Source organism: Monodelphis domestica, chromosome 1, assembly GCF_027887165.1.
Source record: "Monodelphis domestica isolate mMonDom1 chromosome 1, mMonDom1.pri, whole genome shotgun sequence".
NCBI classification, from domain to species: Eukaryota; Metazoa; Chordata; class Mammalia; order Didelphimorphia; family Didelphidae; genus Monodelphis; species Monodelphis domestica.
Genome location: NC_077227.1, coordinates 43,138,575 through 43,210,663, shown reverse-complemented (window position 1 = coordinate 43,210,663; position 72,089 = coordinate 43,138,575). Strand labels below are relative to the sequence as shown.

Below are 72,089 nucleotides of genomic sequence, written 5' to 3'. Positions count from 1 at the left end.
AATAGGAATCATGCCCAAAGAAACTGAATACAAATAAAAAGCTAAATTTTGCCACTTTTATGATTATATTAAAAGGGTGTCTATCCTCCTTAAAATCTTGTCAGTAGCTCATCCCAGTCTGTCCCTATTCTGTCACTGAATTTAGAAGTCTATGACATTTTCTCTTGAGAATTTTATGGAAACCTAACACAATATTCTGTCACTTAATTTTGCCTTTAATGTTTTAATCCATGTTATTCTTGACTTGGATTTTTCTGCCTAATAAATTATAAGCTTTTTCAAGGCTGGAACTATCTTTTGTGTCTTTTTATCCCCAGTATTTGGCACAGTGTATGCATTACAAATATTGATCCATTTATTGTCCTGAGTTTATAGTTCTGTGAATAGATGGAAACCCACAGCTTCATTTGTGATGGAAGAAGTAAAAACAAAATTTTTGTATCTAGGGAAATAGGGAAGGGGAGTCCAAAGATGGGGATGCTGAATTAGGATCTAGTCACATTCTTAAAAAACTGGCAGCTAGTAAGAAAAGGAGTGTGATGATATTGCCTAAGATCATGGAGATTTGAGAGTAGAAGGAAATTGCCCAAGGAAGAAGCCCCTCTCACTGAGGATAATGTCTAACCAAGAGAAGTTCAGCTAGAGTAAAACAGAAAGAGAGCAGGAAATAAAAGCCTTGCAGGCTAATATAGGCACCTACCCAAAATGTAAGCACCTTGGACAAAAGCTCCCCCCTCCCACCCTAGTTATAAATCTGTTGTTGTGGCCACCATGTACACGATTCATACTCTGCTCAGGAACTTGCCACTCACCAGAGCAATTCACAGCTGCATCTTCCTTGTGACCACAGTCACTGTGTCCCCAGGGCTCTGCAGGACAGTCCCATAGAGACACTTCAGTTCCCTTACATCGCACCTCATCCAGCCAAATAGTCCCTGTCCCTGGTCCAAAGGCAGCCTCTCCCAAAGCTGATACAGCTGAGCCACAGCCCAACTGTCTGCACACAACCTCAGCATCTTCCAGGTCCCAGGAATCATCACACACCATTCCCCAGGAGCCACCATGCCAGATTTCCACTCGCCCAGAGCAACTATCCTCTCCGTCCCTGACACGAAGCCTGTTCATCTCTGAAAATGCAATCACTGGTGTTGCTGAAAGAACAAGATCCCCTGAGAAGTAGACAGACTCACAGACAAGGGCAGATAAACAAATACCTGTGCATTCTTGGGAGGTTGAGCAGTTGAAGCTCTCTCTACTTTCATTTGTTTTTTTCTTTGCGTGTCCTATAGGAATAAAGTATTGGGAGATATCAGGACCAAGGACAAAGACCTCCACTGAAAGGTGACAGTCTCAAGCTCTGATTAGATCATATCTAGAGCCCTATGTTCAATTTGTCTCCACAGATAAACTCCTTGAGAGGTGGATTTGGTTCACTCCAAAGGCCTAGCATGGCCTAGCATAATATTTGGCACACAGTATGTGCTAACTAAATGTTTGCTGATTGATTGATAAGGTGGAGGATAAATAAAGAGGGATTACCCAGTTTGTAAGGGAATTATAAACCATTACATTTTAAATCCATTTGAACAAACTGAAAATGTTTAGAATAGAGAAAAAACCCTTATTAGATGCCTCCAAATACTTGAAAGTTTGTCATATAAAATGGAATTTTGCCTTGTTTGGTTTTGTCCCCAAGAGAATACTAGAAGGAATGAATGAAAGTTTCTGAAAAGCATACTTTGAATCAATGTGAAGAAAAACTTCCTGACAATTAGCATTGCCCAAGAACACAAAGATGTGCCTTGACAGGTAGTGAGTTCTCACCACTACACCACTTCAAGTGAAAGTTGAATGGCGTTTGTCAGGTATGTTGCAGATGGTATTCCTGCTTAAGTAAAAGTCAGACAAATGATCTCAGGGTCCTCTTGTAAGTGAAGTTATGTGACTGTAGCCAAGAAGAGGTCACAGGTATAAAATAAAATGAATGGTTGAGTGTAAACCCATAAATTCAGTGCAGAGAACACAAAATATCAAACCTGCACAGGTGATCCAGGCCTCATCTTCTTGGGAACATGAGTATGGATGCCAGGGAGTTGATGAGCACTGCCACAGGGACGTCGTATGGTGTTTACGGCATTCAATTTTGTCTAACCAGATAAACCTTGATCTCACATGGGGCCTCTTTTATTATCCAGCCAACCTGAATTTCCACACTCCAACTGTTTACATATGACTTTGAGGGAGACATCCTTCAGGGAATTACTACACACAGATCCCCAGGTTCCATTGTAGAAAACTTCCAACCACCCAGCACAGTTGTAGGTGTCACTGATGAGTCTCAGAGCTGTGAACTCTAGGGAGAAGAGACACTGGTCAATGTTGGGCTTCTAACATTATTGTTACATGAAACAATATCCTTACAGAAGTAGTAAGGTAGTATAATGGATAGAGAAATGGGTCTTTGAGTCAGGAAGACCCACACTCTAATCCTGCCTTAGACACTAATTATATGACCTGTTTAAGTCACTTAACCTATCTTAATCTTGCTTTCCTTGACTGTAAAATATTGATAACAATAACCAAGATAATAAAGAGAAAGCAAACTTTAAAGTACTAGAAAATATTGACCATTATTCATTATTACATGGTAGTAAGTCTGGGCAGAATCTATAACTGTCTAATTCAAACCCCTCATTTTACTGAATGGAGGAAGGAAACTAAAATCAGGAGCAATTGCTGCCTTAGCCCTCCTCTCCAAATAGTCTCATTGACATCTAGTCACCATGTATATTGAATAAAATAATATTCCAGAAGACCCAAAGAGAAAGAAAGCTTGGAACATTTGACACTGAGATTCAACCATGACCTCTGCTGTATTGTAGGGAACCTGCCCATATGGCCTGGTAGCATCTTTGTTCCAGAAGAACAAAGGAAGTCCTTGACAGAGGAGGAAATACTTGGAACTATCAGAAAAGACATGAAATAGAGATCTCAGTCCTGTTGGGTCAATACAACGATATCAAGCCCCCCCAGAAGCCTAAATAACTGAGAAAATAGAGGTATTAATATAAAAATTAAGAACTCTAAGAGTACTGGTCTACCCTGCTTTGCTATGGTGATCAATGAGTTTTATATGACTTTTATATTTTAGAAATAAAAATTCTGAGACTGACATTACCTTTTTACAGAATTCATCAAAGATAAATTAAAATAATTTAATGCTAGCATTATTAGAAGTTATAAACTAAAAGTCACTCATTCCCAAACTATTCCAGGAACCCACATTCAGACCTGAACAGAGAACACCAGCATCCTCCTTGTGTCTGCAGTCATGCTGGCCCCAGCCTTGGGATGGGCACTGCCACAGCTCAGACTCATTCCCAGAGCAGCTCACCTCATCCAGCCAAATGAGACCATTCCCTGCCCCATAGTGAGCAGATCCCATGGCACTGAGGGCCACGCCACATCCCAGCTGTCTGCAGACCACATTGGCATCAGAGAGGTCCCAGGCATCATCACACACGGTGCCCCAGGTGCCATTGTGGTAGATCTCTACTCGCCCAGCACAGCGGCCGGTGCCATTCACCAGGCGGATCCTTCTATTCTCTGAGAAACAAAACATAATTTAGCATAAAGATCAGAGGTTAGGTCATGAAAGAAATTGAAATATATAAACCAAATTAAAGCATCTCTCAAGTTTTACATCAAAGAACTCAGATTGGCAAAGTTCAACAAAAAGGAAAAAAAGAGGAAAATTACAAGTGCTGGACAGACTGTGGAGAAACAGGTATATTAATTCACTACTTGTGGGCTTTGCACTAGTATGATCATTTGGGAAAGTAATTTGGGACTGTGCCCCAAAAGTCACTTAACTCACCATATATCCTTTGACCCAACAATACTACTACTCAGTCTATACCCCAAATAGATATTTTTAAAAGAAGAAAAAGACCAAAGTGTATAAAAACATTTATAACATCTTTTTGTGTGGTGACAGAGAATTAGCAATTAAAGAGGAAACATCAAATGCTGAATGATTGAATAAATTTTAGTATATGAATGTCCTACTATGGTACTATCTGAAAGGAAGGAATGGGGGACAGCTGGGTGGCTCAGTTGATTGAGAGCCAGGCCTAGAGACAGGAGGTCCTGGGTTCAAATCTGACCTCAGCCACTTCCTAGTTAGGTGACTAGATAAATCATTTAACCCCCATTGCCTAGTCCTTACCACTCTTCTGCCTTAGAACCAATAGACAATATTGATTCTAAGATGGAATGTAAGGGTTTTAATAAAAAGAAAAATAAAGAAATAAAGGGATGGCTCCACAGAATCCTGGGAAGACTTGTATGAAGTGATGTAGAAAGAAGTGAACAAAAGGAAACGTTTATACAATAATAAGAACTCTGAAAAAAATATGAAAACCTTAGCAAGTCATCAATGCAATGACCAACCAGAGAAAGGAAGCTGAATCGTGTTACCCACATCCTGACAGATAGTCAATAGACTCAATATGCAGAAAAATCCATCATTTTGAATGTTATATTGTGTTTTGGCCAATATAGGATGTGGGGATTTGTTTTACTGGACTAGGAACACAATTTTTTCCTGGGACTTTGTATCATTTTTCTTCTCAGTGGAATGGTAGGGAAAGGTGGGTGTGTGAAACAATAAATGCTTGTTAATTGGAAAAAAGTTAATTGAATTTTTAAGAAAATATGAGAAGCCAGGAAATATTCTAAATTACTGGATTGATATTCACCTGAACAGACAACACCAGCTTCCTGAGTGATCCTCACTGGAGCCAAGGCAGATGTGGAAATGTTACACTGGCTCAGCTGGGTCTCATTGCCAACACATCTCACCCTGCTCAGGCCCAGAAGACCTCCCCTGAGAGAGGGTACAGAAGGGTTCAAGGCTCTCTCTGCTCTTCCACATTGGAGTTGCCTGCACACTACCTCAGCACCACTGAGATCCCAAGCAGCATCCAGGACTTGACCCCAAACTCCATGCAGGGAAATTTCTACTTTTCCATCACAACGGCTCTGCCCATTCCTCAAGCGAAGAGAATCTAAGTTTAGTAAAATGAGAATTACAGCAGATACTGAAAAGAGATCCAGGGGGGAGGAGTAGAAAGCCCTTCCTGGAGAACAAGGAACAGATTAGACTTTTCTGATAGGGAATTATTTACTAGAATCCTCAGCATCTTAGAAAGTTGGGCATGCAGGAAGCAAGAGAAGGGAGAGGAAAGAAGGAATAAGCACTAACTCTTCATTGTTAGCAGAAAGCAAAGATCATTTCTAAGAATAAAATCTACTGGGTCATTTTATATTTTGAGGGGCCAATCAAGATATAACAGTAGCTTAATGACCTTGACTCAGTTACCAAAGTATACCAAAAAATTAAAGTCTAAAGACATGTGCTCAGTTACTGATTAAGACAATATATTACCTATATAATCTGTGAAGATTAAATTTAACTCTTCCCTGGTTATGAAAATTAAATTAATTCTCCCCTGATTGTGAAAATTAAATTAAATCCCCTGCCCATTTTTAGATTTAATCACTGAAAGTTTAAACACTCTTCTTAAAGTTGAGTGGGGAGATCTGCCCATTTTTATATTTAATTACCAAAGGTGTAAAAACCCCATTCACACTTGAATCGGGGAGGTCTGTGATCCATGTGTGCAATAGTGAGTGACTAATTGGAATTAAACTGACTGCCCCTGGGCAGTCCTAAACCAAAGCTTCAACTGTTATTGGTAGATGTAAAATTAGGGGAAGACACAGGAAGTGATGCAAAAGAAAGTGTCTTTAAAAGGATGTGACAACTTCCTGAGTGCAGTTCTACTTGGAGTTGAACTTCCTGTGATAGGCAGTTTTTCATTCTTTGGAGTTGAGACTGGAGAAGAATCTGCTGACTGGACCTGAGACCCTATTCCTGGTGATACTGTCCTTGAATCTCTTCCTTTGGACTGACACATGATGAGTGAAAAGGCTGACTCATTTCCTGGATTTTCTGGGGGAAAAAACTAGCCTCAGGAGAGACCTACTCTCTTGAAAGAGACTCCCCCAGGTCCTTGGCTTTGCCAAGGCCAGCTAAGGACTAACTCTCCCTGCCCAGGTTGAGCCAGGGGCCAGGATTAAATTATTTAGTGCTTAGGCTAGAAATCTTACCCTATCCTCTCTCTGATTTTCTTACTTCACTCTTTCTAAATTTTGTAAATAAATTGTAAATAAATCTTTTTGGAATAAATTAAATTCCTGGAAACCCTATTTTAAATATAATCCAGTCCAACCTTTTATATAATTAAGTCTTTTTTTCCCTTACAAACCAAAGAAAGGTAAGTCACTTCATCTCAATAAAACTCAGTTTCTTCATCTATAAAATAGGATAATACTTTTTCTTCCTATTCTACTGTGTTTTTTCTAGGTAATAAGACAGAGTTATTTTTATATGTACATTTACTTGAGCATAAAAATTACACTAGGGATTTTTGAGGTACCCTCTATAATATATTGGAGCAACTAGGGGGTACAGTAGATAGAGGGCCAGTCCTGAATTATGGAAGACTCATCTCCCTTAGTTCAAATCTAGCCTTAGGTAACTTACTAGCTGTGAGTCTCTTGGGAAACTTTACCCCGTTTACCTCAATTTCCTCATCTGTAAAATGAACAGGGCAAGAAAATAGTAAACCATTCTAGTATCTTTGCCAAGAAAACATAAAATGAGGTCACAAAGAGTTAGATTCAACTGAAAAGTAACTAAACCACAACAACTATAACATATTATGAATAAACAAGTCAGCAAGAAAAAGTTTTAGGGAATATTTTTATTCTGATGAACTGAATAAAATGGGGGAAGAGAGCAGGTATTTTTTCTCTTTCAAGTCTGTTTCCAAAAGCTACAAAAGCTATCTCTTGCCATAGGATGGGTCTTTTGATGAACTGTATCAGAGAATAAAGAATGATATAATGAAACTACAAATAAAATCACTTTTAAAATTCGATTCTAAGTCTAATTGTGCATGTGGAAAAGCTCACATTTCTATATCAGGCCAGCTCCTCCATTATTATTTGTCCTGGATCAGAGTAGATCTAGAGGGTATAGAGGAATTTTGAAATTTAGATATTGGTGTTCACCTAGACCAAATCTCTCATTAAAATGCATGCACATTTTTAATTAATTAAGTTAATTAATTAACTAAAATTAAGAATTTATTAATAATAAATCCATATGCAATAATTGAAGCTTGGAGAAGGCAAGAAATTAGCCCCTGGCCACACAGATAATAGAACCACAACTCCAACCCAGATCTTTTGACTGGAAATCTAATGCCCTTTCTTACATATCCTATTTCCTCCTATGAATTTGTTTGTTCATTCCAATATTTCATCCCCTAACTTGTCTCCCATGGGCAGTACCCACTGTCTGTCTCTATGTCTGGCTGCCTTGTCACTCACCTGAGCATATGGCTCCAGCCACATTCCCTGAGGCACACACAGGTGCTCCCAGGACACTCACTGGGCAGTTCCACAAGTAAAATTCTTTCCCTGTGCAATGAAATCCATCAGGCAAGATCAAGCCTTCTCCTTCCCCAAAATGGCCTCCTCCTGGAGCTGCCACAGCTTGGCCACAGTTGAGCTGATGGCAGAGAACATTGGCATCTTGTAAATCCCAATGACTGGCACAGAGTGGGGCCCAGACCCCCTTCACCTGGACTTCCACTCTCCCTGAACATCTGCTGCTGCCATTTACCAGCCTGTACTCTAAGGAGACAAAAAAGGAACTTTTCATATGGACAATCTGTCCACAGATGGCAAGAGAACCCAATGACTGGCAAGTTTCAGCAAAGGACTCTGTGTCTAAGAGAGGGAAACATCAGTCGTCACATCACAGAAAACAGGTTATATTTTATACCAAAAATAAATGAAAGGGAAATGAGTTTTGTCCTTTGAATCACCGCACATAGAAAGCACCTAGGCAATAACGCATTTAGCGAATTAAATCCATTGTCATTGGAGATGTACCCATTAGTTCTTTACTTCATATAGAACACTTCATGGGGAACAATGAGTGATGAACTTCTTGAAGCACCAGAAAGTATTTTAGGGATGGAAAGAAAATGGTCCAATATATTGCTTCTAAAATGTGGCATATGGATCCTACTTAGATTACTGTATGAAACTATGGTTTCCACATTAAAGAACGGATATTATAAGCTAAGAACCATTTAGGGGATGACAACCAGGACATCCATTTAATCATTGTCCTTCCCAATTTATGTATGTTTTCAATCAATAAACATTTATTTTTTAAATAAATTTAGTTAGTTAGTTAATTAATTTAGAATATTTTTCCATGGTTACATGATTCATGTTCTTTCCCTCCCCTCCACCCATCCCCCTCCCATAGCAATGAGCAATTCCACTGGGTTTTACACATATCATTATTCAAAACCTATTTCCATATTATTACTATTTGCAATAAGTGATCATTTAAAGTCACCATCCCCAATCACGTTCCCATTGAACTATGTGATCAATCAATAAACATTTATTAAGTACCTAGTATGTGCCAGATACTACAACAAGCAGAAGGGATATAAAAATCTATCCAATCTGAATTGCCATATATTGATATTCTTGTTTTGCATAGACATGACACAGAAGATAGAGCTTGACTTGGAATCAGGAAAACTCAAGTTCAAATCCTGCCCCAGACACTTAGTAGGTGTTTAGACCCAGGCAGCTTACTTAATCTCTCTAACTCTCTTTCCCCATCTGTAAATAAGGATAATAATAACACCTACTCATGGAATAATTGTGAGTATCCAGTGAGATGATACATGTAAACATGCCCTGCAAATTTTAAAGTGCTATGCAAATGCTCAGTATTTTATTAATAATAAATAATATCCTTTCTTGCCCAGTATGGATGAAGTTGAAATGATCATTTTATGTTTTAGTAAATAATTAGTAAAAATTTGGGAAGACCCCAAACCCTACTCAGACACAGGATTATAGTGTAACTAAGCAAATCCCTGAATCCTATTTGCCTCAGTTTCCTCAGCTATAAAATGAACTGGGGAAGAAATGGCAAATCACACCAAGAAAATCCCAAAAGGGGTCACAAAGAGTCAGACATGGCTGAAAACGAATCAACAACAAAGATACTCTGAAGTCTAAAAAACAGAAGATCCAACTTTTCCTTGTTTTCAGCACCTGATAAAATCCTCTGCCCATGGCCTGTGCTTAATTACTTTTGAGAAAGCTCACAATGAGGTTAGAAGGACAAAGTAGACTTGTTCCTGGAGGACAATGCAAAGTAGTACATGAACCAATCAGTGGATAAAGATAGAGCAGAAGGAGAAATGGAGTCAACTTCCTTCATTCCAGCCTAGAGAGATGCCTCACCTGAGCATATGACCCCGACATCGTGACCGTGTGTGCAGGGCTCCTTCTTCTCTGGCCCTACAGGACAATGAAACAGCAGAGACTCATTCCCTAGGCACTGGAACACCTCCCTCCATACCACGCCAGTGCCCTCTTCAAAGTGTGCTCCTCCTGGAGTGGAAATGACTGTTCCACACTGTAATTCCTGACAGATGACATGGGCTGTCTGAAGATCAAGGTCAGAGTCGCAGACGGTGCCCCAGGTCAGACCTCTTCTCACTTCCAGGCGCCCTGCACAGGGATGTTCACCTCCAATCAGCCGGACCTCTATGTGTTCTGGGTAGAAAAGGAGTCCTTTAGGTAAGAAACTGACTCAATTCATGGCAATTGCTCAGTAGCAAACCCCTTCATCGGATAACTAAGTACTTTAATTAATTAGTTAATTAAATTGACTCTACAAATATTTAAGTATACACTATTCTTTACCTAATTTAAGTGTTGGGCTTTAATTAACCTAATATTAAGCAACCCAATTTAAGTATAACACTATTCTTTACCCCCAAACATTCTCTACTCAAGGGTGCAATCTACACTGACTTCACACAATCCCCTTAATTTCAAGCAATAATACAGTTTCTAATCCCCCTAGAACCCAGTGGCTCTGCCCTAGAGAATGTAAGCAGAGACTAAAAGAGACAATCTCTGACCTCCAGGAACTTACACTACTCAAAAGAAAAATATGATGTTCAAAGAGAAGTTGAATACAAAGATGTAATGAGGGAAAAGATGAGGGGGATGGTGGGAAAGAGAGAGAGAGAGAGAGAGAGAGAGAGAGAGAGAGAGAGAGAGAGAGAGAGAGAGAGAGAGAGAGAGAGAGATGGTAGGGAAGGGAGAGAGAGGGGGGTAAGGAGGGAATGAGGGAGAGGGCAGAGAGATGGAAACACAGAGAGAAGGAGGGAGAGAGGGGGAGAGAGAAACACAGAGAGAGACACAGAGAGAGAGAATTGGAAATTTGGGGATGCATTGGATAGAGTGTACAACCTGGAGTCAGGAAGAGTTCAAATCCAGCTTCAGCCACTTACTTCACTGACTTACTAGCTATGTGATCCTGAGCAACTCATCTAACCTTTTTACCTCAGTTTCTTCATTTGCAAAACGAGTCAGAAAAGTGAATGGCAAGCCACTCTAATATCTTTGCCAAAATAACCACATATGGGATCACAGAGTCTGAAAATGACTTAAATAGAAAAAATATGGAAACCTTGAAGAGACAGAAAGAATTATCACCATAATCATTTCCTCTTTAAAATTAATTAACAAGCTAGAGCACATAAAACAGAGAGTGAGCTGGGTTCCATGGAAATGAGAAACTGTATTATTACTTGAAAGTATGGGGATTTGTGAAATCAATGTAGATTTCACCCTTGAGTAGAGAACATTTAGTGATAAAGAATAGTCTTCTTCAAGTACTTGACCAAGTGTCTATAGTATACTTCATGTATTGTAATTGCCTTCAAAAGTGTACATCAGGGGGGCAGCTGGGTGGCTCAGTGGATTGAGAGTCAGGCCCAGAGATGAGAGGTCCTGGGTTCAAATCTGGCCTCAGATACTTCCCAGCTATATGACCCTGGGCAAGTCACTTAACCCCCATTGCCCAACCCTTACTGCTCTTCTGCCTTAGAACCAATAGCCAGGGTTGATTCTAAGACAGAAGGTGAGGGTTTTTTAATAATTTTTTTAAAAGTGTACATCAGCAGCTTCCTCCCTCCCCTTCTCTTTGGACTGAAATTCTTCTTAATTTGCAGTGGAAAGGATGCTGAACTTGAAGTCATAAAAAACTAAGTTCAAAACTGACCTTAATACACTTACTAGATGTATTACCCTGGACAATTCACTTAATCTATCTGCCTCAGTTTCCTCTATAAAATGGGGATAATATTAGCATCCATCACCCAGTGTTATTATAGGATAAATGAGATATTTGTAAAGAACTCTACTTATTTTAGGACAAATGAGATAATATTTGTAAAGAACCCTACAAATTTTAAAATCATAAATGCTAGCTTAAAAAAATAAATTTTAGACTTGTTTTCGCCAAATCTCATTAGATAAATGCTATCCCTAACCAAGAGGCTACTATTCCTAATTTTAAAGTCAATGTCTAGAAAAATATGTCTTCTATCAAACACCAATTTCTTGATTATTTCTTCCCAACCCCATCATTCTCTACTGATGCCATCACTTTAAATTAGAAGTAGGGCAGAAAAATCATAAGTGGCTTGTCCCGAAAGCAATGATTTCCCAGTTTTGAGAATCATTAAATACAAAAAACCTGGTTTTTGCTATTCGTTAAATCAAAGAATCAATAAAAATTATGAACTAGACATAAATTCCTAATTTGGGAGGGATAAAGCATCTTCCCCTTTTTTACCAAAAATTATTGCCATATCTCCTAAGTGTGTCCCAAATGCCTAGCAAAATATCTTGCATTCAACAAGTTCCTAATTTTAAAATAAGAATAATTGAATTGATATGAAATGTCATCTATTTTAGTATTGTAACCTCACTATATTTGTTTTTTTTTCCTACTTAAAGTTTAATGATCACATCATATGTACTTTCAGAAAACAATCAAATTTGGATTTTACATCCTATCTTTTCTGCTCATCTTTGAATTGTGATTTATTTTACATTATAGTTACAAAAAAAGTGAATTTTTTCTGATGGGCAAATGAGTAAATGCCAAACACAAAAAAACATAACAAAAGGTAGAAATCTCCTAGTCCAGAACAAGAAGGTACCATACAAAAGTTAAGATAGATCTTTGCATTTCCTAAAACAGGAAATATGCATAGAATGATTCACACTATCAGATGGGTTCTGGATTTAATCTAATTTGATTCTCTTTTTCTGGATCCACAGGTGAATTCACATTATAAAGTACTATGTAAACTGTTGATTCCTGAGCCTTGAACATTTTCACTGGTCCACAGAATTATCACGATCAAAATGTCATCTTAAATCACACAAACTTTTAAAATGACTGCTTCAAGCTATACATAATAGAAACCAACATTTTCATCTATAATTCTCTTATTCTATTCTATTTTTATTTGTTTTTTAATTCTTTTGCTTTTTATTCTATATTTGTTAAATTCAAAAAAATAAAGAATAAATGATTGCTTTTCTGATCCTCCCTGAATCCTGCTCTTCTCAGCTCCACTTCTAATTCACCCCCCCCTGACTTGCATATTTCAGAGGGTCAATGACTTGGAGAAAAGAATTTAGCGGTTTTACAAGTCACTGGTATTGTCTGGGTTGGGAAATACTGCTCCACTGGTCCTTTTTTGTAGGGAAGAAAGCCATTCATAGTGAGCTGCTGATCTTACTTGCACAGATCACTTCAGCCTCCTGCTGGTGATGACAACCTTTCTGGAAGTTGTTATTCAGTTTACAATTGCGGATTGTTGACTCTGTCCCCTCACAGTCCATATATTTTGAAGTATTTCTCAACCCTCCTTTGGAAGCTTGAATAGCTGGACCACATCTCATCTCCCTGCAAAACACATTTGCCTCTTCCATGTGCAGGCCACACAGTCTATCGGTTCCCTTCTTAATTTTGATCTATGGCAACCCTGCGCAGGGACTTTTCCCATTGACCAAGTTGACTCCTTCAAAGACTCCATCTGCAAAAGCAATAGGCTAAAAGAGATCAAGTTCTTGAAAGGTCATTGTATGAAACAGATCAGAAATCACGGAAACAAGAGCAGAGTGAAAGAGAGACTCTAACATGAATGCTTGGAAATTCCACATTCACTTGCTTGGTAGACACAGATAATCCAAATGACCCTTTCATACTAACAATTTGGGCAGTCATCAGACGGTTTGAATTAGAGTGCTTTGGGGATAATTACCAGGTCCGGGTTCCAGTTTCTTGAGCTTATGTAGCTCAACTAAATAAGTTGACAAACCTCACAAATCCAGAGAACATTCTAAGTCATGGATTTTAATCTGAGGGTCCGCAATGTTTTTAAATACATATTTCTACAATTATACTTCAATATAATTTATTGCCTTTGTAGTCTTATTAATTTTATTTGATGCACTTAAAACATTATTCTGAGAAAGTACCCAAAAGGCTTTTCCAGATAACTTAAAGGGTCCATGCCAAAAAGAACTTAGAACATCTGCTCTAAGGCAAAATGTTACAGAATATTCACCAATCTTCATTGGTAAGGGGAGTTTCCTCATCCAAAGGACTGGAAACTTATGAAATGAAAGACACATACAAAAATGACAGACACATCAGCAGATTTCTGCCCTGCTCTAGAAAAGAAAAAGAGCTGGAGAAATTCTAAATCAAATTAAAATTTGGTGTAAATTGATATCAATACACAGCGTTATTTGTTCTTATGACACTGAACTCTTCTGTTAAACCAGGGGCAGCTAAGCAACATTGTGGCTTGAGTGCTGAATTTGGAGTCAGGAAAGTATGAGTGTGAATCCTACCTCAGACATTTATTAGCTATGTGACTCTGTGGAAGTCATTTATTCCTCTCAGTACCCCAATTTCCTCAGCTATGAAATGTGAAGAAGTTGAATTTGATAGACTCAAAAGTAGAAATTAGAAAATTTTTGATAGATTCTAAACTAAAAATTAGAAAATTTTGATATATGATCATACATAATTGAATTCATGGTGGTTATGTATAATTTGTATGTTGTTGTTGTGTTCTGTCATTCAGTTGTGTCCAACTCTTTGTGGCTTTGGGGACTATAATGTCCATGTTGGCAAAGACACTGGAATGGTTTGCCATTTCCTTTTCTAATAGATTAAGGCAAGCTGATGTTAAGTGACTTGCCCAGGGTCACATAGCTAGTGTCTTATGTCATATCTGAACTCAGATCTTCTTGACTTCAGGCCCAGCACCCTGTGCAATGGGCTACCTACTAGCCTCGTATAATTTGCATATTACTGCCTAAAATCAGGTGACTTTTGACTTTCTGAAATTACTAGAGCTCTGCCATGGGTTGTCAGCATTTGACGTTTGCTTTTTTCCCTCTACACCATTCTGTACCTGATCCTTGTTTTATATGCCAAAAATAGATCATACAGAGCAGTGACATATGGTGCCAGAAGAGGGGGGAGAGGGAAACAAAGAATCGTTTTCTAGGTGTTTAATCCCCATGGGTAGTTTTTACCACTAGTACCATCAATAGAGTTAAAACGGACAAAGCACTGATTGTGTGCAGGAATTAGTGTGGACACCATTTCAAGAGCATCTTCCCGGACTCTGTTCTGACTTACACAGAGGTGCTATCTCCTAATGACTTTCTCCTATCACCTCTGTGTTCAAAGATCTGGAGAAAGATCTAGATCTCTTCTCTACCTGTTAACTCCACCACCAAAGACCTTTTCTATTATATCCATTAGAAGAGTAAAGGGGACCTTCTGGTCTTAGTTCATGAGTGTCCACACGAAGTATATTCTCAATGTAAATTCCTTAGATAAAGATTGGGTGGGTTTACTGTACTAGAAGGGTGATTTCTGACTAAGGCTGCACCCAAAGAGTAAAACTTCCAAATACAAAAAGTGGCAAGCATTCCTAAGCAAAGGAGACTTTCTCCTTACAAATTAAGAAACATGTTGACTTACTCGAACAAAGAGCTACTCCAATCCATTCATACGAACATTTTTTTCCGACTCCATTCCCCAATGTTGCAGTCCCACAGAGATGACTCATTGCCTCTACAGGAAACATCATGGATCCATGGCTGAACGGTCTCGTCAGGCAAGGGAACATACTTTGGAGCACCAACACCATCTCCACAACCAATTTGTCGACAGATCACCGATACCTCTGCCAAAGTCCAGACTTCATTGCACACTAAGCCCCATGATCCCTGGTGCTTAACCATTACTACTCCATCGCAGGGGTTTGGTCTATAAGCTAGTTTCAACTTCTCTGTAGATTCACCTTCTGAAAGTAAATAGGTATTCATCAGAGAAAGGAAGGACACTATTAGGCACCATTTGTACACAAGTTATTTTCTAAAATCTCCCTTACAGTTGGATTGACACCAAATATTTCACTAAATTAGAATATAGATACATTCTCAAGCCAACATGAACCTTTCATGTGGAACAGAACTTGCAATTCAAATATTGGTTCTCCTACCAAGTCACTATATGCTGTTGTTCAGTCATATCTGACTCTATGTGACCCAATGGACTTTTCTGGAGTTTTCTTTTTTTTTTTAAACCCTTACCTTTCATCTTGGAGTCAATACTGTGTATTGACTCCAAGAAGAGTGGTAAGGGCTAGGCAATGGGGGTCAAGTGACTTGCCCAGGGTCACACAGCTGGGAAGTGTCTGAGGCCATATTTGAACCCAGGACCTCCCATCTCTAGGCCTGGCTCTCAATCCATTGAGCTACCCCATTTTCTGGAGTTTTCTTGGCAAAGATACTGAGGTGTTCTATCTCCTATACCACCCACTTGCCCAATTCACTATATAACCTGAGTCAAGTCACAACTTCTTTATGTACTGGTTACTTCATGAGTAAAATGGCAGAGAGGAAGTAGAGAAAGGTTTTCAAAAGAATTAGAATCCTCACTTTCCTACCACAAAAAAAAAAAAATATGGCAGCTTGGTGGTAAAGCATATAGAGCACTAGAATTGAAGTCAGGAAGACCTATTTAAATATGACTTCTGGGAGGGAGCAGCTGGGTATCTCAATGGATTGAGAATCAGACCTAGAGATGGGAGGTCCTAGGTTAAAAACTGGTCTCAGACACTTACTAGCTGTGTCACCCTGGGCAAGTCATTTAACCCCCATCGTCTAGCCCTTACTGCTCTTCTGCCTTGGAATCAATACAGAGTATTGATTCCAAGACAGAAGGTAAGAGTTTAACAAAAACCAAATATGACTTCTGTCCTTACTAGTTATATGAGCCTTGACAAATCATTTAAACTCTATTTTTCTTGGCTTAAACATCTGTAAAATGGAGATAATACCTACCTGCCAGGGTTCCTGTAAGAATCAAAGGAGATTCTATTTATAAAGAATTTGGCAAACCTTAAAACACTATCAATATATATTTAACACTAAATATTTACATATATAGTAGAACACTGTTATAAATATATCTCCCAAATAAATATATACTCCATGTATACTCTATAGAAAAGTCTTTCTCCTCTCCCCTGTAGTTTCTCTTTTTTTCAATTCTTACCTTCTGTCTTAGTATCACTTCTAAAACAGAAGGAGCAAGTGCTAGGCAATTGGGGTTAAGTCACTTGCCCAGGATCACACAGCTAGTAAGTGTCCAAATTCAGATTTGAACCCAAGTCCTCCTGACTCTAGGCCTGAAGCTCTATCCAGTGTGCTACTTAGCTATCCCTATTTGATCCAGCCTGATATATGACCAAGAGAAAATGGAAAAAGTAGTCAGTATTCTATAGATGCTAACTTCTCTTAGCCATAAAAATAATTTCATTAGATTGATGGACAGAAACCGAAAAATATCACATAGTGACTTGTCTAATTCTGTCCTTCCTCTGGCTTCTTTGGCACTGTACATTGTTTATCAAGGGAAAAGAGTCATGGAAAGCATAGTGTGTAAGAATCATGAGATCTAAAGAAATGATGAGATTTGGATCAGCCATCTCACTATTTATAGATTTGATATCAGTAACTGTAGTGGTCATGGAACCATCCAGTAAAGGATAAGGTTAGCACCAAAATTCTTTCACCTGAGCTATTTAAAAGCAATGTATAATCAGAAAAGGAAGTAAACTAATTCTATCATAAGATATCACAGGTGGGCAATCAAAGATATGACCTGGTATCCATAAAATGTGAAAAATCTCAGAGAATTGCATCTATGACATTGGGCGTGCCTATCATGGAGAATCTATGGATGACTATGGCCACAAGGCAAGAACATATGGATGGCTTGTGGTTGGCATTAATGAAATGTGTGTTTTGTTGAGATCAAGTCATTTTAAGTACTGAAATGGTTGAATATATTTGATACAAAATTGTAGAAATCAAATAAGTGGTCACAAAATACAGGAACAAGAGCAGAACACATTCAGAAAAATTCTCAGTCATGAACTCTATTGGAAGGCAACAAAACAGCACAATAAAAAAAGGTACTGGGCTTGGAGTCAGGAAGATTTGAAGTTGAATCTCAACTCAGGCACTTGCTTTGTGACCCTGGCCAAGTCTCTTGATCTCTGTCTATCTCAGTTTCATCATCTATAAAATGAAGATAGTAATAGCACCAACTCTGATAATAATTCTTTTTTGCTTTTTCTAATTATTTTTACTACAAATTTTACAAAACCACACAAAATAAGCATTTCCATATACAAAGAAAGATTATACAGAAATGAAATCATGGATCTTTTATATGTTAAACTTATTTTTCTTCATATCTATATAATAAATCCCATCTACAAGTGTCTCAGCCCTTCATCCTCCCCATAATACAAAAGATATCATCCGGGAGTTAATATTTTAACAGTTTGCAAACTTTAAAATGGCATATAATTACTAGCCATTAGTAGTAACAGCTGTTTTTATAGTCATAGTATGAGTGGTGTTCAATGTAGGAGATATTTCTTAGGGACTTATCATTAATATGTTCATTAATTCATTTAAAAACAAATTATTAAATTTGCCTGATTTAAAGTTAATCTTAATCCAGCTACTTTGTGGGAAATGTACTAAATAAAGGACCATCTTTGTTTTTCATTTCTTAAGCTGTATTCAATTCTACATAAACCCATGGACAAAATCTATGGAGTTTTCTTGACAAATATATTGGACTGCTTTGCCATTTCTTTCTCCAGTTTGTCCCTACTTCATAGATGAGAAACTGAGGCAAATAAGGTTGTGATTTGCCCTGGATCATACAGTGAATAAATGCCTGAGGTCAGATTAGAATTCAGATATTCCTTACTCCAGGCCCAGAGCTCTATCAATTGCATCATCTAGCTGCCCCATAGGAACCATAGGGAAGACAAAGATGAACAAGACATAGCCCTACTCATGAGTTAATTCCAGTAAGATAAAGGAGAAGATGGGTACACAAAGGGTTATAATGTAGGACTGAATAAATGAGCAGTAAGAGAGAGAAAAGATTTTTAAATTCAAAGGAGAGATTAGTTTCATCTTTTATCACAGAGGAATCATGAAATACTTTATAGATGGGTAACATTTGAGTTGAAAAGATATGTAATTAGACAAATATCTTGGGTGGGGGTCATCTAAGTATATGAAACTTTGAGCAAAATAAAATATGAGAAAAAGTTAACACTTAAAAATAAAAGTTTCTTTTGGCTATAATATAGATGTATGAAGGGTCTGGATATCAATGGGATCCCAAAAGACATACAGAGGGAGGATCTGGAAAGACTATATACAATTTAGTTCAACAAACATGAATTACTTACTGCATGTTGGATAAGGGGATCTGGAAGACATATAAAATTTAAATAAGTCATAATCCTTACCCTCATATGGCCTAGTGGGCAAATACAAAAAATACACAAATAGCCATATTGGGAAATAATTTATGAGATGGGCATAGAGAGATACAAAGTTCTATAATAATAAGATACTTACCAAAAGAGACCACCCAGAGTGCAAGAAGAAGAAACCCAATTTCCAGTGTAGAGAAAAGCACTTTCATGGCCCACTTGACCTTCTCTTAAGGCACCTTCAGGGAATTAAGTTTTTTTCTTGAATGTGTAAATTAACATTCTGTGAAACAAATATGTAGATTCAGACACAGATGACAGCATCAAGTTGAGGGCCAATGGAAACCCCAATTCTCTTTTCAGAAATTATCAGAAGCTTCATCTGCCGTTGATGCAGCCAAACAGCCAATGGGGTTGACAGCCCCAAATAGTACCATATATGAGTGAGGAAGCCCTGTTATTGTGGGTTTCCTCCAGAAACTTATACCCACTGCCTGGAGTCTAAACAGCTAAACTTATATTCCATTCATGTTAGTTCTCATCTAAGTACGCATCTCCACAAACATGCTTTTCTATGCAAAGCAATTATCAGCAATGTACAATGGCAAAAAATCCCCAAGAAAGTAAAGGTACATGACTCCACTGAGCAGGGACCATGGAATCCATTCTCCTTTGAGTTGGTTTCTAATTATGATAATAATTTGTAAGTGCTCGCAGCCATGCGAGAAAGAAATAACCTACCTCCTTCTTTCCTGTTACCTTAGTGCCCTCTCTTACTAATAAAGTCAAAGAACCATAGACTTATTGGTTAGAAGGAACCAGTAAATGGTATCCTGTCTCTGATATTTACTGCTTCTATGACATCCACCTATTTGGCTTTCTGTTTTGTCATTTTTAGTGAATTTCATTCAATCACTATGTCTTGTGGTCCTTTTATGACCCAAGTGGCCACCTATTCTAGCACTTTATTAACAAAATAGGAATCCTTTCTACAGTACCTTAAGGATTACTCATCTACTTTATTTCAGGAACTTTCTTCCTGTCCACCATGCCTATACAATTTCCTTTTTCATATTTCAACAGAAAATCTACAATCCACCCAATAGTAGATATATCAGTTATACTTGCCTGTCAAAAGATATGTAGGAAAAAGGAGGTATTTAGCATCCAAATGTTTTATTTTCAGAGCACTGGATCTTGAAAACATTTAAGGGAATAGTAGAAGTAACTGAATGAGTGGAAGTCACAAACAACTTTGATATCAATAGAAGCAAAAAAATGTATTTACAAATAGAGTTGTCAAAAAGTTCAATGGACTAAACCTTTGAGAGGTAGTGAATTCCCTATCACAGAGGTTGACTGCCTATCAGAGAACTTATATAGTGGGTTCATTGTTTCTGTACGCACTACTCTAGATGATCCCTGAGTTCCCTTCTGTCTCTGAGATTCTGTGATATTATTAGCATTTTCATAATTTCATCTGGATATTTGGTATCATGTAAACATTGAACCAGATATGGTGATAGGTAACTATAATCATAGTGGCTGAGGAGGCTGAGGCTATTGGATGTCTTAAGTTGGGGAATTTTGAGGTGCAATGGGCTAAACTAGTTGGACATCTACACTAAGGTTGGCATTATAAAGTTGAGCAGGAGTCCACCAGGTTGCCTAAGAAGGAATGATCCAGCCCCAGTCAAAAATAGCAAATCTAAGCAAGCTTCTATGGTGATCAGAGTGAGAACAGACCATGAGCCCTTTCTCTGCACCAAGGTGAGATAATGATTCATAGTCTTAAAATATCAAGTAGATACAGACCATCAAGACAAAATTTATTTTATTTATACAAAACCATTTCAATTTAATGTACTCAAAATGATCTTTTGCTACCATTTGTCACATATCTATTCTGCTCCACTCATCTACCTCTTTGCCTCTTAGCCAGTACCAGACAACTGCTTTAAAATACAATTTAAAACTAGGACTGTTAGAACTTCTTCCTTTTTATTTCCTCTAAAACTCAGGCAGAAGTTCTAATATTAATGAAGTAAAGGAAAAAAAGGTGTGCTACCTTAGATAAATAATCATCCAATCAACAAGTATTTACTATGTTTGTCTGGAGTTTTAAAAAGGGACTCAGCAAATCAAAATTAGTGAGCAACAAAGAAGTCTAGTTATTTTCTCCCATGATACTGTGAATTTAAGATCAAATTGACTAGGACAACCTCAGAAGAGGCGAGTGACTTTTCCCAGGGTGGTATAGGCACCTCTTTCCAAAGGTAAAGGTTTTTTTATGGGAAACTGCTTATTATTTGTATTTGGTTGATGTGTTGAGTTAGTTTCTCTGAACACTTTTTTCTCTTTTTTATCTGTCTCAAGGTTTTCTGAAAGGTGGGTAACGGAGGGGTCACCAAGAAAAATTAGTAACATAAAACAAAATCTTCAATAATGCTAAAAATAAAATATACTATATTTGATTCATGTGGTTCTTGCAAACTTCAAATGAGGAGTCTGTTAAAGCTTTAATAAAATGAAACATACTTATTCAAATTATTGTTATTATTTCTGGAAAAGGCTCCAGAACACCCAGTTCTTTTTTCACTTTATGGTTTTCATTCAAATGATTAGCCAAAATCTCATCAATCTTTGAATTCATTTGGAAGAATAGAAAGTAAGGGATTGACAAAGAGTGACAATCAGGTTTGATATGCATCAAACCCAGCAGCTAGTAAGACACCAATATGAGAAGTAGTTTTATCTGTGTAACCTCAGAAACACATTCCATTAACCTCCTAGAACAGTAATGGCAAATCTATGGCATGTGTGCCAAAAAAGGCATGCAGAGTCCACTCTGTGAGTACATCTGCAGTTGCCTGCCAGAGTCCATTACTAGAAAATCAGTGAATCCTATGGTAGGATTGGAAAGAAACTAGATTTGAGGGGAGCATAGCTCACTGCATAGCAAAGAGTTGGAGGGGAACAGAGGATGGGGGGTCATTCTGTTCCCCCTCTCCACATGCATCTCTCATCACCTGCCCTTCTGCCCGGCAGCCCAGTGGGAGTGCTTCCTCCATCCCCTGTTTGGGGCTAAAGGGGGCTGTGGGGCAAGGGAACAACACTTAGTCTGGGGGAGGCAGGCATGGATCTCAGTTTGGAGGGTAGGTGGGGGGGTAGGTGGGGCCCAGCACTCCATCCCTAAAAGGTTTACCATCACTGTCCTAGAATATAGAATTAAATGGTTTGTGAATAAAATTTTGTTCCAGGTTTTAGGTGTTCTCACTTATTCCATTATCCTATTTATTGGGACCATACTTTCTTATTGTCATGTTTTACACCCCACCTCATTAAAAATAAGAGAAATTAATTACTCTAATAGATATTTATAAAGAAGCTGCAACATGCAAGATATTGTAAAAGGATATGGGGATGCAAAGGCAAAAACAAAATAGTCTCGGTACTCAAGAAGCTTACATTCCTAGATTTATTTAATTCATTGGGTTTCTTATATTCAACCTTATTGATCTGACCTTAAATTTTTGGAATTTTTATGAAAAAATCAAGAAAGTAGATAAACCATTAGTTAATATGATTTTAAAAGAGAAAACCAAATTACTAGCATTCAAGATGAAAGAGATGAATATGCCACCAATGAAGCTGAAATTAAAGCAAATATTAAGAGTTATTTTTCCCAATAGTATGCAAACAAACAACAATATAAGTGAAATGAAAGAATACTTACCAAAATATAAGCTGCCTTGACTATCATAGGAAAAAAGTAGAATAACTAAATAAGCCTACTTAAGAAAAAATTAAACAGGCTATAAATGTACTTCCAAAGTAAAAAGCATCAGGACTAGATGGATTTACAAGTGAAACTTTTACCAAATATTTAAAGATAACTAATTCCAGTACTAAATAAATTATTTGGAATAATAAGTATAATATAAATATGGTGCTGATATCTAAACCAGGAAGAGCAAAACAGAAAAAGAAAATTACAGATCAATCTCATTATTGAATAGGTATGCAAGAATCCTAAATAAAAGACTAACCAGAAGAAGATAATATATCACAAAGCTTATTCATTGTGGCCAAACAGATTTATACCAGGAAGATAGAGATGGTTTTCTATGAGGAAACCTACCAATAATTGATTATATTAACATCAAGAGTACTTTTTAAAACCATATGATTATATCACTAGATGCATAAAAAGACTTTGACAAAATACAACACAGGAAACCCTGAATTTAAATGTGTTTTTTTTTCTTAAAATGATATGAAGTATCTAACTAAAAGCATTTGAAAAGCTAGAAGCCTTTCCAATAGGGTCAAAAGTGCCCATTATCACCAATATTATTTAACATAGTATTAGAAATGTTGGTAATAGCAATAAAAAAAGAAACTGGAGGAATAAGAATGGGCAAAGAAGCAATAAAACTATCTGTTTGCAGATGATATAATGGTATATGTGGAAAATCCTAGAGATTCAACTAAAAAGTTAATTGAAACTATCAATAATTTTAGCAAAGTAGCAGGATATAAAATAAACCTATATAAATCATCAACATTTCTACATATTACTAACAAGAAGAGATAGAGGACTTCCAGGTAAACATGGCTGTAATCTAGATGCGACTTGCTTCCCCTCCCTGGCACCGAACAAAATAGACTACCTCAAAAGAGCATAAAAATCACCTTTGGAAGAACAGAGGGACTCTCCAGTACCCCCACAGAAATGAAGGTACGTGGGATTTGAACATTTCCACACTTTAAGGAGGAGGAAAAGCTCGCACAAAAACATGAACTGAGCCTCCCCTCCCCCACCACCACCAAACCAGAGTAAGCTATCAGAGCGCTCACTGTGACAGTGAGTGAGTGAGGAGCATCTCTGTCTGGGGGTGGGTGGGGGGAACACCAGAGTCCTTGCGATCTAAAGACTGCAAGGAAACGACCTCTCAGGGTGGTTTCACAGGAGAATCCTGTGCTGAGCACAGGGGGCAGCAGAACGGAACTCCGGGAAGGTTGCGCTGAGCACCTGGGTGGATCTGAACACCTGGGCGGGCTGCCCTGATTGCCTGGGTGATTGGGCTGAACACAGGGGCCCCGTGCTCTAAGAAACCTCGGAGGCTGGGAAGAACTAGTCTGAGGCAACCATAATTCACAGAAAACCCGCCCATATCACCCAGACCCCAGACCAAAAAAAGAAAGTGGAATAAAACCACCAAAGGGATGGCTCACATGTCCCAAAATCAAGCCTCCAAGAAGAAAGGGGAGGAAAAGTGACTATTGAAAACTTTTATGGAGGGAGTACCCAAGGAAAAGAAGAGAATGAAGATGAAATCCAAACAAAATCAGAACATGCCTCCCAAAATGGAAACTATCCACAAGCTCTGGAAGATCTCAAACTGGAGCTTACCCAAAATATGGAAACCTTTTGGGGGAAAAATGGGAGAAAGAGATTAGCAGTCTGATAGACAAGACTTCACAATTGGAGAAGGAGCTGGAAGCATCTAATAGAAGGGCAGACAAAGCTGAAAAGCAAAACCAGTCCTTAACGACCAGAATTAAGCAACTGGAAGACATCAGAAGGGAAGCAACAAATTGGGAAATAATCTTCATAAAAACCTCTGACAAAGGTTTAATTATTCAAATTTACAAAGAGCTACATCAATTGTACAAAAAATCAAGCCATTCTCCAATTGACAAATGGGCAAGGGACATGAACAGGCAGTTCTCAGCCAAAGAAATCAAAACTATTAATAGGCACATGAAAAAGTGTTCTAAAACCCTGATAATCAGAGAGATGTAAATCAAAACAACTCTGAGGTATCACCTCACACCTAGCAGATTGGCTAACATGACAGCAAAGGAAACTAATGAATGCTGGAGGGGATGTGGCAAAGTAGGGACACTAATGCATTGCTGGTAGAGATGTGAACTGATCCAACCATTCTGGAGGGCAATTTGGAACTATGCCCAAAGGGCGATAAAAGACTGTCTGCCCTTAGATCCAGCCATAGCACTGCTGGGTCTGTACCCCAAAGAGATAATAAGGAAAAAGACTTGTACAAGAATATTCATAGCTGCACTCTTTGTGGTGGCCAAAAATTGGAAAATGAGGGGATGCTCTTCAATTGGGGAATGGCTGAACAAATTGTGGTATATGTTGGTGATGGAATACTATTGTGCTAAAAGGAATAATAAAGTGGAGGAATTCCATGGAGACTGGAACAACCTCCAGGAAGTGATGCAGAGCGAAAGGAGCAGAACCAGGAAAACATTATACACAGAGACTGATACACTGTGGTACAATCGAAGGTGATGGACTTCTCCATTAGTGTCAATGCAATGTCCCTGAACAATCTGCAGGGATCTAAAAAACATTATCCACAAGCAGAGGATAAACTGTGAGAGTAAAAACACCGATGAAAAGCAACTGCTTGACTACAGGGGCTGAGAGGAAATGACTGAGAAGAGACTCTAAATGAACACTCTAATGCAAAAACCAACAACAGGGAAATGAGGTTCGAACCAAGAACCTATGTGATACCCAGTGGAATCGTGCGTCGGCTATGGGAGAGGTGGTGGTAAGGGGGGGGGGGTGGAAGAAAATGATCTTTGTTTCCAATGAATAATGTTTGGAAATGACCAAATAAAATAATGTTTAAAGTGGAAAAAAAAAAGAAGAGATAGAAAGGGATACTATTTAAAATAACTAAGGTCAGAATAAAACACCTGGGAGTATACCTGCCAAAACAAAATGAGGAATTACATGAGAATATTTAGTTTCAAAACACTTTTCACATGCATAAAGTCAGATCTAAATTACCAAAAAAATATTGATTATTCATGGATAGGGAGAGCCAATATAATTAAAATAAAATCCTACATAAACTAATCTTATTATTCAATGCCATACCAATTAAATTCCAAAAAAAAAAAAAAACCCTCTTATTCAGTTAGAAAAAAATAGTAGCAAGATTCATTTGGAAGAACAAAAGATCAAGAATATCAAAAGAATTAATAAAAAATAAAAAGAAAGGAGGTGTAGCTGTCCTAGATTTTAAATTGTATTATAAAGCAGCTATCTGGTATTGGCTAAGAAGTAGAAAGGTAGGTCAGTGGAACAGGATATATATACAACAAACAGTAGCAAAAGATCATTTTGAGTACATTAAATGTTATGAATAAAATAAATTTTACCAAAATTAGAAGGAAAGCAGGAAATTGTGATGGGGGAGATTTTATACACAGCCTTTCAGATAGAGGTCTCATATCTAAATATATAGAAAATTTTGTCAAATATATAAAAATAAGGGCCACCCCCCAGTTAATAAATCAGTAAAAGATATGAACAATATTCAGATGAAAAAATAAAAACCATATTTAAGTATATGAAAAAATGCCCTAAATCATTTATTAGATAAACGCAAATTCTGAGATATAATCTCACACAAATCAGATTGCTAAATAACAAAAGGGCAAAATAACAAATGTCGGAGTTGATGTGAAAAAATGGTTACACTAATGCACTGTTGGTGAACCTGAATTACATCCAAAAAGTTATAAAAATGTGCATGCCTGTTTCCCAAAGAGATCAGATGAAAAGGAAAAGAACCCATATGTTCTAAAATATTTATAACAGTTTTCTTTAGGATGGCAAAAAACTGGAAATTGAGATGGCCATCAATTGGGGAGTGTCTAAACAAATTGTGGTATATGACTGTGATGGGCTACTACTGTGCCATAAGAAATAAAAAGCAGGGTAATTTTAAAAAAAAATCTTGGAAGAATGAAAGAATTTCATGGGATAATGAACAGTGAGTTAAGTAGAACTAAGAGAATATTGTTCATGGCTACAAATTTACTACTTGAAGAATATTTTGTGAATGTTACCTCCAGAGAATAAACTGAAAAACTGAAACATGAAAGAAATATAATTTAAATGTATATATATATATATATACATATATATGTCTCCTGGATGATGCCTCCTATGATACAGGAGGGGGAACAGAGAGGCTGATACACTTGTAAATAAAGTCCTTCAACAAAAAAGAAACTTATGTTCTTCTGGCTATCCAGGGTACTATAGCACCTATTTACTGTATTTGGTTAAGATACTGTTAGTTTCAGTCATCATCAAGAAACATGGACCTAAAGGCAAGAATATTTGAGTTTCAAACCTTATCTCAGACAGTTACTAGCCATGTGATTCATGACATATAATTTAATTTCTCTGAGATTCAACTTTTTTCATCAGTAAAATGGGAGGATGTATGGGACACTTTAGGTAGTTAAAATGTCTCCAAGAGCAAAGTCAAACCAACTGCCACTCTTTTACAAACTCCATAATAAAAATAATTACTTAGACAATCTAAGCATCATTTGATAATAAAACCAAGAATCAGTAAGAAAGAAAAGAAAAATATATATGATGTCAGTGCCCCAAAGAGCCAAATACAGTGCTGTAGATAAGAACATATTTCTAGTCTGGTGAGATGTTTTATTTAAAATTCTCTTGACGCAATGACATCCCTAAAACATCCAATTCAGCATCATCATATCCAGGAGGCAAAAACTGGTCATTTTCTTCCACAACAAGAAGCTCATTTGTGTCCATAAGATGAGGACCCCGGCCTGAAATTTTAGAAAGAGATTGATTACTCCATTATACTCTTCACACTGAGAATACCTAAGAAGAGGAAACTGCTTCTATTCCCCCAGGTAGTCAATGATTTCCTTGATTCCAATTAAATACTAGTACAACATGAGTAAAGGACAAAATTTTCTAGAATAAAAATAAATTTGCCTTGAAAAAAATTTTGGGAGTTAAATCCAGTGGAAAGAAGGCTGGATTTGCAGTGGGAAGACCTGATTGTGACTATGCCACATAGTTGCGCTTTTTGTTTGACCTTTCATTTTCAAGTATACCAAACCAAAGATGATTTTATGAACAATGATTTTTTAACATTCCCAGACTGGAAAAATTACTTTGGATCATATGAATGTTGTTTCACAAATATATACATAATATATGTGTGCATAAATATACACATATACAGATATGTATATTGTACATATTTCCATTTTTCCAGCCAGTTCCCTTACTCCATGTTTTTCTTTACTTCCTCACAATTTCCAGAAATTACAGATATTAGTCCTTTTATCCTTCATTTTCCTCCTTTTTTCTTCCAGTTCCCCTCTTTTCTTCTCTCTATCCTTAGTTCTTTTATGCTTTCTTCCCTATTCACCCATCTTCTTCTCTTTCCTCTCTATAATGTACTTCTCCATTCCCACATTCCATTTCTGTGATGCCAATACCCTACCCTCTCTCTCCTTTTTACTCTGTCTTATTTCTCTTCACCTTCATCCTTTTCTAGTCTTTGTCAGCCAATATCTGCTTCTCCCTTTGATTGCCCGTGTCAGGCATTACTGATGAGATTATCAAGAGAGAGTGGACTGTAAGAAGGGGACATTATATTGAAGCTTTGGGGCAGAACACCAAACAATCATTTTATGTGAGGCTACTCTGGACCAGGCTGTGGCACAAAAAGATCTTTTCCCTTGTCCACTTAAATATTTAATTATGTAATTAAAGGAATTAATTTTATTAATTTATTATATATGTATTTATATATAATAAAATAATAAATTCATAATAATAAAATAAATAAATTTAAAATAAAAAATATAATCCCATTTTTATCCTCCTTAGACAAGAAGAGAGTTGACTAGGGTCATGGTCAAGAGTAAATATTATAATAGTAACTTAGACTTAGTAACATCTAAGAAGAACTTAGTAATCATACAGTACAACTTCCTCATTCTATAAGAGGAAACTAGGGTCAACAGACATTCATTGGCTTGCCTCTGATCACAGAACTAAGAGATAATTCAGGTCTTCTGACTCTTGGTCCATATCTGATACCACTCTACAAGTTGCTTCATCTTAATTTTTTATGGTGTCAACTTTAAATTTTATCCTCCAGAACAAGAATTTATTTCCACTTGTTTATATTACTGAGAAAGTATGATGTCATTCATTTCTCTCCCTCTGCAAATATTCAAACATTCAGAATGCCCAGATGTACACAATCACTTCAATGTTACTTTTCAACTATTGCTACCTTGGCTACAAGTTTAAATCTTTCAATTTTCAAAAAGCTATGTAGAATGTTTTTTTCTGATATATTAAGTCTACCTCTTCAATGAGGAGATCAGAAGAAATACCTCGATGGGATTGGCTCACAATTTGGGAACCAACCAAGCATATTCTTGAACTCTGGTATAATTTAGTAATAATGGAGTTGTCTACTGATGCTAAAATTCTTCCTTCTCAGTTCTCTGGTCCTTGTCCAGTCAGTTGCTCATTTCTTTACATTTGTCAAGGATCCTTTGTATGTCTTCATCATTAGTTTTGCCTCAGAGTTCCTCATCCTTTACTGTAGCCTTCATGTGGAAAGCATGAGATTCAAGTGATTTTTAAAAGGCATCTTATCTCTCTGCTTCTCATCTTCAGCCTTGTTTTTCTAAGCTTTTTGGACCATACACTCAATGTCTTCTTTCCTCTGATTACCTTGATCATTTGTGATGGTGACCCTATTCTTCTTGCCTGTACTCCTATCCTTTACAGATACATTGAGGATGCACTTTTCATCAATGTGAAATATTCCTACAATCTGAGAATCTTAGGGAAGATTCCTATATGTTCCATCTTGCTGATCAGGTTTTTTTTTTCCTTTGTTATTGTTCTCTCACCTTCATAAACCTGAAGTTGTCTGAATAGATGCTAAATTTCTGGGTCTGCTTGGCAGAAATAGTGCTATTACAATTGATCAAAACCATCATAATTCCATCCTTATTTTCATTACTGAAGGAAATGAGTCACATCTAAAAGTACCAAGTTCTAAACATTTGAAGATTAAATTCCAAACAAGATGACAACCCTAGACAGCTACTATCTTGGACAACAGTCTCATCAGGACTGATACTCTTGTTACACTCTTTGTCATTGAAGAAAAGCATGGTGTCTTCTTATAGGATTTTCTGGATCTTGAGGAGATGAGTGAAAGTCAGTCATGAATTTATAATTTGTTTAGCTTGGCATATCTTAGGGCCTTTTCCACTGGGTCCAATTTATCATGAAAGAAGTCAACATTCAGCTCTTCAAAACACACATAGGTGACAGAGGCATAGAACTATATTCCTTTATAGAGGGAATCAGTCTCAGTGCTGACCTGAGTACTAAAAAACAACGTATGGTTTGCTTGTACACAAGTGGTACTCAGTTAGTGGACAGCTCTCTTGTTTTCACTGATATCCTTGTGCTTTTGCTTGAACTTAGCAATGAAATGGTGGCATTTGTCAAAGTTCTACCTACCCAAGTGGGTATCTCTAGCTGTGGACTTCAAAGAAGCCATCTTCAATTGTAAGAATGGATATATCAAAAGTGCCATGGCCAAGGTCAAAGATTACACACATTTCTACACATTGCTCTTGGCACCAACCTTTTTGTCAAAAAATATAAGCAATATGACCAATGACATGTGTAAAGTCCAGTGGAAATGCATGTCAGCTATGGGAGGGGAGGGGAAAGAACATGAATCTTGCAACCATGGAAAAATATTCTAAATTAGCTAATTAAATAAAATTTTCCATATATATATATACATATATATAAGCAATAGCATTAGGAGTTGTCTCACTGATGATATGGGGCAAAGTGAGAGAAGCTATGGTTCTAACATCTTTGATGAGCTGATGTTTGGAATCCTTAAAGTAGGTTAGTATTGTGATAACAACATTTGTAATAACAGTCTTCCTAATGAAAGTTTCAATAATTTCTTTTATTTCTGTGAAAACCATAGAATATACTTCTTTTTGATAGAAACCTTTAGCCTCTTCTTTTTACTCCACTTAGAACCTAGGCCTTCCTGTATCATTTACCACAATGAAAAGTCAATGTTTTATGTCTGACTGTAAAAGTGCATCATCAAATCGTTGACCAATCAAACATTTCTCATCAAAGACTATTTTGGTTGGGTTCACTGCAATGTGATTCTTTGCAGCATCCCCAATAAATATTCTTTTTGGTAAAAGAGACATAGTTTTGAGATGGTCCTGTTTCCTTGACCATTAGCAATGACTCCAACTCATCCATGTGGAAAAATTTGGTGTCAATTTAAATGTCACCTGTGGGTCCCTTCAACATTATTGCTGGACAGGCTTAGAGACAGGAGGTCCTAGGGTCAACTTGTTCTCAGACACTTTCTAACCCTGAGATCCTAGAATTGAGATCAAATTCATTTAATCCATTCTTCTGTCTTATAACCAATACATAGCATTTATTCTAAGATGAAAGGTAAGGGTTTAAAACAACATTGTTTCTGGGTGTTATAGTCATTGCTGATTGATACTGAGTAAGCAGAGTTGCTGCCACTCTAAGTAAGACCCATACCTCATTATACAGAAATGTGTGTGGTATAGACTCTCTAGAACCAGGATCATTTGGATGTCATTTTTAGAGCTGTTTGGTACAGGAAGGGCACAGTGATAGAAAACATAAGGACAAAAGCTATCAACTCTTAAAGATAAAATGAATGAAAGACAATCTTATTTGAGGCAAGAAATCAACTCTAAAATGCTTGATTGGAAATTAGAAATATGGATTTCATGAAACAGGAAGAAGACAGAAATATGAATAGCTATATTGTAACTTTTTAAACCTCCAAATTCATCCTTTACTAAAAGGTTTGAAGAGATAGAAAATGCTTAAAATAATTAGCTGGGAAAGTTTTAACTGTTATAAGAATGTATCCATGGTTACCCCATAGTCGATGGATCCAAGCTGGAGTCAAAAATTCTGTATACATGTAGGAAAGGAAAAATAGAAATAAGGGCTGAAATATAAAGACCTGAGTAAGTGATAACTTTTGCCCCCTCCTCCTGCTCTTGCTCCTCCTCCTCCTCCTCCTCCTCTTCTTCCTCTTTTTCAGTCAGATGATTCTCACTTTCTTCAATATCATCATACTCTATTCCTGAGAGACTTATATCTTTCTCTTCCACCTCTTCATATTTCTCCCCCACTACAGTATTAGTAAGGTCTTCATAGATGCCCTCAGTGAGAGGAGTCTGACTTTTTCTGGAAACTGAAAAGAGAAGTCATGAGAGAAATGTGTTAAAAGGCTTGTATTTTGGGGGGTGATCTCCTTAAAACATCTAAAATGGTTTGCCCTCCAACATATGTTTAAAAAATTCAAGATAGTTTCCATGACTTTCCTGTTCTGGGTTCATTGATTTGTCAGAGAAAAGGCTATTTCTCATGACATGCAAATTCTCTTCACTCAGGTTAATCTTATCCTGGCTCTTCGGTACAAGAATGAATGAACAATGTCTCTTCCTAGATCATGGCCATGCTCTAATGAAACTCCCTATAGCCTACTGAAGAGAACTAGATCCATCTTCAAGTAGGTGAAAAAAAGTATTAGTATATCTAGAAACATAATTAATAGAAGGAACCACAGGTTCACCTGTGAAATCTCCCAGCCAAAGAAAGAAGGGTGCTTAAGCTTTTTGTGTGTCATGAAAAATGTTGGTAATCTAGGGAAGTCTATGGGCTAATCTCTCAAAAAAGTTTTTAAATTCACAAAACAAAATGCATAGGATTATAATGGAAACCAAATATATTGAAATATAGTTTGCAGAATATAAGTTCATTGACCTCAGCTTAATAACTCTGGCAAATACAGGAATATCTTCTTCAACATCTCTGACCTCACTTGGTCACTTGACCTCCACCTGATGAAAAGTCAGCTAGGTGATACAGTGGATAAAGCACTGGTCTTGGAGCCAAGAAGAATTTATTTCCTGTCCAGGATCAGATACTTAGTAGTTGTGGGATTTTGGACAAGTCACTGAACTGGTGTTTGCCTCAGTTTCCTCAACTATAAAATTGGAAAAAATAACAGTACCTACCTCCTAGGGCTGTCTGAAGGAGCAAATAAATAATATTTCTAAAGTACCTGGCACAATATATTATTGTTATTACTTGTTAATTTATAACAACAGAGAATTCACTCCTCCATAAGTCAATTCATACTATTACTGGCCACTTTTATAAGCAGAATGTTTTTCAGTGTGTTAAACTGAAATCTACATCCCTTCAATTTTCACCCATTGGTCCGACTTCTCTCTAAAACTAAAAGGAATAGACCTAGTCCTATTTCCAAAGGATAGCCCTTCAAATATCTGAATATTTGAACCCTTCCCTTTTTGACTGGTAGATTGTACCAGATGAACCTGTGGTCCCTTCTATTATTTGTGTTTCCAGATATACTAAAACTTTTTTCACCTACTTAAAGATGAGTATAATCCACCACAATAAGTTATAGGGAATTTCATGTAGAGTGTGGCCATGAAGAGACATTGTTGAGTCACTCTTTTACTGAACAGCAGAATAAGATTAACTTGAATGAAGATAATTTATATGACATGAGAAACAGCTTTATTTTCTGACAAATCAATTTCCATAATTCTTCTCTTTTCCAAGTAAACAACCCAGTTCTTAAAGTCATCCCTTATTTGCCATGGTTTCCAGACTTTTTTTTCCATCTTGATCTCACCCTTCTAAAACATGGGACCCAGAACTAAGAACAATACAATTTTTTACATATTCTTACCAGGATAGGATGAAATCCAAACAAACTATAAATATGTGGAATTATATCACCCAAGCCACATTTTTCCAGAAGTTTCTCATTAATTTTGCTTAACAAACCCTCACTGTCTCTTAGTTATCATGTATTTTTTCTACATGCTCACACTATCTTTTTGCATTCCATTCTGAAAAGTATCATGCTTACTAGCTTAGAATCTGCCCTTTTCAAAAATAGGGACATTTGTTCATTTCCTAACAATTTGACACATCCTACATTTCCCTTGATTCTTCAAAGATTATTTACAGTGGTTCTGTAGTTACAGACAACAATTCCCTTACAAAAGTCCAAAAATAAAATGAGAATAATGAGGGGGAAAAGAATAAGCATTTATGTAACACCTACTATATGCCAGGCATTGTGCTAAGGGGTTTATAAATTTTATCTCATTTATCCTCATAGAAACCCTGTTAGGTAAATAGTTTTATTAACTCATTTTGCAATTGAGAAAACTAACACAAACAATAAATGGCTTATCCAGAGTCACACAGCTAGTAAGTAAGTGTCTGAGGCCAGATTTGAAGTCACAGTAACATGACTCCAGGCCTAGACTCTATCCGTGGTGCTAACATGCTAGATACTGCTTTGGTGAGCAATTGTATCCAGTCTATGAGAACTTAGGCAAGCATGAGCTGCTTATAGATTGTGTTGAGGAATTTTACTTTGATAAATCCCATTACTGAGATTCTTAGACAAATAGGATATGATGCAAATATATTGCTATGATGAGCCAAAGCAGAAAGTGAACTTTAGATTAAAGTGGGTTATGCTACATATAGACTGTAACACTCAATTATATATCACAACAAAATTCCTCTTCATCACTACTTTCCTTAAGATTTAGACACTGGAAGAACTAAAATTCTGGTAATTTATTGGTAAAAATTGATGGAATTTCCTTGACTTGTAATTTGTGATTTACAATTTTAATATATTTATTTTTATTACATATATATTATTCTATTTATTATTATTATTTTATTCACTATATTTATAATATGGTTATTTGCTATTTCTGATAATAGAAGACTCTAGTTAATAAAACTGAGTGATCTCATGGAACTGAAATTTGAGAACCAGAACTTGGTATTAACAGGGGGCTACTGACTTGAATTCCTTGCTTCCATGAGGCAGACAACAGTTAGGAAGTAAATAGGGCCATTTGTATGGAGCCTGTCCCAGCCACCAGGCATTCCTAATCTATGAGAGGGAGCTGCCCCAAACAGAAAGGCAGTAAGTACAGAGATTCATACAAACAGAAGTAATCATTTAGAGAGCAAAGCTAAAGTAACTGCTCAATGGCCACTGATCCCATGAAAACAATTGGCATTACCTAGTACAACCATCATTAGACTCTCTCCTCTGACGCAGGTAATATGATGTCTAGGCATTGCTCTCAACCTCTGATTGCCAAATGGTAAGTGATGCATGAGAAGATGGATAATTGAATAAGATCTTGGGATCCAAGGAATTGTCCACACAGCCCGCTGCGTGAATCCTTGGGTCTTCCTTGAGAGCCGTCAGTCTGGGATTGTTCTGATCTGCTCTTCTGCGGCTCTCTTTGGGGAGTAAGAACGAACCAGGGAACCCCTCTTGAGGGTTTCACCTGGCAGGCTCTGAAGAGAACAGATCTCCACTTTGACCAACACATCTTTTGTCTGTGTGTGGCTCTCAAGCTCCCTCTACCAGCACTTTCATGGAACTACACCCAGTGAGAAAGATGGTAACCTGACAAAGTTCTGTTCACCAAGACCATTTAGAACACAAGAAAAGTGTATTCCACAATATTCCCAGATTATTTCAGACATGATAACCTCTTCTCAGATTGTGGAGAGTGACATGAATGCTCTACATGCAGAATAAAGACTAGGAGGAAGAGATTCTGCAGAGGAACCACTTTGAAAAAGCATGCTACTTAAAATGTGTTCAAGGGGACAGCTGGGTGGCTCAGTGGATTGAGAGCCAGGCCTAGAGACGGGAGGTCCTAGGTTCAAATCTGACCTCAGACACTTCCCAGCTGTGTGACCCTGGGCAAGTCACTTGACCCCCATTGCCTAGCCCTTACCTCTCCTCTGCCTTGGAACCAATACACAGTATTGATTCCAAGAAGGAAGGTAAGGGTTTAAAAAAAAATGCGTTCAATCAGTGTCTATCAACCTGTGACTGCTGACTCCTGGGAGTTCTTTCAAAGGCACCTGGAATCCAGAAGCACTCTACCTATTTATTCATCATGATTCAGTGTGATTAATAAGTAAATGATCTCAATAGACTTTTCTCATGTTCTATTCTTTTTCAAACATATATAAATAGTATAGATTAACAAACTATAAATTAATTGTTTCTTAATCCATAATTATTATGCATAATTATATGTATTTTCCAAATGCATATAAATATTATAAAATAATCTTTATGATTAGATACCAATAAGATGAGATAATACCAATAAGATACCAATTAAGTAGCTCCTTAGTTCATAGTCATGAACCTTGTTACCGAAGATTTTCCAACCATTGGATGACGGTCCAGTTACTATCATATGGGAATCCACTATATTTTTTCTTATATTTGAAATAACTGACCAATTATCAAAGAATCATGGATTATTGAGCTGGAAGGAGTTTTTATTATCTAATCAAAATCCTTCATTTTATACATATGGAAACTGATGCTCACAGAACATCAATTAATGATTAATTGATTTCCCTTAAAATTTTTGGCTTTTTTCCTTCCAATTAATATCACGTCATTTTTTTTAGTTCTATGATTTAACCTTTCAACATTCAATAATTTGGTAGAACACTGTAGTTATATTTACATCTTCATATAAATCTATAAATATGTGTCTATATATAATATCTAATATATAATATACAATATTAAATATATTATGGCATTTAAATTTCCCAGTAATGATACCTATATATTTTCCAATAATTTTAACTCTTCCTTTATTTCTATGAAGAAGGATTTGGAGCTGTAGTTAAGTAAATCCTAAATTTCTTGATTGGTTAAACCTCAAATATTTCACAGCCATTTTTAACAGAATTTCTTTTGTCCTGCTATTTAACATTTATTTTGTTACTAATATTGAGAAAAGTATCTCATTTTGTGAATTTATTTTTATATCTTGGTACTCTACTAAATAAAACTACTAATCTGTTATTATTGAATATTGAATTTTGTTACTGAATTGTTGAATGGTTATTACTAAAACTACTATTTTGTTATTATTGAAATTATTAAATTTATTGTTATTGAATTGAATTATTAGTTAATATAATCTAAGCCATATTTTTCATAGCAAATAGAGATAATTTTGCTCTACTTTATTTTTATGTCCCACATTTCTTACTGAAGTAAAGGAGACATGAGTTCAAATCTGGCCTCAGATACTAACTTTGTGACCTTGGGCAAATTACTTACCCTCTTTCTGTCTCAGCTCCTTCGTCTATAAAAAAAGGATAATAATAGCCCCTAATAACCAGGATTGTCATGAGGATCAAATGAGATAATAATTGTAAAGTGCATGTACATAACATATTATAAAGTCATTTAACTGTCAATTATATCATAAAGTAATAATTGTAAAATGACAATGCTTACTCTAGTGCCTGGAATATAGCAAGTTATAGATATAGATACAGATACAGATGGAGATATATAATAGATATATTAACTATTATTATTATTATCAGTTGAAACAAATTTTAAAGTGCTTTGCGAGTATAAAATACTAGCTATTAAGAATAATAATAAATGCTTGTTGACTAAGTCATGCTGACTATTTGATGTGTCCTACTCTCATAGAATTCTGCTGATCTAAGAAGTAAATATAGTTTTTCCCCAGTCGAATGTAAGCTTCTTGAGAGCAGACACTGTCTTCACTTAAATCAGCAGTTCTCAACCTCTCAATTTGTAGCAATGAGAATACAGAATGCATATCAGGTATTTACATTCTGAATCATAACTGTAGCAAAATTACAGTTTTGAAGTAGCCACCAAAATAATTTTTTGGTTTGGGGTCACCGCAACATGAGGAACTGTATTGCGGGGTCACGGCATTAGAAAGGTTGAGAACCACTGGTCTTCACTCCCCCAAGCACCCCAGTACCCAGGGCAATTCTTGGCAAGTATTAGGCATATACACGTTTATAGAATTAAATTGAACATAGGACTGGAGGCACCCCAGTGAAGAGGGCATTAAATAAATTATCAAGGCAAGAGAACTCCATGCTCAATTAGTCCAAAGGACACAAGGAGGAACTAAGTCTAAATGGCCACTTACTCATCCAAGAAGAGTCAAGAAAGAGTGAAGTCAAAACATACCATGGCCGTGGCTCTTGGCAGGACGCCCATTGATATCCACAAATACCGAAATAACAAGCAATCCCTTTGGCCTCACATAAAAGTAATTGTTGTCAAGGCAAAGATGGCTTAATTGGGGAACAAAGGGGGTAAGTGTATGTCCCAAATGCCTGACCTAGTGCAATAAAAAGAAACCATACCCTCATAGACTTCTAAGAAATAGTCAAAGGCTACAGATGTCATTTTTTAATACTTCACACCCTTTATCAAAGACTCTGAGCAATAGTCCTGGACCAGCAGAAGGCTATTCTCCCATGACACAGTGGAAAACAATAACTCAAATATCCCAGATGTTTGTTCATTAAAAGCCTTTTACTTACTAATTGATACTATCTAATACCACCTATGTCCCCTAAGCACTTACCCTGGCAGGTAACTTTCCTGTTCCACATCTGAACCCCCAGGAATATTAAAACAAAGCAGAGAAGTGTTCCAAGGACAAAACAGATGATCCTTAGTAAATTATCCACTTCTTGGGCTGGTGACAGGAAACCTTAATGAGAGAGATTCAAGAAAATTCATGAAGTGTGTTCTTCCTCTTCAAAGCCTTTACATAATCAACTGTTTTCCCACTCTGTAAGAAAGTCAACGTTACAGGCTTTCCATCCTTCAGATGCTCCCAGGATATTCTTTTCCTTCTGAATCAAGGTTTCAGAAGAGTTCTCCTAGCAATTCTAGCTCAAATTTGTATTGCACTCACATTTTAAAATCATGTATATTTTCAAAATCTCTCTCTCACACACACACATATTACCTCCACCATCACCAAGAGCAATAACCCTGAGAAGATATGAAAGCATTCTTATCTTCATTGTAGAGACAAGGACAGATGAGTAAGTGCTGGGGCAGGAAATGGAATCCAGATGATTCTGGATCAGATTCTGGCTCATGCTCCAACACTTGCTTTAAAAGCAACACAAATGGGAAACTTGGAACTATAAAGGAAAGGAGGCCCACCTCTTCCAGGTGGTAGCACTGCCTTCTCTCTCTTACCTGCAGAGAGAGAAAAAAAAATGAATCAAAGGTAAAAAAGAAAGTAGGGAACCATATAGAAAGCTGCTATAGCCTCCTGCATCATCCAAACACTGCCATTATTGATACAAGTCAAGCTATCCTTTACTTGTACTTTTGTCTTGGAATTTATAATCATATACATGATTAGTGATGCCCACAGCCACATTGGGATAGTCTCCATATACCCAGAACACACTCTGCTCAGGGACTTGCCACTCACTAGAGCAATTCACGGCTGCATCTTCCTTGTGGCCACAGTCACTGTGTCCCCAGGGCTCTGCAGGACAGTCCCATAGAGACACTTCAGTGCCCTTACATCGCACCTCATCCAGCCAAATAGTCCCTGTCCCTGGTCCAAAGGCAGCCTCTCCCAAAGCTGATACAGCTGAGCCACAACCCAGCTGCCTGCACACAACTTCAGCATCTTCCAGGTCCCAGGAATCGTCACACACTGTTCCCCAGGAGCCACCATGCCAAATCTCCACTCGCCCAGAGCAGCTGTCCTCTCCATCCCTGACACGCAGCCTGTTCGTCCCTGAAAATGCAGCCAGTGAGCAAGGCAAACCAAAAGACAGACCTAGCTGCACTTTAGTTACACAGGATAAAAAGTGACCAAAAAGTACCTGGGCAGTCCTGGTAGCCTGAGCAGTTGAGCTTCTCACCTGGACCCTCTGGGGTCTTCTTTGTCCCTCCTAAGAGGGATAAAGTATTAGGAAATATCAGAAGAAATGATATTGCAGTATTGATAGAATGAATCATTCCTACTATTGTGAATAGCCAAGAATAGGATTTCTTACTACAATCTCAAAAGTGGATGACCGTATATGATCACAGAGCAAAACAAAAAAGGGAATGCAATCTTGGGCTGCATTTTGAGAACCAGAATCATGCAGACACATAGTATTTGACAGAATGGAAGGCAAACATCCTCCCTGGAATGTGACAAGATCAGACCATATCTGAAGTATTGCATTCTGGGCTCCACATTTTAGGAAGGGTATTAATAAACTGGGGCATTTCTTGAGAAAATTCAGTGAAAACATTTCATACAACAATCAAAGGGACGGGGAAGAAATGATAGGTCATTTCCAACATTAAAAGGTTACTTTGTGGCAGAGACATACTTTTATGTTTAACCTCAGAAAGACAAACTAAGCCCTTGGGTAAAAGCTCCTGAGAAGCAGGTTATGCCTCAATAGTGTAAAGAAAACTTTCTAACAGTTAGGATTATCCAACAATGACTGCATAGCAGATCATAAATTTACTACTTTTTTAAGTCAGTTTTCTAATTTTCCATCACGAGAGAACTTTAAGAATGGGCTGGATAACCATTTGTCAGAAATTTGAGAAAAGAGATTCTTATCAAGGAATGGATTGGAGCATCAGATCTCGGGAGTCTGAAAGCATATGATTCTACTATTCTGTGACAAGTCAATTTCAATAGCTTTATAGGTATACAACAGAAGAGAAGATTGATTGGCAACGTAAGCCTCTAAGATTAGAATTCAGAGGGATAAGAAATCAGACCTTCACAGGTGATCCAGGCCTCATCTCCTCGGGAACATGAATGTGGATGCCAGGAAGTTGATGGGCACTGCCACACAGAGTGAGCACGCAGGCTACGGCATTCAATTTTGTCCAGCCAGCTAACTTCTGAGCCTCTATGGGGTATTTGTCTATTCTCTAACCAACCCCGCTTTCCACACTCCAATTGCCTGCATATAATTGACAGGGAGAGTTCCTTCAAGGAATTACTACACACAGTTCCCCATGTTCCATTGTAGAAAACTTCCAGCCATCCTGCACAGTTGTGGGCATCACTGACTAGCCTCATGGCTGTAAAATCTAGGAGACAAATACAAGTCAGTCTTGGACTGATATCTATCATTATCAATTCATAAATACATATTATTATAAAGCGTAAGAGCCCTATCAATCGTGTGATCCATCCCCCTCATTTTTTTTAAATAAAGGTAAGGACTCAGGTTCATGCTCTTGCAACTCATTAATGGTAGTATTGGAATGAGAACCCACATGTCCTGAATCCCAACTAAGTGTTTGCTAAACCACAATGCTTCTTTTACTAAAGACCAAGCTCAGATGAAGGGGCATATTTAGAAACTTGCTAAGAGAAAAATACCTAGTCCCCAATTTCAGTCTCCAGTGCAGAATTTAACATATAACAGAGAAATATAGAACAGCAGTGCTGATATTTTCTGATTGTCAAAATGGAATGGATGATTAGATTTAAGTTGAAAGGATTATAGCTCAAGTTCAACCTTCTCCTTTTACAGATGAGGCACTCAAGACCTAGAAAGGTTTCATGGCTTTCCCACAGGGAACATCTGAGGCAGGATTCAAATTGACTTTATATCCAACAGTCTCTTCAGCCTACCCCACTGCCTCATCCCACCAAGCTCCAGAAACAAATCCAGGCATTCCCACTACTTTGATGTTTTGCTATTTCTCAGTCTCAGCATTCATTGGTTTCAAGTTAATTTGATTATTTTATAGTAGAGTGGGAAGAACAGTGGTCTTTCCAAATCAGAAAACCAAAATTCCCCAAATAAAAAATTCTTTAAAAGGCAAAGGTTTAGAGTCACTTGTGCTTTGACATTTTCTTCCTGTGATATCTTGGGGGAATCACTTCCACACTATAAGCCATAGTTTCCTAATCTGTAAAATAAAGGAATCGGACTTGGTAATCTCCAAGGGGGCTTCCAACTCTAACATCCTTTGAAAAGATCAAGTACCAAATGATATTTGTCATATTATCTAAATATGTCTCTAGGATTCCTTATAATTTTTGCAGCTTGATGAAAATTAATCCAGAAAATAAATTAGATACTTCTGGGGTGCTCTAGGGAACTCTCTAATACCTACTTCCTTGAAATTGCTCCAATTACCCTGCTTCCTTGTGATTTTAAAAAATGGAAGAGAGGATGGGGGGAAATGGGGATTCAGAGCCACAAGATATGAGTTGAAATCCTAGCCCTAATACTATCTTTGTAACTTCAGATGCCAAGATGTGGCAGTTACAAATGTTATAGCTTCTAAAGCCACCAGTGAGAACTGGGTAGAAGGAAGATGACCACCAAAGGAGGATGAGCATCTCTGAAAAGGACTTAATAAGCCCTCATACCAAAGGTGCTAATCCTCTCTGATCACCAAAAGCATGTGAAGACTTCCCCTGGTGGAAAGGATAGATGAGAACAATTTGTTCCCATGGCCATGAAGGCAGCTGAAACAGTTGCCATGTTGTTTCTAGAACAGCAAAGAAGCCAAGGTCATCCACTTCGTTTTCCACCTTGTTAGTCAACTTGGCTTTTGTCTTGCCACTGTACTTTAATGATTCTGGAAGAAACAGTGAGGCCAACAACTGTGCAACTCTGCCTCACTTAAATACAATTTACATATAAGTCAAAAGATATAATTGTGGGGGGTGGACAGCTGGGTAGTTCAGTGGGTTGAGAGCCAAGCCTAGAGATGGGAGGTCCTGGGTTCAAATATGACCTCAAACACTTCCTAGCTGTGTGACCCCGGGTAAGTCCCTTAACCCTCATTACCTAGCCCTTATCACTCTTCTGTTTTGGAACTAATACATAGTAATGATTCTAAGGTGGAAGGTAAGGGCTTAAAAAAAATATATGACTGTGTGATGTTATTTTGGTCCTCTTCACTATGAAGGACAGCCTCAAATAGGTCACAACTTCTCTAAGTTTCCATTTCCTCGTCTGCAAAAAAGTGGGTTTGGACTCAGTGACCTCTACAATCTTTTCTGGCTCTAAACATATGATTCTAAAAATTTCTGACCTAAAATTTTAAAGATAAATCCTTCCCCTCCCATCATCCCCACCACTCTCTCTCATCCACAAGAACCTATCCAAGAAATAAATGCAGTATGTGTTTCTGCTGGGAGTCATCAAGACCAGACTGTTTGATATGGTCACAGGTGGAAACTGGGGTTTGCAAAGTGGCTCCCAGGAAGGATGGAAACATCCACTCAGGCCCCCTCTGTATGACTTCTCCCACTAACATCCCTTATTATGAGAATTGCTATGATTATTATTCTCTCCCTAGCTCCAGGAAAAATCGATGAGAGCAAAATGCTGGCAGAGTTAATACAGATGTCCCACTTCATCCTCCCAGAATATTACCAAAAGATCCCACTTACAAAATTAAACCTAAGGATTCCTATGTACGCACTAAAATGGGACTCCTTTCTCAGGTACAAAACCCCGGGCAAAGCTGTGCCTGGGGTCCCCTGCCCCCATGTACATACAGGCCAGGGACAAGCTAGTTTATTCATTGCCTTTCAAGAAGAGGCAGTACATTTCACCTCACTGATTTGTTTTGCTAACTAAAGCCTATGTAATACATCTTGGATACCTTAGTAAAACATTAGAAAATGAAATCCTGATATGAAAAAATACTTAAAACTGGATTATATTGATTAACGTAGACTTGACAGCAATGTTGTGTGTTGATTGTCTCCTTAGAAATTGTATTTATTGTGTATTTGATTAAAGTAATGAATAATCACTCTTGGCTTAACCGCATGTCTGAGCCTCACGAGTTAATGGGGAACTGACCCCTAGCCATGCTGCCTGTGAAGAGAAAACCATTTATCTTCTGTAAAAGCTTCACGTTTATTGTTAGAATTCATGGAATCAAAGCATGTATGTGTATGTGTAGTCATTGAGGGTATAAAAATAAAAATCAAGCCAGCAAAGGCAGAGCATTTTTCTGGTGATGCCTGATTGCAGGTTGAAATGTTAAACCGTCTTCCCATCCATTTCTAATCTGCTGACGCCGCCACACCCAGCCAAAAGACCCCTGACGGTGTGGAAGGCAGGTCCCCCCACAGCATGTTTCAACTTGCCCACTCAGGATTTTACACTTGACATTATAATTCTCAAAAGAGTTGACTGATTCTTGACAAAATTACACATATTAATTTTTTTCACATTCATGAAGTCTTTGGAAAGTAATTTAAACTTTTTGGACTTCAACATCCATATCTGGTAGAAAGAAAAAAAAGAAGGGTTCAGACAAGATCACATTTTGTGTATCTGCTGCACATCCACTTGGCAGTGTCTAGTGAAACCTATGAACTCAGAAGAATATTTTTAAATGCACAAAATAAAGTATGTAGCATTTCCAAGGAAGTCAATTATGCTAGTATACATTTATGAAAGTTATACACTGTATACTGTACACTGTATCCATTGTATACACTATCATACCATTATAAAAATATTTTTAAAAACAAATTCCCAGATCTTGAATGACAAAACTCTTAAATAGATGATCCCTAATGTCTCTTTTGGCCAAGAGTGTGTCAAAGCCCCCATGAATTGTGAAATTTTCAATGTAAGTATTCCGCAAAGTCTTGATATATTGTTTTTTCTTACTGTCTGGGATTTAAAAAGCAATGGAGAAATTGTTAATAACACAAATTAAACTTAAAAGTGTGTTGTGCATGCATTTTCATCTCCTTTTTTTAACCTAAGCTTACCTTCTATCTTAGAATTAATACTGTGCATTGGTTCCAAGGCAGAAGAGCGGTAAGAGCTAGGCAATGGGGGTTAAGTGACTTGCCCAGGGTCACACAGCTAGGAAGTGTCTGAGGCCAGATTTGAACCCAGGACCTCCCTTCTCTAGGCCTAGCTCTCAATCCACTGAGCCACCCAGCTGTCCCCCATCTCTTTTTTCTTGAGAACTATTCATTAAACATCTACCAGTATACCACTCCTTCCAGCTCCTAATCTTAGATCCAGGGACTTCTATTCATAATTCATTCTTGCAGTTTGGAAACAAAGTGTGACTGGCAGAGTTCTCAAGTGAACATCAACTTCTATGAATATCCTTGAAGCTTGGACAATACATTGAGGTTACAGAAAAAAAGTGACTAGGTCAAGTGTGGGCCACTGAGCCGCCAATAAGAAGTTAAATCACTTCCTTAAAGAAGCTGAAATGGATTAACACTAAAAATAAGTAGAAGGCAGGAACTTCAAAAAGTAATGTGGTTTTGCAAGGTGCCTGTACAGGAAAAACTTGCTGAAATAATTTTTTTCAGTTACAAATGGCAAAATTGCTAAGTTTGCAGTAATGAAGGTGTGACAAAAATTCTATTCATAGGGTATTTTCTGTAGACCTGGAATGGACCTTAGAGGTCATTTAGTCCAAATCCCTTCTTTTCATAGATAAAAAAAATAGAGGCCCAATGAATGTAAATGACTTGTTCAGGGTCACACATTTTCTAAGTGGAAGTCATAGGATTTGAACTCCAAAACCTTTCCCCCATCCCATGCTACTCCCCTATTAGGGTGTGCTGGAACCATTCTCCTGAATATGAGCAAGTCAGGACCAGAAGCCTTTCATGCAGGGGTAAAGGAAGTCTTTAGTGGGTAAGATTTTGAAAAATTCTTTACATTAATGTCTCCATCCCTCCAGAAAGACTATAGGGAAAAGGTATTGTGGGAGCATACTAAAAACTTTTTTTCAGTGTCTCTAGAAATTAGGAAATAAATATTACATTCATCTAAAAACCTTTTCCAGAGACATCTCAAAGGAAGATGGGAATGTTCTATATCAAGTAAACTTGACTGAGGATGGAAAATTCAACTTGAAATAATGTATTTTTAGATTTATTTTGATCCTCTCTTCCCCATGCTCTGAAGCAAGGAAGTGTCCTCTTCTTGGGATATTGACAGAAGGAAAAATTTTACAGTCCTTGAAAGGTTTGAAAGTACAAAGAAGGATAACATGGAAATAGATTTTTGAACAATGGTACACGTATCACCCAGTGGTACTGCTTGTCAGCTATAGGAGGTGGGAGGAGAAAGTGGTGGTAGTGGGGATCATGAATCATGTTACCATGGAAAAATATTCTAAATAAAAATGAAATCATGAAATAAAATAAAAAAGAAAGAACAAAGAAGGAATACAATAGTTGTAGTTGAAGATTAAATGACTATTATGAGAGCCACAGAACTGACCTGAACAGAGAACACCAGCATCCTCCTTGTGTCTGCAGTCATGCTGGCCCCAGCCTTGGGATGGGCACTGCCACAGCTCAGACTCATTCCCTGAGCAGCTCACCTCATCCAGCCAAATGAGACCATTCCCTGCCCCATAGTGAGCAGATCCCATGGCACTGAGGGCCACGCCACATCCCAGCTGTCTGCAGACCACATTGGCATCAGAGAGGTCCCAGGCATCATCACACACGGTGCCCCAGGTGCCATTGTGGTAGATCTCTACTCGCCCAGCACAGCGGCCGGTGCCATTCACCAGGCGGATCCTTCTGCTTCCTGAGAGACAAGGCTCATGATTAAGCCTGAAAATGAGAGGCCAGGAAGGATTCTGAGGGATCAGGCAGGTACTCACCTGAACAAATGACACCCACATCCTGAGCGATCTCCACTGGAGCCAAGGAAGATGTGGAAACATTACACTGGCTTAGCTGGGTCTCGTTACCCACACAGTTCATCCTGCTCAGACCTACAAAGCCTACCTGTGAGCCTGAGTTAAGAGAAGTATAGATTCTCTCTGCCTTTCCACAATGGAGCTGCCTACATAATACCTGGGCACCACTGAGGTCCAAAGAAGCATGCTGGACCCGGCCCCAGCTTCCATTCAGGGAAATCTCCACTTTCCCATCACAACGGCTCTCTCCATCCTTCAAACGCAGAGAATCTAAATTCAGGGGAAGGAAAAAATGAAGCAATATTAAAGACTTTCAATTTGTTATTTGTGTTTGAGGGTAATGGAAAAATGCTCCTGAGGAATAAGAAGAAAATTAATCTGTTCTGACTGAATCTATGGAGTTATTAGAATCCTACCTAAGATTATGAGAGGTTTGGAATACAAAAGGTAATAGATGGGAAGAAAATGTGATGGAATCCAAAGAGAAAAGACAAGGATCATATTTAAGGATAAGCTCCTTTGGAGAATTTCTCCTTTTTTGGATCACAGGCCATCTAGGGTATCAATGAATTTGGTTAGAAAAGAACTATGATAGGCAAATATATGCACCCCAGTGGAATAGAAAGACCATTGGAGTGAGGATGTGGAGATGGAAGCAGGGACTGGAATCTAGTCAAAATGGCTACTTGAACAAGAAGCAGACCACCCAGCTTCCACATACCTACTTCAGAAAAAACCTTGAAGCTTACATCTGACCAAATAATAATTAAGAAATTCAGTGAAAAATTAGCCTCTTTCTCCACATCAGAACTGAATGAGGTCAGCCAGAAGCCCAAAGGAAATAGGAAAGAGAGCTGACAAAAAGTCAGGGCCAACCTAGCATAGCCCACAAATCCAACTGAGAATGGTCAGGGAGATATAGATAGATAGATAGATAGATAGATAGATAGATAGATAGAGAGATAGATAGAGAGATAGATAGATAGATAGATAGATAGATAGATAGATAGATAGATAGATAGATAGATATAGATATAGATATAGATATAGATATAGATATAGATATAGATATAGATATAGATATAGATATATCTATTTATATAGATATATATATATATGGGTGGTCAGAAAGCCCCAAAATGGAGACAGTGGAAGTCACAGGATAAGCAGTAGACAAAAACCAGCATAGCATTGCAGGTCTCAGACCTGGCCACCCAAGGTTTAGGGTCCATGGGGTCACTAATATTCTGTCCTGAGATTCCACAGAAAATTCAGCATATATTGTGTTCTGAATATCAAAGATCCAGAAGGCTCTAAACCCAAGAGATAGGATTTAGCAGAAGAATCCAAGGAAAAACTATTAGGGCTTACCATGCCATCCAAAAGTACAGCAAGGAACAGAATCTGAGCCCGTGCCCAAAGCCCCAGTTCAGGAAGCAAAGCTGAAGAAACAGATAAATCAAAGAAAATACAAACCAGTATCAAAAGATGTTGTGAATCTAGAGATCTTCAAAAAGGAAAAAGTAACTAGAGGCAGAAACTCAAATTACATAAGAATATTTTTGAAGGACTGTATGACACCTAAAAGAAAAGAATTAAGAGATTTTTAAAAATATAATTGGAAAAAGGATAAATAGGGCAGGAGAGAAAGAGATAAACCTCACTCAAACAATGGACTGTCCAAAAACGAAGAGATCAAACAGAAATCAATGGCTTCATGAGACAGAAAGAAATATTAGAACAAAAACAAAATATGAAAAATTGAAGTAACTATAAATATGATATCACAACAAATGAGATGAAAAAAGAGATCAAGGAGAGATCATTTAAGAATCATTGGACTTCATGAAAACTATATTTTTTCAAATGATGGTTAATATTTCTTAAAATCATAAATAAAAACTGCCTAGATCTGTTAGAACCAGTAGACAAAGAAAGATGGAAAGAATTCATCTACTAAAAGAAACCCTCAAAAGAAAGATCTCAGGAATGCCATAAATAAAAGCCAGAGCTCCTACCAACACACACACACACACATACACACACACACACACACACACACACACACACACACACACACTATCCAGAAAGAAGTGATTTGTGTACCAAGGAAACATGATCAGGGAAACACAAGATGTGATAGTTGTAATTGAGAGGAAGACTTGAAATTCAAAACTAAAAAGAAATGGGCTTATAAGCAAGAATAACTTACTCTCGAAAGTTAAGCATTACTCTAGGAGGGATGGGGGAAATGATAGACCTTTAATGGAATAGAGGATGTTCTTTTCTTTCTTTTTTTTAGCTCTTACATTCTGTCTCACAATGGAGACTAAGTCTCCATTCCAAGGCAGAAGAAAAGTAATAGTAAGCTAGGCAATGGGCTCAAGTGACTTGCCAAGGGTCACACACTTGGATTACACTTGAACCCAAGACTGTCACATCTCCAGGCCTGGCTCTATCCACTGAGTTACCTCATTGCCCCCCGAAGAAAGGACCTTCAAACATTTCTGATGCAAAGACCAGAACTAAGCAGTGATTTTGAAATATTGAAACAAGAACTGAGAAAAACCTAGAATTGAAAATATATTTGAGTAATTGGAAAGAGTTGCATAATGATGTAGTGGGAACATTCTAATAAAAAGAAAAGAAACAAGTATCCTTCAGAACCTCAGCAAATACCCGGAATCTAAGAGAATAACAGGTCAACTCAGACAATTTGTAAATAGCTGAATAAATTGTGGGATATGAATGTAGCAGAATAGTATTGCAAAAAAAAAAAAAAAAGAAAAGCTTTCACAGAATCCCAACTAAAGGATCTAAATATTAATAGTACTTGGCTCTGTACTTATAACATTTTTATCAAGGTCTTGGATGAAAGCATCAATTACATGCTTAACAAATGATAACACAAAACCCTGAGTTGTTAACAAAATGTAGGAGAGCGTGAGGACCCTGGGGCCTGGACACTGGACCAAGTTCCATGAGATTAACTTTAACTCAATAAATCCAATAAAATATAATACAAACTTTAATACAGTAAAGTTTTTATTTATATTTTTATCAGGAATTTAATAATCTCAGAAAGTTCAAATATTTTAATATCCAAGAAACAAGAGTATTGTTTATTAAACTGGAAATGTTACATAGTTTTAAAGTGGATATTAAATGTAATAGCACAACAAATAAACTGTCTTGTTTGTGTCACTTTCTGAATTTGCTTTTGGTGCCTTCTGATAAGTATGGAGAGTTACAAATTTTAAAAATTGGTCCCACAACTATAAGAGTGGGGAATAACGGTTGCACAGAAGTTTATCTTTAAAAAGATATGAGAGTTCAAGTGAACGGAATCCTCATCTGTAAAATAAGCTGTAGATGGAAATGTCAACTACCCCAACATCTTTGCCAAGAAAACCCAAAATGGAGGTCTACAGAGTCATATACAACCAAAAATGACTGAACAATAACAACCCATGGTAAAAGGATTTAGATTCCTCTTTTTCCATTAGGAAAAAAAAATTATTAAGTACACTTTATGTGCCAGGCACTGTGCTAAGGATCAAAGATATGAAGGAAGGGGAAAATGTTTCTGCCAGCAAGAAATTCACATTCTAATAGGTGAATATGAATATGTGTGTGTGCGCACACACGCATACACACACACACACACACAAATACAACTCCTATTAACATTGTATGTTTCTTGTCAGTACCTAGTTGTTTAAAAGTTGTCTCCCTCTCTTTGGGGGGTCAGAAGGCAGAAACAGGAGCAGTGAGTACAAATTTAAAAAAGAAGGAAGTTTCCTAACATTCCCTGTAAAGCAGTGTGTCCTTCCTCCCATCCTCAAATGTATGGTAGCTAAGCTACAATGTTTATCTAGTATGTCTCAGATGAGATGCTCACTGAGGATCTTCTAACTCAGAATCTCTTTGATTGGGGATGATTTACCCATGGTCACACAGACAATAGAGTCCAAATTCAAACCCTGGTATTTTGACTACAAATACAACGCTCTTTGGATCATCTATCACTGCCTCTTCATTTTCCTATAGAAGCTTTATCAGTTTCCCCTATCTATCTGTCTCTGTATTGGTGTGGGCACTCACCTGAGCAAATGGCCCCAGCAACATGCCCCAAGCTACACATGGATGCTCCCAGTGTGCTCACTGGGCAGTTCCATAAGTGGGGCTCTATTCCGGTGCAGTGAAATTCATCAGACAGGACCAAGCCCCCTCCTTCCCCAAAGTAGCGTCCTCCTGGAGCTGCTATGGCATGGCCACAATCAAGCTGATGGCAGAGGACAGTGGCATCTTGCAAATCCCAATGATGGGCACAGAGGGAGGACCAGATGCCCTGTATCTGGAGTTCCACTCTGCCTGAACATCTGTTGCTGCCATTCACCAGCCGGTATTCTAGGGAGAGAAAAGGGAGGCTTTTCATAGGAGAATTCTGGAAATACATAAGTGACAAGAGATGCCAATAGCTAGTTGAACCTCAGGAAAGAATGACATTTCTGGAATGATGAAATATCAATATCCTTTAAATACAAAAAGCATGCTAGAGCCACACTAAATGGAAATGATATAAAACTATTCCCTCTCCTCTTGATTTATAATCCAAAGACAGAACACATTAAATACAGAGGAAATATAACACACAATCAATCTGATTCAATATCATTGGGCAAGTTCCATTAATTAATCATGTACTCCTGTCAGAGCTCTAATAGGATTACCAAAATGATGTCCTCCCCTAGGCATCAGAGAATGATTTCTCAATTGGGGCAAATAGAACCAAATGCATTTCAAATTGAGATTTACTCATTGCTTTATTTCCAAAACATGGGTATAACTGACTCTAAGCAACAGACATGTCATTGTGAAGATATGCATAGATTGAAATTTGGAAAACTGAAGCATATTTTAAATGCATTATGAAAATCATTTTACTCAGAGGAATCTTATGGTAAACGCTTTCACAAAGCAAAGAATGTTCAGTAAAGCAAATAATGAAACCCTAACGTATTTGTGCTGTCAATTTAAATGTCTAATATATCCAGATTTTAAACATTAGCACACCTGCTAACAATGTGGATGTCTGATGTAAATCAACCTGTAGAGACCAATATAGAAAAAAGGGGTGGAAAAAATTCTTATAGATTCAGAAACAGGAAGATCTGGGTAGGTATTCCTGTGGCCCCAGAAGAATAGAATATAATTCCTATTCCTGTATCCCTAAATCATACAGGGACTAGATCTCTGAGGATTCTACCCAGTCCTCTTTCCTAGTATAGGAAGTGGGGAGAAGGGAAGAAATGGGATAGGAAAAGACCAAAAAGTTATTTAAAAAAAAAGGAGGGGGGGGGATTTTGAACTTTGATTAGCTACAGAAATGTGGGGCCAAAGAGACTACTAGTTCCACTTCTTTAGTGTTGCTAATAAGTGAAGCTTAAAGAAGTGCATAGCCTTGTATTATCTTCTCAAGGGCATGAGAAATAAAATGTTTTACTTATTCTAACCTAAAATGCAATGGATAGGGCACTGGTCTGAAGTCAGGAAAACTCTTCTTTCCAAGTTCAAATCCAGTCTCCTATACTTACTAGCTATGTGACCGTGGGCAAGTCACTTAATTCTGTTTACCTCAATTTCCTTATCTGTAAAATGAGCTGGAGAAGGAAATAGCAAACTATTTCAATATCTTTGCCAAGAGAATCTCAAATGTGATCACAAAGAGTCAGACACAACCCACAAGAAAAGAGTATAATACTACTAAATTTACACATTTCCCCCATTAGAATAGGAGTCTCTGAAGGGTAGGGAATGTTTTAAAACTTTTTTTGAATCTCAAGCACTCAGCACAGTGCCTAACCAGGATTGATTCTTCGAAGTTACTTGCAAAACCATTTCAGTCACTCAACAAGCATGTCCAGTGAATATTTCTTGAGTTTCCAAAATGCCTAAAGCATATTTAGTGGAGATCCACTCCTCGGAAGGTATTGCATCATACTGGAAGAATCCCATGAGGGGGAGCCGTTCAGCTTCCTTCAGAGATACATCTTCATCAGGTCCTACCAAGTCAGGACTTCCTGGGACACTAATGAGTTAAGTGATTAAGGACCGTTATACTACTAAGCTAGAAACCCAGTCTTCCTGCCTCCAAGGCTGCTTCCCTCTTGCTGCTTTTTGTTAAAGACTGTATATTCTTTACTAAGGGGAAAACAGCGGGAAACAGCTCTTCCCCTGCCAATCATCAGTGCCTAGGACAAACTTGTACAGAATCCCCGATCAATATCTAATAATAGCATTTATGCAGGGCTTATATGATTTAGAGTTTTTATAGTTAGCATTTATATAATGTTAAAAGGTTTGCAAGGCATTTTACATAGGAAATCTCATTTGATCCTCACCATACCTGGGAGGTATGCGCTATTGTTATGATCATTTTACATAAGAAGAAACTGAGGCTGACAGATAAGTGACTATAGTTGCATAGCTAGTAACTATCAGAGGCAGAATTTGAATTCCAGTCTTTCTGATTCCAAGTCACATACAGTAGCCTCTAAAGCAACCAGCCTCAATTAAGCAAAGTTCTGAAGAAGTTTCTGGTGGTTACAAAGCACACTCACAACCAGAGAACAATTAGAAAGCAAATAGGACGCAAAACGAAGGAAGATGTAGCATAAAGATGCAAGGAGTGAGATTTTCCGTTGCAAAGCGGAAGAATGGCTTCACCTGAACATCTGATTCCAGCATCCCGACTATGTGCACAGAACTCCTTCCGCGGCGCCCGTCGGGGGCAGTGAAATAGCAGGGACTCATTCCCTACACACTGGAACACTTCCCTCCACACCTCGCCGGAGCCTTCCCCAAAGTGTGCTCCTCCGGGGATGGAAGCGGCTGCTCCACACCTTAATTCCCGGCAGACCACGTGGGCTGTTTGGAGGTCAAGATCAGAGTCGCAGACAGTGCCCCAAGTCAAGCCTCTTCGCACCTCCAGGCGTCCTGCACAGGGATGTTCCCCTCCAATGAGCCGGACTTCCGTGTGTTCTTGGAGAGAAGCAGCCCATTAGTATTTAGCTATCCCTAAGCGTCAGTTTCCCTTTTCCACACCTGCATACAGTGTCTGGGAACTATGTCTAGGGGACTAGAGAGTGGGATAATAGAGTGCTGGGTGTGAAATCAAGAAGATGAGTTCAGTTTTAGTTTCATATATCAATTAACTGGTAACCTTAAGCAAGGCTCATCAGCCCTTTAGTTTCCTTAGCTTTCTTATTTCAAAAATGAGGATAATAGCTACTACCTGGCAGAAATATTGGGAGGCTCAAGAGGAGAAAAAGAAGGAAAGAAGCAAAGGGGAAGGGGGGGGAAAGATGGGGGGAGGAAGAAAGGAAAGAAGGAAGGAAGGAAGGAAGGAAGGAAGGAAGGAAGGAAGGAAGGAAGGAAGGAAGGAAGGAAGGAAGGAAGGAAGGAAGGAAGGAAGGAAGGAAGGAAGGAAGGAAGGAAGGAAGGAAGGAAGGAAGGAAGGAAGGAAGGAAGGAAGGAAGGATCCAATTTGACAAATTGGATCAATTTAAGGAAAGTTGACAGAAATAGTAAGGATCAGAAACTACTGTTGTTTGAAAGTATGGGGCCTGGGTAAAGGAAATGGGAACCCCAGGCTATGGGAGATAGTAATCATCTTCCAGTATTTGAAGGACCATCATGTAGGAAATGGATTTCCCTTCTACTTGGTCCCAAGCAACAGAATGAGAAACAAAGAGTGGGAGATGCAGAAAGTAGGTCTCAGGTGGATGTAAAGAGAAACGTCCTGATATTTAGAACTGTCCAAAAGAAGAGTCTTGTCAGACTTATCTGAGCTTGGGAACTTGAATTTCCTTTATCAGTGTCTCCATCTTTTAAGAACTAAGTAACTTTTATTTAGGTGAATTTAAAGAAGTTACTATCTTATCTGTCTTGAGAACAGATATTGAAATAATTGAAGTCCTTCATTACTAACACACACACACATAATGTTTGTTTGCCACATGTATGACCTGTTTCCTAAAGTCTGCACTATTTCCACTTTCTCTCCAGAAGCACATCCCATCTTCTCTCAATTGATCCTTATTCAAGTGTGTCATCACAACTCATTTGATTTGATTCATAGAATTCCTTACATGAGGATATAGTCTTAATATAAAAGATTATTCTGAAGACAACAGGTGGCTCAATGGACAGAGAGCCATACATAGAAAACAGGAAGTCCTGGGTTCAAAACTGGCCTCAGACACTTCCTAGCTCTGTGAGCCTGGACAAGTCACTTAAACCCTTCCCCCACCCCACAATGCCCAGCCCTTATCACTCTTCTACCTTGAAACCAATACAAAGTATTGATTGTAAGATGGAAGGTAAGATTTTTTAATGCTATTCTATTATTCCTTTCCTTTTATTTATTCTGTTCTTAGATGTGATATATACTATATTCTACAACTGGGGGGGAGGGGAGAACAGCTGCTAATAATAAGTGGTTAAACTTGCCTGCACAGATCACTTCAGCGTCCAGCTGAAGCTGGCAACCACTCCGGAAATTGTTGTTCAGCCTACAATTCCGAATGGTTGGCTCTGTCCCATTACAGGTCATGTACTTCTGGGTAACACCCAAACCTTCTCTGGGAGCTTGGACAGCTGGACCACATTTCATCTCCTGGCAAAACACAGTTGCCTCTTCCATGTGGAGACCACATAATCTATCTATGCCCTTCTCGTTTCTTATTTCTGGAAGCCCAGCACAAGGACTGTTCCCCTTCAGCAGTCTGATTTCTCGAAATGTTCCATCTGTAAAAGGACCAACCCAAGTAAGAGAGAGCAGACGACATAGAGCAATTATCTAGTCCAAAAACCAGATTTATATAAATATTTTAGGGCTCTGCATTTACTGTTTTGGTCAATCAAAGAGTTAGGAACCTAATTGTCACAGAGCCTTCTAGGCTAAAGTCTTCAACATCCATCAAGCGATTACCACTGGAATCAAAATGGGCATATGGTTTAGAAATAAAGGGTGATATCATGACCAAATTAGGAGAGCCCAAAATAGTTTACATGTCAAATCTATAGAAAAGGGAATAATTAATATCCAAAGACATAGAGAACATTACAAAATGTTAAATATGTTAACAGATTACATTAAATTAAAAAGGGTTTGCACAAAGAAAATCAATGCAGCCAAGATTAAAAGGCAAATAAACTAGGAAATATTTTTATAGCACGTCTTTCTGACAAAGGCCTCATTTTTCAAATAGAGTACTAAGGTAAACTAATAAAAATACAAAGCATTTCTCAACTGACATATATTAATAGGCAATTCTCAGATGAAGGAATTGAAACTATCTTTACTCATGAAAAAAAGCTCAAAATCACTATTTTTGAGAAATGCAAATTGAAACAATCTGAGGTACTACTTCACACCCACCAAGCTACCTAACATGACCAAAAAAGAAAGTCATAAATGTTGGAAGAGGTATGGGGGGAAAAATGGGTCTATGATACACTGTTGGTGGAGCTGGGAACTGATACAAGGATTCTGGAGCGAAATCTGGAGCCATGCTCAAAGGGCCATGAAATTGCCTTTGATCCAGCAATACCACTACTAGGTCTATATCTCCCCAAAAAATTAAAGAAAGGAGAAAATGGCCTACTTGTTTAGAAATATTTGTATTATAGCAGCTCTTTTTGTGATAGCAAAAAACCAGAAACTGAATGGATATTCATCAATTGGGGAATGACTGAACAAGTTGTAATATATGGTAGTAATATAATGCTTTGTGCTATTATATATACTGTATTATATAATATGCTACACATTATATAATAAATTATAATATATTATATCATACTATTATATGACAAACAAGGATGACAAAACCACCTGGAAAGATTTATATGAAGTGATATGATACAAAGTGAAATGAGTAGAACCAGGAGAACACTGTGCAGAATAACAATAATAGTGTACAGTGATCAAGTATTAATGATTTAACTATTATCAATAAGAGAGGATTCAGGACACCTCCAATGAACTCATGACAACAAAGGCTATGCACAATCATCTGAATGCAGATTGAAGCATATCATTCTTCATTTTATCTCCTCCATGAATTTTTCTCTAGTCTAAGCAATATGTGTCTGTTTTCACAACATGACAAAATGGAAATATGTATTATAAGATAACATGTACAATCTATATCATAATACCTGCCTTCTTGAGGAAGGGGAGGATGGGAGGGAGAGTAGAACGTGAAGTGCAAAATTTCAGAAAACAATTATTAAAAATTATAACCACATGTAATTTGGAAAAAATAAAAATTATAATTTCTTTTAAAAAATAAAATTGGTTACTAATAGGGTTAACAAAGTCTGAAGAGAACCTCATTGAGCTATTTAATTATAGATCACCTGTAGGCAAGAGGTAGTACTGGCATGCCTAAACTATTCTGTCCGATTTATTACTGTGATTTTTGTTTTTGTGTGTTTTTAGAAGAAAAATAAAGGGCTTCTTGGTAAATTTCAGTTGAAATGGGGTTAAATGTTACTACCATTTTCACTTATTAATCATTAATTCATTTATTTATTCATTCAGCAAATACTTATTCAATACAGGGGTTATACTTCAGTACACAGTTCTACCTAATCGCTATCACTTAACATCTGCTTTTTCAACTTCATGGTGCAAAAGCATACTTTTCCCATCTCCATCCTTATTCTTATCTCCATCTGCATTCACACGGGTCAAAGGAAGGGATGATTAACTTTATTGATGAGCAAGTAGATCTCAGGGCTTTCAATTTATTTTTTCTTTAGGATGGTCTCCCCAGAGATTTTGCCAACTACAGCAATCAAGTGGTGAAAATAGCTTTAGATAGATAGATAATTCAGAAGGAATTTGATTGATTTTTTATCCAAGGTGATATTATTCTTACAAAAATTAATACCACACTGACTTACTTGAACAAAGAACTATGGCAACCCATTCATAGGAGCAATTTTTCTGACTCCATTCCCCAAGGTTGCATTCCCAGAGAGTTGATTCATTGCCTTTACAGGAAATTTCATGGAGCCATGGCTGAAGACTCTCTCCAGGCAAGGGGACATACTTTGGAGCACCGACTGCACTCCCACAGCCCAACTGCCGACAGATCACAGAGGCCTCTGCCAGAGTCCAGACTTCATTACACACAAAGCCCCATGACCCTTGGTGTTTAACCAGGACTACTCCATCACAAGGGTTTGGCCTGAATCCCAGTTTCAATTCCAAAACAGCTTCCCCTTTTGGAAATAAACAGACATTGATTAGAATAGAATATCCATAGCATAAAATAATCTGATGTAAAATAATCTCATCTGGAATCTCCCCTTTGATATTACCAAATTATAAGACTTCTGTTAAAAATAGAGGCACATTTTCAGACCAGCATCAAATCTTCATATAGTAAAGGGGGAAAATGTATGAAAAAAGGAAGAAAAGAAAATTGGACTTAGAATTAGACCAGGAGTCTGTCACTTATTAACTATATAGCATAGAAGAAGCCTCAGTCCCTCTAAATTTCAGTTACCACATCTGTTTAATTAATTACTAGCTGGCAGAAAGTTGAAGTGAGTGGCTTATAGGAGTCAAACACATTTCTATTCTTTTTTTAAGTTCAATATAAGAAAAATCAATTAAAATTTTAAATGATCATTAAAAACCACAGAGAAATAAACAAAGTGAAGACCACTAGTACAATAAGATCAAATTTATTATGTAGTAAGTGAGATGGCTCAATCATTAGTAACAATGTAGAAGAGGGAAAGATGATATCCTGAGAAATACTCATAAAGGGATGAGGAGCACTTAAACAATTTGGCCGATAAATAATGATGTTCAAAAGTTTTGAGAAAATAAAAGCTTATGTAGGGATTTTTTGATAATGTAAGGACCTAAAGACAGAATTTAAAGATAGTAAGAAAGATCCAGAAAATGCATTAAGGGGGAAATGACCAAACCAAAGAAATAATGGTTTTGGTAAAAAATACAGTGTACAGACCATTGGCTTCTGCTGCATGATAATCATTTGATCATATTATATTTCTTTTGCTTTGTGAAGAATCATTTGAATTTTTAGAGTTTTTATGTTATAAATCTGTTTGATTGGGTGTCATTCTGAGACAATTTTTGAATAATATTATCAATGACAAAGGGATAAATTTTGCCCTGTGATCTTTGAAAAATTATGAAGAATAGAATGTACTATGATACTTGAATCAGCCCCACATTTCAGAAAAGTGAAGAAGTTGAAGTTTTTAGATTATAGACCAATCAACTTGATTTCAATTCCTGGCAAACTTCTAACATGTAAATTACATAAGCTATAACTATGAATTTGTGTATTGAATACTTTTTTCATTTGCTCACTGAAAATCTCTAAAACTCTTCTCAGAATAATGTTTTCAAAGACACAAAACAAGTTGACAGTTTCCAGAATAAGAAAATTGCAGGCAAGCAAAATTCCAACTAAACCTCTCTTCCAACATGATTTCTTCCAGGAATATGTCAAATTCATGCAATATAGCAAGTGGTATTACATGTGTTTGAACCCATGACCACTGAAGCAAAATGTATCATTCTAGAAAAGCAGAAAATGTTTCTGCAATATAAACTTTTTGAAAATAGAGAATGATGATAAACAACTCCATTCTTTCCAAGGTAAATATAATTTTGATACCTAAACCATGAAAAAAAGCTTATTAATAATATAGTTATTTTTTCAAAATGCTAATTATGACAAAGAGTAATATAAGAGCAAGTTAGCCAAAAAAAGCATTTATTAAATGTTTATTACATTCCAGATATGGTAGAAAGGAGTTAATTTAAAATCATGAAAAGAAATATATAGCAAATTATCAACCAGAATAAAACCAGTCTGCATGAAAATATTACTAAATTCAACAGAAGTCCCTGGTAATTATGATATTTATTTATTTTTAATATGAAGCAAAAAAGTTCTCCTTACTATAAGAATTACACATTCGAATTGTTATTCAGTTGTTTCAGTCATGTTCAACTCTTTCTGACCCCACTTTGGACTTTCTTGGCAAAGATACCAGAGTACCTTTTCATTTCCTTCTCCAATCATTTTACAGATAAAGAAACTGAAGCAAGCAGGATTAAATGACTTGCCCAAGGTCAACCAGCTAGTAAGTGTCTGAGGCCAAATGATCTTCCTGACTCCAGGACAAGAACTCAATCCGTTGAAGCATTTATTTGCCCACATTTGAAGCCATGTACTAATATTACATTAGAGTGAGAAATATTAGAAACATTTTTACTAAAACCAAGTTTAAAGTAGGACTGGCCAGTCATGTCACCCAAATAATATGACAAAATAAATCAGCATAAGAAGGAAAAGAAATTAATGTAATAAGCATGGGCAAGGAAGATACATACATTTTAAAATAAGACATTCAACAAAACACTATTTTTTGTAAGCAACTAAATACAAACATATAATTTTGTGAATTTCTATCAAAATCTATGGGAAAATCTCTAGAGTATTACCACTTTCAAAAGTAACAAAATTTATCTAAAATTCAGGCACCAGACTACCAAGATATATGCAAGATTTCTACAAAAATAATTTCCGAATAATTTTGGCAAAAAACAAGGAAGAACTTAACAAATGAAGGGAATCATTAGGTCAAGCAAATACTAGGAAACATTAATGCCAAGTTAATTGGCAAATTTAATAGAATATCAATTAAAATATCAAGTCTACTTCATTCAATTAGATAAAATCATCACTAATTTCAAAAGAAAAATTAGAAAGGAAGGAACATCAAGAAGAGCTCTGAAGAATACAGGTGAAGGAAGGAATACTCTCTTGATCAAATTTCCAAAACATCATAAAGCAGCACATTTAAAAATGTTCCTTGTAATGGGAAAAAATAGACAACTAACTCTGTGGAATAGAAAGCATGTCAATGGACGTTGTTTTAGGAAACTAGAGTTTGATAAATCCATGACTATAATACAATGAGGAATTGAATTAAGGAAAAATATTTGATAGTCTGGCATCAGACATCTGACAAAATATTTAAAGATCTTGAATCACTTTCCCACTCCCACATTATACAAAGGAAAAAATGGTCAAGAAGCATGAATAAGTAAATTCCTGAATAAATAAATACAAATGATTAATAACACTTTAAAAGATTTTTAAATGTGAATCTAAATCCATGTATCACTGTAGACTACAATACATTTAAACTCAACTCTAATTTAAATATAAAACAATAATAATATAATAATATAATAAATATATTATATATATTATATAAATATATATATTATATAAAATAAATATATTATAATAAATAATATAATAAAAACAAAAACAATATAAAATAAATAAAAAATAATAATAATAAAATAATAATAAAATAATAAAAAATAGAAAGAAGAATGATCTATTTCATTTAATTGTGGAGAAAAATATTTATCACAGTAGAAAAATAGAAATTATTGATAATAAAATGACTGCTTAATTTTACAAAAATCTGAAATTTTCCATGACAAAAAAGCAAATGTTCAAAATAATAATAAAAAATAGATTGGGGAAAATATTTGATAAGCTGGCATCAGGTATCTGACAAAATATTTGAAGGCCTGGTATCATTCTCCCATTCCCATACTCATCAATGGAAATATCTTTAAAGGATAGTGACAGACAAATTTTGAGTGAAGAAGTACAAATTGTTAATAAATACTTTAAAAGATGTTTAAATTCTCTGATAATTAGAGAAAATTAAAGCAATAAGATTGCCTTATACACCAAAAATTTAAAAATCATTTTTAGGTTAGGTCTTCCTTTCATTGAAGAAGGATATAACTTCTCAATACTAAGGCAGTCTTCATATTTTGCTGTTATGAAAAAATGATAATAACCCTCTCAGAGCTTAGTTATTCTAATACTCAGATAATTGACATAGTTCTAGCATTAGGCCCACACTGAGGGTCTTTATCATTTGGTAGGAACTGACAGAGTGAAATCCACTAGCATAGCTTTCAAGAACTTACCACCTCCAAGCCATCATGGGACACTAGAATAATGCTTTTGTAAGATGTTACATTTCACTAATTTAGCCAAAAAAGAAAATTTAAAAAAAAACATAAAATCCAATTTTGGGATGTAGATAATCTATAATATTTTTGTGGGACTATAAACTAATATAAACTCTTTGTGGCACAATCTGGCAATGACGATTAGAATCACAGTCATGTAGTAGAATAAACACTATTTGCAGTCTAGACACTTGGGTTGAAATCCCACCTCTGTCATCTATTACCTGCAAGAACTTGGGCAACTCATTTAATGCCTGTGGGAGTTGGTTTCCTAACTGTTATATAGTTAGACTAGAAAATGTCTAAGAGTACATTTTCAGCTGTAATGACTTATGATCATAGAAACTGACAAAGGATTTTATACTAAAGATAGCAGGAATATATATATATATATATACATATATATGTACTTGGAATTTATTTTTAATGGTAAAATATTAGAAATATCCTTTATGTCCAAAGAGTAGGCAAAAGGCTAAGTAAGTTGTGACACATTAATGTAAGGAAATGTTTTGTCACTAAAAAGTGACAAGAAGAATGTAAGGAAATATGGGAAAATACATATGAAGTAATGTAAAGCAAGATCAGAAGGACTTTGGTATTAATTTCATGGGAAGAGACTTCAAGATCAAAGACCAAATTATGAAGAGTGAAACTAGCAGAACCAAGTGGAACATTATATATGGCAACAGAAACACTGTTTGAAGAATGACTTGTGACTTCTTCAGAGAAAAAACATAAATAAAACCAAGCAAAGAATGGTTTTATATGTTATATATATATATATATATATATATATATATATATATAGAGAGAGAGAGAGAGAGAGAGAGAGAGAGAGAGAGAGAGATTTGTGAAATGATCCCTTCTCTAGGAGATACCTGGAAGCTTCAATGTAACAAACAAATTAACTTTTAAAATGAGGAAACAAAACCAAAAAAAATGATCAAAGGCCCGAAAAATATAGGATATGTTCAGAGACTGCTTTAAATGAAGCCCAGATATCTACAAGGCATTCTTAGGATCACAACAGGAATGCTAGGGGTGGAAAAACTGGAAGTCAAAGATTCACTTCAACAAACATGAGTTGTTTACCACCAGACAATTTTGTTGGGGGGTACACAGAGGTGGGACTCTGAAAAAGATATATAATAAATAAGACACACTCCCTGCCCTCATTGACTTTCCCATATTGAAAGGGATAGATCCCACATACCCAAAGGTATAAAATTAAAAATACACAATATGGTTATTCAAGTATAAAGGACAGGTTCCATGAAGAAGACACTTACCAACAGGAACCATCCTGAGAGCAAGGAGAAGACACCCAAGTCCAAGCATAAGGATAACCACTTTCATGGCCCACTGGACTGACCTTATGGTCTACTCTTTCAGACTCCAACAGATTTCACTTGGGGTAATGAGTGAAGATTATATTCTGGGAAACAAATACATAGATACAAATACTGACAACAGCTTCAAGTTGGGGGCCATTGGAAACCCCAATTCCCTTTTCAGAAATTATCAGAGACTTCATCTGTCATTAGTGCAACCAAACAACCAATGGGGTTATCAGCCCCAAATAGCACCATGTATGAGTGAAGAGGCCCTGTTATTGTGGGTTTCCTCTAGACACTGAAAACCCACTGACTGGAGACTAAACAGCTAAACACAGATTCCATTCATATGAGTTATCTTCTCCACTGATCCTTCTCAACAAACGTACCGATCTAAGGAACATCATCTGTAAAATGTTTCACAAAACAATGGCAAAAATCACACAGAAACATAAAGATATCCAACTTGAGTCTGATCTCTTAGCAGGGTAGTATTTTTTCCACACTACACCTCATCACATTTAAAAATTAATTATCTAAACCCTCCCTCTTGATTCTACTAAGACCCCATCCTTTCCTCCCTCCCTTATTGAGTCACAAAATTGTACAGATGAAACGACTTCTTATATCTTAACTCCAATGTTTATTAATCGTAAGAGAATCACTTCTCCTCTGTAGATCTTATTTTTCACATTTGTAAAATGAGAGGAATAGGCTAATGATCTCCAAGTTCTTTTGTTTCCCATTCTCAATATGGCGATCCTGTGTGAACTATAGATCTTCTATAGGTTATCTATCCCAATCCTTACTTTAAGCATTAGCCTTCTAATATAGGGGCCTTGAGATGTAGTCACTGATCTTTTTTTTTCAGAAACCTTCATATATATAGTCAATATCATTTATTTTTCATATCTAGCCAAAAAACTACAATTCACCCACTAGCAGATATTATTGATATGAGTTGTATCTACCTACAACATATTCAAAAGGAAAAGGAAACATAGTTGCCCAAACATCTTAGGCTTAGAACATACCATCAGTAGAAAAAAAAAATGCCAAATTTGGAACCAAAGAACCTGGGTTTAAATCCAGGATCTACCAAATAATACCTGTTTGGCCTTAATTAGGAGCTTATTTTGAAGTTTTATGGTTTTGTTTTCTCATCTGTAAAATGGGAAGGTTGGATTTAATGACCTGGAAAGCCCTTTGCAGCTCTTTATCTTTGAAGCACAATTTATGAATAGAAGGAAGAGCAGAACTAAGAGCAGAATATGGAGATGATTCTAAACTCAATAGGCAAAAAAAGGAAAAAATCCTGAAAAGCAAATATTTTCTAAAATGGAGTGGGCTACTTCAAGAAAGAACAAGTGCTCCAGTAAAGATCCATACTGAAGAGGAGATGCATGATATCAGTATGACTAGAACTGAAGCTCTCTTCTGAAGTCTCTTCTGATTTTGAGATTTGATTCTTATATAATAATCACATGAATGATTTCATTTTTCATCTTGCATTTTGTTATTATATACATACTGCCAACCAATACAGAAATTCCTTAGGTATTTTGTCCTTTTGTTATTAAGTGCTTGTATCTACAATACAATGAGCACTGTCATTCAACAAGAAAATATATATTTTAAAGAATTCCAACCCTGAGACCTGCATTCAATGTCTTTTAGATACAGAGTGCTTTGGATACAGAGCATCTTAGGGGCTGTAAAATATATGAGAGAAAAATATATTGTTTTTATTATTACAAATAATATCATTGTATATATATTTTACATGTCATACCAGTATTATAAACAATAAATATTTTAAAATAAAACAGTATGTTGGCTGTTGAGTGTGCCAAAAAACCCAGAAGTAAGTATAAAGAACAACTAATTAATTCAGTAATTATTGAACATACTGCCCAAAAGAATCCATATGTTTATATTACCTTTATTGATTATCACAAAGCATTTGATACAATCCTTCACTCACAATTTATTCAAAAACTATAAAGACATAAAATAAAACCAGGTAGAATAAGAACAATAGAGTATTTGGTATCCATGGAGAAAATTATTCTGTATTCAAAGCATTGTGCTAACAAAAATGTCAAGCACAATTTACATAAAATGTGATATTTTAAGGAAGATAAAGTTTAAGTCCATTGTGTTTCTGCCTAGCCTTAAATCCACTATTGTCTCTCTTAAATAGAACTAAGAATAGCTTCCAAAGTAAAGAGGAAATGAATGCCTCTTATCAATCACTTAATATATATGGAAATCATCAAGACATATGGCTCTAATGGGGGACAAAAAAATACACCTATTAAAAGCTTTTTCATCTCGTGGAATATTTTCCAAATGATACTTATAATCATTCGGATTGAACTGTAAGGTCCATAACATACACCAAGGAAAGATGGAGACTTTGGACTTTGGACTTGCATATAAGGTCACATTGATCCTCATGGATGAAAGCAAGATATATAAATAACATTATTTCTTCCAGGCAAGATATAGAAAGCAAAAAGACAGTAAAGAGAAAGCAATGGCTAAAGATAATAAGAGATTTTCTGACACCCTGAAATCAAAACTGAAGAGGAAAATATATTTAAAATAATATACAAATAATAACCAACTTCATGTATAATATAATATAACATAATATATATTTCAGGACTACAAAATGGACTATAATAGATCTGGAAATTATCCTAAAGAAAATTTATATAATATTAACAAAACATAGATCCTATTATCCTAAGGCAATTAGAATGAGATGGATATTTCCTCACCAAAAAGAAGGAAAGGATTTGTAGACATTCTAAGAGAATATGAAGAATGAGTCAATAATGTTCAGAAATACTTTTGGAACAAATTTCACTTACTCATGGGGAGTGATTAATGGGTAACACATAGTCAAATTGTTAATAAACTTAATTTAAGCACCTACTCTGCACCAGGCATTGTGTTGTTTGTTAATCTCTTGATGGACCCTCCAAAAATAGCTAAGATTCAAAAAGGAAATTAAATATGAGACATCCATGTGAACTTAATCAAAAGTATGTCAGTAAAACAGCACAGAATAAATGACTGTAAAACTTATTTTTCATGGAATAGAGGAGTTCATGATGACAATTCAAGACCAAATTATTAACATCAGAAATTACAAAACAGTTATCTTTATGTCTTTAATTATTTATTGATATTGGGAAATGGTAGGATTAAGTGGAAAATATAACAATACACCATAAAAAATGTTCAGCGTGTTTCACTCTTCAAGGTCCCATGGATCATACCATACATGGAGTTTTCTTGCCAAAGATATTGGAGTGGTATGTTGTTTCCTTCTCCAGTGAATTAAGTCAAAGAAAAGTTAAGTGCCTTGCCTAAGATCACACAACAGTAAGTGTCAAAGGCTAGATTTGAATTCAGGTCTTCCTCTTTCCTTGCTCCATTGAGCCAACTAGATGCCTTTTATAAAAAAATTAGACCCTACCAAATACCAAGTAAGACATGATCTAGAAGCTAGAATTATACATCAGAAGCCCATTTATCTTTATTAAATTGACAAATGACAAAACACTTTTTTTTCTAAAACAGCCCTCAAAATATGCTGGAGAACACAACTAATAAATTACAGGGGAACAAGTAGATTAATAAAAATTAACCTGTTACCTGCCCACAGCTACTTGAATATTGGTATTTCTGATAGATGTTTCCACTCTAAATATTAATAATCTCCAAAATGCAAGAAACAAAAAAACTTTTCAAAATATTGAGATCTAATGGAGAGCAAAATTATATGGGAACAGAATGAGGTTGTGTTATACCTGCTGTCCTATTCAATTCTGGATTTTCCCCAAAGAACCTGAAGGCATAGCACATCTTTTTTTTAAAACCCTTACCTTCCATCTTAGGATCAATACTGTGTATTGTTTCCAAGGCAGAAGAGAGGTAAGGGCTAGGCAATGGGAGTTAAGTGACTTGCCCAGGGTCACAAAGCTAGGAAGTATCTGAGGTCAGACTTGAAACTAAGACCTCCTATCTAGACCTGGCTCTCAATCCACTGAGCTTCCCAGCTGCCCCTGAAAATCTCCTCTTAATAAGAACTCCAAGAGTGATACCCAAATGATGAAAAAAGGCAAAAATAAAGTCTGTTTCAAATGGTTTCAGAAAAACATTATGTTAGGAAGTGCTTTTTTAGTTTAATGACACAAATCTAACTAGTATTTGAAATATATCAAAAAAGTAAAAGTTTTAAATATTGTTATTGGTCATTACTGTCATCAAAGTAATTCATTATCATGCAGTATTTGTCAGAGAGTATGAAACTATGTCAAGACCCACACATTGGAGTATGTGCTGCAGCCAGTGCCAAGGTACTAATCATGGTCAAGCTATATATATAGGATATATAGATATATATATGCATATATATGTGATTATTTCTAGGGATGAGTCAAACACTACCATTGGTTAAGCAATTAAAAAACATTTTTAAATGTCCCTGAACAATCTGCAGGGATCTAGGAGAAAAAACACTATCTACAAGTAAAGGACAAATTGTGGGAGTAAATACACCAAAGAAAAGCAACTGCTTGACTACAGGGATTGAGGAAGGAGAATGAATGAGGAAAGACTCTAAATGAACACCTTAATACAAATTCCAACAATACGGAAATGGGTTTGAATCAAGGACATGTGATACCCAGTGGAATCATGCATTACTAGGGGAGGGGCAGTGGGAGGGGGGTAGGAAAAGAAAAGGATCTTTGTTTCCAAGGAATAATGTTTGAAAAAATGACCAAATAAAATAATGTTTAAATTGGAAAAAAAAAATTTTAGAGGACCTGCAAAAAGACATTGGCAGCTAGGTGGTATAGTGGATAAAAGTCTTGACTTGGGATCAGAAAGATCCATCTTCATGAGTTCAAAACCAGCCTCAGACATTTAATAGTGTGTGACCCTGAGTAAGTCATTCTTAACCATGTCAACCTTGGTTTCTTCATCTTCAAAATGAGTTGGAGAAGGAAATAACAAGTCATTACAGTATCTTTGCCAAGAAAACTTCAAATGTGATCAATCACAAAGAGTTGAATATGGATGAAAATGACCACAAATGAGAACTGAAAAATAGACCAATTGGGTTTTTATGTGCTTTACAGAAAGTATTCACACTTCATATTATTCAAAAATCTATAGATATAAGAAGTAAAGTATTGGTTGAGGACTAAAATGAATGTTCCAAAAAGTCCCTGGGATGCAAAGAGCAATTCAATGTTCATTTGATGGTTATTGAACAATAATCCTGAAAGCATTGTAACATTTATTAATACCTTTATTGAGTAGCAAGAAGATTCTGACTCAATTCTACACTCATAACTTAGTCATCTGCTATGAATATATTAAGCCCCTCTTCATCTTCGGTATTAAATGGCTTTTATTTTCCTATACTTTTATATACATAAAGGATCAAAGAGTAAAATCTATTTTAAAGTAGATACTATATTACTAGTAATACTATAATGTGGCAGTAGAGTTCCTAATGATCAGATGACAAAAACTTTTGTTTTCTCTATTTAAAAGATTCAATCAACACAAGATTATCAAGAACAATTAATATAGGATATGGGATTTTTTAGGGAAGCCATTTAAGTCTTCCATAGTTCTGCTTACCTTTCAATCCATTATTACTTTTTGCTTTTTGAATAGAATTGAATATGGCTTCCAAGTCAACATGCTATATTTATCATTGAATGAACATGAGGAGCTCAAAGTTAAATGACTCTACTGGACAACACCCAAGATATTTACCTCATGGAAACTTTTTCCAGCGATGACAAGAAGAATTTACTGAATGTAAACTTTACTGTGTGCTAGGCACTGTGCTAAGTTCTGGGGATATAGAGAATATAAAAAAAAAATAGTGTCTGCTTTCAAGGGGTTTACAGACTCCTTTTATGTCTATTTCATATTTCTAGATATCAAAATGATAGTCAAAATAGTAAGTTTAAAATTCTGAATATGTTTCCAATAAGACTTTGAACTTGAATCTGGAGATAAAATTGAATCAGTGATTTATGGAAATACAAATACTTTGATACTCTCCAGACAAAATACATTGAACATAAGGCTATCAAGGAGAAAGCTGAAGCTGTATATGTCATGAGGCTGACTGGCATCTAGAAGCTAAAGAGCAATGACAACACATTTAGAAATTAACACCTATGTTATGTCAGTCTTAACATATATTTTAAGCTTGATAAAATGTAGATAAGTGGATCTAATGAGTGTCCAAAGACCTGTTAAATGTTAATGAAACATGGGATACATTTCCCCAAAACACCTATAGAAAGATAACAGTTCATCATCATAAAAGAAAGAGTATTGAGGAGTATTTTCCTAGGATATAAGTAGGTTAAAATGTAAAGAAATATTGTTGGAGTTAATTAACCTTAATTTGCAAAGTAAGTTCAGTAAGACTACACCACTGAATCTGTCAAGTATACCTAAAATTTGTTTGATAGACATAAATACCTAAAATGCCTAAAACAGTTTAACTGTATACAGAATCCAATGAAATGGCAAAGATCCAAGTAATCAGTTGAAAGGTTAACTAGATCCATATGAATTCAAAGTACAAAGTACAAAGTTTATAATGAAGTGTTCAACAAATGGCTGAATGTTGGGTATTTGTTTCCAGAAAAGGAAGGGTCTATGAAAATAATTCAGGATCAGATCCTTGTCATAAAACAATTACCAAAAGCTTATTCCTACAGCACTTGCCTTATTGATGGAAGTAGATTATGCAAGAAAATGGTGGGAAATGATCATCACATCACTAAAAATGGAAAAAAAATTAATATTTCCCAGGTTTGTAGAAAGACATGATCAAATACCTAGAAATAGCTGCCAGAAGCTTGCTATCTTTCACAAATGTAGAGATGACCAATCTCTTCTTTAAAAATACAAAAGAGAATTCAGTAAATAAATGATTAAAATGACCACATTATAACAACCAAAATTAGACTCACTTATCCCCAAAACCTAACTCTGGATTTCTCCTTCCATTTACTTCTTCCAGTGTTAGTCCAGGCAGTGAATGAAGCTGGATGAAATCATGTGACAGTGTTTCCACCACAATAGTCATTCCTAGCCTTCTGAACTCTCCACATGTCCTAAATCACTCCATCTCCCTTCCCCTTCCACTGAAGATCTTATCTCATACTTTACCAAATAAATCAAGGTCATTTCTTGCAAGTTCTCTCCTTATCCCTCTCTCACTCCATGACTCCTTCATATACCCCTACTATTTCCTACTTTAATCCCGTCTCTCACAAAAAGATGGCCTTTATCCTCATTAAAGCCAACTCCTCTATATGCAATCTTGATTCTTGCATTATCCTGCAGACCCTATCCCTTCCCCTACATGGTCTTTAGTATCCCACTATCTCCTGATTCCTTCCCTGATGACTACAAATATGTCCCATCATCATGAAAAACCTTGACTTGATCCAATATTCACACTAGCTAAGGTTTATTCTACATTTCCTGACTTTCTCAAATTCCTTGAAAACATCTCTATATTCATTGCCTCCGTTTCCTTTTCCTCTCTTCTAAACCTTCTGCAACCTTAGGTTTCTGACTTGATCACTCCAGGGAAACTGCACTCCCCAAAGTTATCAATGATCCCTTAATTGCCAAATCTAGTGGTCTTTTCTCAGTTCTCATACTTGTTGACTTTTCTGCATACCAATGCTGTTTATCGCCCTCTTCTTCTGGGCACTCTTTTCTCTTGCTAGAATTTGTGATGACACAATTCTATCCTGATTCTCCTTCTACCTGGATGATAATTTCTTCTCAGTCTCCGGAGTATGGTAAAAGGTTATAACAAAGATACAAGACAAAGTCATTGCCACCAGAATTTACAGAAAGATTGTCATCAAGGAACTGACATCCCAATACATTTATTCATTTCTCCCAAAAAGCAGTCATTGAATCTACCTGCATAATATCTGACCTGAAAAATATTAAACAAAAAATAATAATAGGGAAGTACTTTGTCCCAGAACTTTTTCTTTCTGAATTCTATTATACAAATTCTATTATACAAAATGAGAACAAAAGGATAATAAATTCCTCTGGATTGAACAATAAGAACTATAATAATAATTTGCATTTGTATATGTTTTACAAAGAACATTCACCTGTAATATTTCATTTTATTTTTAAAACTGTACAATAAGGAAGATAGGGCAATATTATTTGCTTGTTAGAAATGAGAAAACTAGAACTCAAAGACATTTACTTTCCTTATGTTTGAAGGTTTGAAGATATATTTATAGGACCAACATATGCTCCCAGAACAAAGAAATAGCTTTGTGATGCATGTTTATAGGAGCTCCCTGACTATTATTGGAATCCAGCCAGGTATGAACAGAGACTAAAAATCATTAAAATAATACTAGTCATTTGCTGGATTTTTTCCTCTTTTTTCGTTTTTTAAAAATCTTAATATAAACACCATTTGATACATGGGATGGTTCTGCAGGAGTGGGAAAGGGAAGCACATTAGAGGAAACTATGGTGATGTAAAAAACACTGCATGAATAGAAATTTTTTAAATGATATTCTGAAGAATAGCTCCTTATTAGACAAGATACTTCACTCCTCAAAACTTCAGGTCCTTCATCTATAAAAAGAAGAAATTAGGTTAGATGTCTCCTAAACTCCCTTTCTAGCACTGACTTTCTGGGAGAAATAAATAACCTCAACGGATCTGTTTCCTCAGTTAAAAACTCAACGGATTGAAGGAGAAAGCCATTTGGTCCAGCACCAGGGTTTCTTAACCTAGAATCTGTGAAGCCATTTTTATTTTCCTTTATACTATGTTGATAATTACATTTCAGTTATAATTTATTTTCTTCATATTCCTTTGTATTTTATATTGGCTTCACTAATCTACCCTAACTGTTCTGGATGAAAAAAATATTAGGTTAACAACTCCTGGCTATCAGAAAGAGCACCACACTTGAAGTGAAAAGATCCAGATTTTAGTCTCTCTTCTACTTACTTCTACTTTTGCCTTTGGACAAATTGCTCCACCATTTTCCAGTTTCTTTGCCAGTAAAATGGGACAATACTAAAGTGAATTTATATTAAAAAGATACTTTCTTGACAGATAAACTCATTAAAAACAAAAACTGTGATGTGG

General features: G+C 36.5%; 2 protein-coding genes and 1 pseudogene across 2 annotated transcripts in view; all 3 read right to left on the bottom strand.

Moving 5' to 3' along the window:
- Positions 1–15,962, bottom strand: part of LOC100618845 (scavenger receptor cysteine-rich domain-containing protein SCART1-like) — an 18,808-nt gene extending 2,846 nt beyond the window's left edge. The window contains 10 exon segments of the mRNA XM_056815187.1: positions 813–1,283; positions 2,037–2,156; positions 2,159–2,353; positions 3,292–3,606; positions 4,761–5,069; positions 7,450–7,767; positions 9,415–9,729; positions 12,783–13,079; positions 15,050–15,092; positions 15,094–15,962. Of these exon segments, the coding sequence (XP_056671165.1) occupies positions 813–1,283; positions 2,037–2,156; positions 2,159–2,353; positions 3,292–3,606; positions 4,761–5,069; positions 7,450–7,767; positions 9,415–9,729; positions 12,783–13,079; positions 15,050–15,092; positions 15,094–15,396 (2,686 nt within the window). The 5' untranslated portion in view covers positions 15,397–15,962.
- A 14,009-nt stretch (positions 15,963–29,971) lies between these two features.
- On the bottom strand, positions 29,972–30,992 carry LOC130457058 (heat shock cognate 71 kDa protein-like; annotated as a pseudogene).
- Positions 30,993–31,709: 717 nt separating this feature from the next.
- Positions 31,710–62,903, bottom strand: SCART1 (scavenger receptor family member expressed on T cells 1). Its single transcript, XM_056815177.1, has 12 exons — positions 62,837–62,903; positions 57,392–57,712; positions 54,929–55,225; positions 53,144–53,458; positions 50,519–50,824; positions 46,376–46,684; positions 45,985–46,299; positions 40,496–40,828; positions 39,607–39,675; positions 39,090–39,518; positions 38,334–38,462; positions 31,710–32,035 (listed from the first exon to the last, which is right to left on the bottom strand). The coding sequence occupies exons 1-12, from the start codon at positions 62,901–62,903 to the stop codon at positions 31,710–31,712; spliced, it is 3,216 nt and encodes a 1,071-aa protein (XP_056671155.1).
- Between the last annotated feature and the right edge of the window lie 9,186 nt (positions 62,904–72,089).

Excerpts from the sequence above, each read along its gene's own strand:
- SCART1 (XM_056815177.1), bottom strand. The coding sequence starts at position 62,903 with ATGAAAGTGGTTATCCTTATGCTTGGACTTGGGTGTCTTCTCCTTGCT. Across the intron at positions 40,829-45,984 it reads TGCTGGTGTTCTCTGTTCAG|ATTTTACAGCCATGAGGCTA; the intron begins GTCAGTTCTGTG and ends TTTGTCTCCTAG. Across the intron at positions 39,676-40,495 it reads TGAAGGTCTGATTTCTTATC|GAGGGACAAAGAAGACCCCA; the intron begins CCTCTGAATTCT and ends TATCCCTCTTAG.